This window comes from Silurus meridionalis, chromosome 4 (genome assembly GCF_014805685.1).
Source record: "Silurus meridionalis isolate SWU-2019-XX chromosome 4, ASM1480568v1, whole genome shotgun sequence".
NCBI lineage: Eukaryota > Metazoa > Chordata > Actinopteri > Siluriformes > Siluridae > Silurus > Silurus meridionalis.
The window spans coordinates 9453958-9526046 of NC_060887.1; the positions used below are offsets into that span (position 1 = coordinate 9453958).

Genomic DNA, 72089 nt, shown 5'->3' on the forward strand with positions numbered 1-72089 from the left:
GTCATCAGCATAGCAATGGAAGCGAATCCCATGTTTATGAATAATTTCACCAAGAGGCAGCATATATAAAGAGAAAAGCAGTGGGCCTAAGACAGATCCTTGAGGAACACCAAACTTTACCTCATAGAGCGTGGAGAACTCACCATTTACATCCACAAACTGATAGCGATCAGTCAAATAAGACCTGAGCCAAGAGAGAGCTGTTCCTTTATTCCTACAACATTCTCAAGTCTAGCAAGCAGTATAGTGTGATCAATGGTGTCAAAAGCTGCACTAAGGTCGAGCAAAACAAGTAAGGAGACAAAACCCTGATCAGAGGCCAATAACAGGTCATTTACCACCTTAACTAGCGCCGTCTCTGTGCTATGATGAGGCCGAAATCCTGACTGATACATTTCAAAATGTTATTCATAAGCAGATGTGAGCATAACTGCTGTGCTACAACCTTTTCTAAAATTTTGGATATAAAGGGGAGATTTGATATCGGTCTGTAGTTGGACAACTGACATGGGTCAAGGTCAGGTTTCTTAATAAGGGGTGGATAACTGCCAGTTTGAAGGATTTGGTACATAACCAGTGCTAATGGAAGAGTTAATTATTTTTAAAACAGGTTTGATTACCTCTGGAGCTATCTGTTTAAAGAAACTAGTAGGCAAGGGATCGAGAATACAGGTTGATGATTTTGATGAGGAGATTAATGAAATTAAGTCACTCTCATGAATAGTAGTGAAGCTTTGTAATTGATTGTCTGCTATAATGACACTGCTGTCTACAGGGTTACTTGTAAAATAATTTGGATTTATATTAACCGTCTGGATTTCTTGCCTGATGTTTTCAATTTTATTATTAAAAAAGTTCATGAAATCATTACTACCTATTGATGGTGTGCATGTTAGCGCAGTGCTTTTATTCCTGTTAATTTTGCTACCGTGCTGAATAAAAATCTAGGATTATGCTTGTTATTTTCTATGAGGGTGGAGAAATATGCTGATCTGGCAGCACTAAGAGATTTTCTATAATTTAGAGGCTCTCCTTCCATGCTATTTGAAATACTGTTAATTTTGTTTGACGCCATTTACGCTCTAGTTTTCGAGTGTTCTGTTTTAAGGTGCGCGTATGATCATTATACCACTGTGCTAATTTTTCTCCCTGATCATTTTGGTCTTAAGGGAGCTACATCATCTAGAGTGTAACGTAACGTTGTTTCTAGATGTTCAGTGGCCCAGTCGAGCTCTGCGGGTCTGACGGAGATCTATCTAATATCGTAATATCGGAAGATAATTAATAAACGCGCTGCTGTAGCTGACGTGAAAGTACGCTTAACACGGTAACGTGGTGAGGTAGAAATGCGATGACTAAGGCAAATTTTAAACGAGATTAGATAATGGTCTGAAATAGCTTCAGACTGTGGAATTATGACTAAGTTTTTATTTTTAATCCAAATGTTAACAACAAGTCGAGAGTGTGTCCACCACTATGAGTGGGTCCTATAACATTCTGATTAATTCCGACTGAATCTAGAATGGACACAACTGCTGCTCTTAAGGAGTCTTCCTGATTATCAAAATGAATATTAAAGTCTCCAACAATTAATGCTTTGTCTAAAGAAGTAGCTAGATTTGTAATGAAATCTGCAAATTCTATCAGAAAATCAGAGTAGGGCCCTGGGGGTCTATAAATAATAATTAGTGGAATTAACTGACTTGACCTGCTTTCAGACACTGAATATTTTATGTTGGTGTAGAGAACTTCAAATGTTTTACATTTGTGTTTAGTCTTTTGTGTGACGTTTAGATTATTATTATAAATAGCTGCTACTCCGCCTCCTCTGCCATTTAGACGGGGTTGGTGTATGTAACTATACCCAGGAGGACTCGCCTCATTTAATGCTACATATACTTCTCTGACACACCTGACTTCCTCACACAGTACCACAACTCCTCTCTCGGCCACCTGTCATACGCTTTCTCTAAATCCACAAATACACAATGCAACTCATTCTGGCCTTCTCTATACTTCTCCATCAACATTCTCCACTACTCTTTCCCATAACTTCATGGTGTGACTGATCAACTTTATTCCCCTGTAGTTACTGCAGGTCTGCACATCTTCTTTGTTCTTAAAGATTGGTACCAGCACACTCCTTCTCCATTCCTCACGCATCTTCTCACCTTCCAAAATCCTGTTAAATAATCTTGTCAAAAACTCCACTGCCATTTCACCTAAACATCCTCATGCTTCTACCGGTATGTCATCTGGTCCAACCGACTTTCCACTCTTCATCCTCTTAATTGCTGCTCTCACTTCCTCCTCACTAATCCTATTCCCTTCCTGCTTCACCAACTTCACACCATCCAACCTTCTCTCTCTCTGATTTTCCTCATTCATCAGCTGCTCAAAATACTCCCTCCATCTTCTCAACACACTCTCCTCACTAGTCAACACATTTCCATCTCCATCCTTTATTGCTCTAACTTGCAGCACATCCTTCCCAGCTCGGTCCCTCTGCCTGGCCAATCGGTATAAATCCTTTTCTCCTTCCTTAGTGTCCAACCTCTCATACAGCTCCTCATATGCCTTTTCCTTTCACCACATTCCTCTTTACCTGCTGCCCCATTTCCTTGTACTCCTGCCTATTTTTCTCATCATTCTGTCGATCCCAATTCTGTTTTACCAACCTCTATTTTCCTTATGCTCTCCTGCACTTCCTCATTCCACCACCATGTCTCTTTGTCTTCCTTTCTATTTCCAGATGCCACACCAAGTACTTTCTAGCTGTCTCCCTTATCACTTCTGCAGTAGTTGCCCAATCATCCAGCACCTCTTCAACACCACGAGCCCCTGTCTGACCGCTTCCCTGAATCTCACACTACAGTCTTCCTCCTTCAGTTTCCACCATCTTTTTCTTCTAACTTTCTTCACTCTCCTTCTCTTCTTCTTCACCCCTGCCAACACCTTACAGTCTCCAATCTCCTTCAGGTTGAATCTCCTACATAGAACATCCACCTGTGTGCACCTTCCTCCACACTTATACGTCACCCTATGATACTTCTTCTTCTTAAAATATGTGTTCACCACTGCCATTTCCATCCTTTTAGCAAAATCTACACACCATCTGCCCTTCCACATTCCTCTCCTTAAAGCCATACCTACCCATCACCTCCTCATCACCTCTATTCCCTTAACCTACATGCCCATTGAAATCCCCCCCAATCACCAATCTTTCATTCCTAGGTACCCCTTCTACCACTTTGTCTAAATCACTCCAGAATCTTTCCTTCTTCTCCATCTCACAACCCACTTGTGGAGCATAGGTACTGATGACATTTATCATCGCCCCTTCAACTTCCAGCTTTACGATCATCACCGTATTAGAAACTCTTTTCACTTCCACTACACTCTTACTGTACTCTTCGCTCAGAATCACCCCTACACCATTTCTCTTTCCATCTACACCATGATAGAACAGTTTAAACCCACCTCCAATGTTCCCGGCCTTACTCCCTTCCCACTTGGTCTCCTGAACACACAACATATCTACCTTTTTCGTCTCCATCATATCAGCTACCTCTCTCCCTTTACTAGTCATAGTACCAACATTTGAAGTGCCCACCCTTACCTCCACTCTCCTACTCTTCTTCTTTCCCTGCCATCTCTGTAGACATCTTTCTCCTCTCCTTCTCCTCCTTCAGCCAACAGTAGCCCAATTTCCACCAGTACCCTGTTGGCTAACGATACCTGTGGCGGTCGTTGGTAACCCGGGCCTCGACCGATCCAGTATAAATTTATCTTTCTTACTGGGTTAAGACATTCAATGTGCATAAAGGATAAAATCAAGAATTGGCACAGTAAAATAGCTGAGATCTCTTACTATAGATCTCTGACCTCAACTCTATTAAACACAATTAGGATGAATTGGAACACTGATTATACCCCAGGCCTGCACTCCACAAGCACTTCAAAGTCTAGTTTCTATAGCGCTTTTCACATTGGACATTGTCTTAAAACAGCTTTACAGAATTTAAAAATTAAAGTGAATGAGGTATGATGGCGAACTCTTTCCAGAACTCCCGTAAGCAGCGCAACATGGGAAAGTCATACAGGCACAGCCTTGGCCACGCCTGCCATGGCATCCAGCCCTAGAGTGGCTGGGAAAGTGAGGGAGAACCATAGGGACAGTGCTAAGTCTTAAGACACGACCAATCCACCTGGGCTTTGCTGAATTCTCCCAAATCTGCTGAGGATGGAGCCACCATTTCCCCGGTCTCAATCTCTGTCTCGACAGGAACCCCCAGATTCTAAACCACCATTGAAGGGGTCTTATGTGCAGGAGGCCAAGTGGAATCACATTGGGCGCTGTTGCCATAAGCCTGAGCAGTCTCTGGAACTGCTTGACAGTAACTGACTGCCCTTCCTGACCTTCCTAATGGCTGTAAGGATGGACGCAATGCGGGCAGGTGAAAGCTGCACATACAAAGGGTCGAGTCTCATTTGACACCTAGATAAGTGGTTCTCTGTAATACAGAAAGCACATTTTTTCTTGGCATTCAGCTAAAACCCCAGTGCCCAGTGTATGTGAGCGAGAGTGAAATCTTGATGCTGGACCGCTAACTGCTCTGATCGAGCTAATATCTACCAATCGTGAAGGTGCGGGGTGAGAGAGCATGGCCAAACGGAAGAACCTGGTATTGGTAAACTTCACCCCCTGAAAGCAAACCTCACGAACTTTCTGTAAGAAGGAAAGATGGATACATGAAAGTATGCATCCTTTAGATCTACTGTGACAAACCAGTTGAGGCAGCGGGGAGAAGGCCGAGTGCCGGTTTGTGAATGAAGGGCGGGGCCGGGGGCAGAAAAGCAGTAAGAATGAAACACAGGAGCAAGAGAAGGGCGCTGGATGGTGTCTGCGAGCTATGTGTGTGCAAGTATGCGTGTGTGTAGTCCTGTGAAATGCTCCAATAAACTGAACTGTTCAGAACTGGTCATTGTCCTGAGAGTGTTCCTTCCTCTGAAAATTCTGCTCTCCTACACTGGTGCCAAAACCCGGGAAGGAATGCAGGACCAACCGCCATGGAATCGTCCCTACTGGGTGAGCTGGTGAAGGCGCTCTCTGAGCTCCAGCAGACCCGACACCAAGCCCTCCTTCAAGTTCCGAACAGGAACATCGGTTCCAGGAGCTGATCCATCCCTAGGTGGAGGAACGGGAGGTGTTCTGCAGAGAGCTGGGCAGTCGAGAAACTCCCGCTGCCGCCCCGACACCTATGGCCAGCGTCCCACTAAAAAAGATGGGCCACTTGGTAGCATACCCAGGGGCTGGCGAGTCTCCTGGGAATACTTCCAACTCTCTCTCTCTCTCAGTTCATCTGTCACTTCCCGCTCTCCTCCCATTCCCCTCCTATGGGCTAATCCACCCCATAGCTGATGGCGATGCGAAACCCCTGCTGATGCGAACCCCTCCCCCCCAGGGACTCCCCCTGTCCCTGTGGAAAGATCCGATAGGATAAGCCATAGTGGACCCTTTTGTGGCCCTAAAAGCTCCTGGACCTCTTGGGATCCCCACGTCTGACACAGACATGGTGAGGCATACGCCTTACCCTCCAGCGCTGACTTTTTACGAAGGGGCTTGGTGGGCAGTGTTGGGGTCTTAAGGGGTGATGCGACACCCGGAGAGAGATAGCTGTCCAGCGTAACTGGTAACTTTCAGTCACACTATGTTAGGGACAACGAAGAAGGTGGGCCGAATATGGCTTAAGCATGGAGCTAGACACCTCGGGTTGCTGGTCTGGAAAAAAGGCAGACCCTAACACGGAGGTTGTGACGTAGGTGCAGAAAGCGTTTACTGGAACCAGCGCCCCGCTCCGCCTCAGCGAGCGGGGCCAGAAATACGAGGAGTAAAAGCTACCCCCCTCAAAGAGTGCTCTCTGGGAGTGGAGCGTTTCCATAGACATGCGAGCAGAATGTGCACAGCTCAATGAGTGTGCCGCAATATGCGCAGATCATGCACAGAATGTGCAGAGAATCTGCACCAAAAGTGCGCAGTCGACTCCCTCGGGAACCGACAGAACATGCTCCGCCCTCATAGGCCAGCCACAACTTTTATAGCTCCTCGAAGCCTAGCTCGCAAAGCATGCCAAGTCTGAAACATTTGTTTGTTTGTTATTCAGAGCTAGATTGTGCAAATGGCACGCTGTCCATGGCACCATTTTAGGTTGATGGCCGCTGCAGCTCTGATTAATGGTACTATGGCTTCCTCTGTGCCTCCTAAATACTGCTGCATTTTTGTTTTGACAGATATTTTGTTGGTCTTTGATATTACTGTATACTTTTCCAGCTTTGTAAAGTCTCCCAATCATAATAATAAGTCCCCTGGGAGTTCTATTGTCTAAAGTGAGCAAGAAGGTTTTCACTAATACTGAATATATAAAGAAAATAGAGTAAAAAATAACATTACCTCAACATCAAATCATTTCTAATAAGAACATTCAGAGAATTGAAGCAGCAGTCAGGAGAACCTGAACCAAATTTTTTAATACAACAGAAGTTAATCAACCCTAGTTCAATATCGCTTAAAATGTCAATTGATTCAAAATTTAATTACCTCAAATAAATGTATAATTTCTAAGAATAAAAAGTCGAACTTGTTCCACTTCAGGAACAAATACTTTAGAAAGACTTTATTGAAAATACAGGCCCTGAAGTAGAACAATTACACCTGTGATCACTGACAAACAAGTTAGAAAATCTGATAAATTAGGCATAATTAAGTATATCTGTAAATTCGTAGGCAAACTACACGAACATGGTTCTAAAATTATCTGTGAACGGCAGAACCTTCTCAATTTTGGACCTGTGTTTGTGTGAATATAGAGAAGAATCGAGGATCCAGTTCTGTCTCACAGTGCCACCGTGTGGACAGCAATGAAACTCTAGGTATGTGGTGCAGCCTGGCATGTGTTCAACCAGGGGCAAAAACCCTTTAAAATTAATTTGGTCGAGTTCCCAAATCAGCATGATTGATCAAGAACACCAATAGTCAGAAGAAAAGTATCTGATATGCTTTCAGAAGGCAACTACATTGAACTGAATGGCAACATTATATTACAAGAAGTCATTATTACAGATTTGTAGGTAGTTTACATGCAATCAGTTCAGCCCAAAGGTTTTTACTGGGTTTAGATTTGTAAAAAGTTGCAGTAGCTCAGTGGTTAAGGCTCCTTAAGTGGTTGTTGACTTCAGAAGGACAAAAAAATGACCAATCCCCACAGAACATCAACGGCTTCTCCATGGAGATTGTGATGAGCACTAAATTATTTGGTTTTTATGTGGTGCATAAAATCATCTGGTCCCTCAACACCAGCTCCATAACAAGGAAAGCCACCGTAGAAGGTTGTGAGGATGTGCGTTGAAAGGTGTTCTGTCCTCAGCTTTCGCAATACGTAGAGACGCTTTTGGACTTTCCTTGTTATGGAGCTGGTGTTGAGGGACCAGATGAAGATGAAGATGAAGATGAAGAATTTTGTGCTTTTCACAATCTTCATGAAGGAGCCGTTGATGTTCAGTGCATGTTCAGCTGCATCACTGCCTGGATTGGGAATTGCACCATCTCGGATTGCAAGACCCTGCATCGTGGCTGATCACACACACAACTCACACACACTCTTCACTCTCCTGCCATCTGGAAAGAGGTACAGGAGCATTTGGGCCTCACATTTAGACTGTGTAGTAGTTTCTTTCCACAAGCCATCAGATTCCTCAACATGAAGGGACTGGACTGACACAAACACACACACACACACACACACACACACACACACACATCAGAGGCAAAAAATCAAAACAAAACTTTTTGCACAAAATTGCTGTTTGTTTGTACATCAAACCGAATGTTTACATATACAGTATTTATTTATTTATTTATTTATTAATTTTTATTGATTTTATATACAGACGATCCACCTGCACACCTGTGCACAACTGTGTTTACTATTTTTGCACATGTGCATTTTGTGTCATTAGTTTTAGAGTTCTGTGTAGTTCCGAGTTCCTTTTGTTAATTTATGTTGTCTGATGTAGCACCTTGGTCCTCCTCCTTGTTTTACTGTGTACTGTACTGTATATGGTTGGCATGACAATAAAGACAACTTGACTTGACTTGACTTGAAGACTAGAAATGTTGGCAAGGGAATGTTGACTAACTCATGGTAACCAGGCGCAGCAGAAATTCCTCATGTTTTTCAGGACAATAAGGCGAAAAATAATCTTTATTTGTAGCAGAAGAAAATATAGTCGAAGATTTGAATTGTATGCAGGTTGAGGAACAGGTCTATTGCAGCTTACACTGTGGTTACAAACTGTTATGGACAGAGCTCTGTTTAGTGGTCTGACATGTGTATTAGGAATGTATAGTAGGAAGAAGAAAACAATGGATGGCTCTATGACTGTCATTTATTGTTTGTTGAAAGGTCGAACACTGCTCACATTTAACCAGGTATACAAGTGATTCTCCTCTGGTTGGAAGAGGTGGTCAACATCTGCAATGTTTTTATGATGTGTCATGTACATGAACATTATGCTTTCTCGGAAGAAAGCAATTCTTTTATTGTCTTTGTGTTGTGTGTAAGCCCCAAGAATTTGTGCTAATAAACATTAGTTTTTCAGTAAGCCTGTAACACATAACCACACATCCCCCTTCTGTGGAATGCAAGGAATTCTTGCCACTTGCCACACTCCATGTAAAATGCTAATACCTACTGTATATAGCAGGGGCGATTCTAGGATTTTTTTTAATGGGGTGACACAGGGGGGATCGAGAACCAGTCAGTGGGGGATCATTAGAAAAGTCATGTGTATGTACAAGTAAAATATACTGTTCTTGGACATTGCAAAGGAAAAAAAAAAAAAAGAATACCACGAATAAAAAAAAATGTTTGTTTATTCAATGCAAACAGGTATTAACTATTTTACATCTTAAAATTCCAAATGCATAACACAACTAAGCACAAACTCTAGGGAGCTTTCAACATACGTTAACATATTTATATATATATATATATATATATATATATATATATATATATATATATATATATATATATATATATATATCAGAGCGGGAGATTTTAAATGCACCAAAATTTTATACTATAATTAGTCTGCTGTTCAGGGGGTCACAAGATGGGGTGAGCATTTTTTGTGGGGGGCTTTTGCCACCCCGTGCCACCCCTTTAGACATGCCCCTGATATACAGTAACTGTCAAAACTATAGAAACACCTGGTATTTGAATGTATATGAGGCACATGATTGTTCCTTTTGTTTATAAGTAAATGCACAAGATTTGGACAGTGAACACCTGGAAGAATTAATGTAAGATGGAATACAGGAGAGAAGATGTTAGCAGGAGGTTGAAGACTTATTCTGGGTGAAAGAAATTCTAAATCAACATGGCTCCTGTTCCATACTTCATCACCATGCAATTCCATCGAGACTGCAGAAAAGCAGAACCGACTTCAACATACAACAAGATAATGACCTGAAGAATACATCCAAGCTCTGTAAGGGTTATTGCCCTGCCCAGTCACCGCACCTAAATCCTGTTGAACCGCTCTAGAATAAACTGGATCGTAAGGTCTGAAAGAAATCTCCAACTAGCAAAGAACACCTTTGGCAAATTTTATATGCATGGGAAAGTATTTCACCTGTATGTTTGAACTGCCGGATGCCGGAAAGCTATTTTTTAGGCAGAATTATTCAATGAAAATAAATTATTACATTCCACATTTCGTCACAATTTGCTCTTATAATTCCCCTCACACTTCTAGTAAGATGTTCCACTAGATTTTGGATATTTGTGATTATCAGCCACAAGGGTGTTGTGAAAAGCAGGTACTGATGTAAGTGAGGAGGCCTGGGGTGCAGTCAGCATTTCATATCATCCCAAAGGTGTTCAGTAAGCATGAGATCAGAGCTCTAGAGCAGGCCATTCAAGATCCTCCTCTACAAGGCAGGTAAACCAGATCTTCAAGGAGAAGGTTTGGGTTTCCGATTTCAAGTAAATGCAAAAATTTTTGGGAATTATCTAAATTACAATTGAGTGCCTCCAGCTTTGTGGTAACAGTTTGGAAAAGAAACACATACAACAGGAAAGGTCAGGTGACCCAATTACAGTTTGCAATAAAGTATATATATATATATATATATATATATATATATATATATATATATATATATATATATATATATATATATATCATAGTGTAGGTCTTTCAATATTTTCATTGTATATTAAAAATCATTTAAGTAAAAATAAATTGTAACTAAATAAAATAAAATAAAACCAGAAATATGAACCTGTGTAATAAAGAGCAAATAATAAAATAACGGGCTGAAACACACTGTAGCAAGATTGGTCGCTATTTAATCTCCAAACGGGTTTTTATTGAGTGTAGTGCACTTCGCCGACTGTAGAAGTGCGTTATTTGGTGCACTAGATAGGGCACAGAAGTAGTCAGTAGGTAGTGATATGGGACTTTTAGGGGGGATGTGAGTTGCTCCGAAAAGTTGTGGAAGAAGCGCCACTGACGCATCGAGGAACGCCGAGTGGTCGCGACAATTCATGTGTTTCATGAACTCCTAACTGTGTAGCTCATATTAAGACTTTTCCCCCCGTAGCAGCCGTTTTAATAAAGTATCTAAACTTATCTTGTAAAGTGAAGTTCATTAAGACTTTGTGCTTTCACAAGTCCAACCCCGGACCTCCTCGGACGTTTAAGACTGCAATAAAGCGGTGAGTTATTTCCCATTACAAACAAACAAACAAATAAAGAACCAAAAACATTTTTATAGTCAGTCTGGGCATGCTTATTTTCTTAAAGTCCTTATGTGGAAGGCATTTCCATTGACTTATAACAACTTACAATGCTTTATGAATTGAAAAAAAAAAAAAAAGTCATATTTTTTTTCCTCTGGATGTGTTTGAGGGAGTCACGTGACCAGGCAGCTCATATTACTTGTTTTGCAAAGCTCTTGAATGTGAATCGTGTGTACTATAGATCATAAGAAAAAATTTTAATATGTATTATTTTCACGTCAAATGTAACACAAATGTCATCTCTCTCTCTCTCTCTCTCTCTCTTTTTATATATATATATATATATATATATATATATATATATATATATATATGTGTGTGTAGATAGACAGATAGATAGATAAAATATGCATGCAATTTTTTTTAAGGATGCAAACAATCAGTCCTGATCTTTCTTGAGAAGGAAAACCCTGTGCCATCCCTTCATGGCCTGGAGTCACAGCACAAACACTGAGTTGCGTCTAAAAGCTCTTTGGATCAGTGCAGCCCTCCACCCGTCATTTTCAAGGTGCCAGTCTTGAAATAGAGATCACTTGCTTTTCTTAGCCGCATGCTGGGGGTGATGTAAGTGATCTCGCTAAAACAGGCTGAGTCTGGCTTGTGCACACAAACACTGCTCTGTGGCTGTGAGGCCGAGCGTGAAGACCTCGTGAAGAGTTTTCCTTGTGTATTGTGATGTTCTGCTGCTTCTGTGTGCACGACCGGATCGACAGACCCTCGTGTGCACGGATTTCTCATAATATAGGCGATCGATCAGATCAAATCTGTCACTTATTAACTGAATTTGTTTACCACATCGAATTAGTCCAGTGGTGACGTGCATTAAGCTCTAACTGTATCTTACTGAATATTCCTGAGTGTTTAATGAGCAGTAGCTATCGTTTCCATCATTTCATTATTCTTTGATGCCTTGGTTGTAATTCGGTTGTTTATTGTGCATGTGTACACCATATACACAAAAGTTTCGGGACAACTGACTTTTCCAGCCATGTGTATACTTTAATTAGTATATATTGAATAATTAGATTATAGTACAAGGATTAAAGGCATTACTGTAAGAACCAGACCAAAATGTTTCCTATTTATAGCAATTTAAATTAATTAGACTGTTAAGGATTCCTGTCTGATTCTCCCAGCTTGTTTTTCAGTAACTGAGATTTTTTTTTGAGATATTTGATCTGTAAATATAGTCAAATTAGTTTGTGGCACATGTAATAATAGATATCAGATAGATACTCATAAAAGATATCATTCGAATTTGATTGACATATGAATCTTTTCTCTGTGGGTTGCCAGGACAGCATGGAGTAAGCAGGAATCATTTACGAGGTCTACACTGTAATTTATTTTGCTCGGTTTCACAAGCGCTCTCTCACACTTGGATTCTCCTGAGTGTAAAATGATTGCGTGTCATCCATGCGTTGTAATTAATCTGTCTAGTAGAAGATTGCCAGATTGTGGACGTCACACCTACATCCCATTCCAACCCATTTAGTCCTGTCCTTGCTGTTATAAACACTTCCACTGTGTGTTTGTTTTTTTGGAAATGCCAAGGTTTTGGAGTGTGGATGTGGGGATTTCTGGAATCAGCCACGAGTGTATTAGTGAGGTCATGCACTGATATATCTGTTGATCACTTTGTGTGTCTTCGTGGCTCGCTACACACACACACACACAGACACCGTCATGCCAGAGCAGGTTTGGACCTTTTAGTTTCGGAGAAAGGCAACTGTAAATCTACAGCGTACAAGGACATTTTATACAATGGTGAGCTTTCAGGTGTCCACGTATTTTTGGTCATATGATGTATAATTAGTGTCAAATACAGCCATAACATAAAAAAATTGACATGTAATTGTTTATCTCTTTGCAATGGCATTTGGTAAGGAGTGAGACATATTTGGCAGCTAGTGAACAGTCAGTTCTCGGAGTTGATGTGTTGGAAGCTGGATTTACGATTTGAACAAATTTGACAAGGGCTGGTAAGTGATTGCTAATAGATGACTTAATCAGAGGATCTCCATTATATACAGTGGTTAGTACCTACCAGGCGTAGTCCAGGACCGGTGATACGTGTAACCAGCAAAGGCTAGCGTGTCGGGTCAGATCCCACAACAGAGCTACTGTATCAGAATCAGGTTTATTGGCCAAGTGTGTTGACGCACACAAGGAATTTAGTTCCAGCTGTTAGTGACTCTCAAAAGTACAGACATAAATAAAAACTCTACATTCCACTTGGACTACACAAGACAAAACCGACAAGACAAAAACGGACTATACAAGACAATCCAGACAATGTGAGACAATATAGACAGTATGAGTATTAAATAGGAATACAGAGTATATGACAGATCAGCGATGTATATAAAGTGTAAGTGCACGGTAGTGCTAATAACAGTATTGTGTTTCAGGTATGATAAAGAGTTTACTTTAGAACTTTGAACAATATACAGCAGCAATAGTGTGTGTAACATATATGGATGATGTGATGGCTGACAGTTATTATTAATGAGGCTGATTGCCTGGGGAAAGAAACTGTTCTTGTGTCTGGCGGTTTTGGTAAACAAAGTTCTGTAGCGCTGCCAAAAGGGAGGAGCTGAAAGATGTTGTGTCCAGGGTGCGAAGAGTCAGTAGTGATTTTTGCTGCTCGGTTACAGGTGCTTGTATAGTTCAAGCAGGGGAACACCAATGATCTTTTCTGCTGTTTTAACAGTGGTGGTGTTTGTTTCTGTCCTGTTTTGTTGCTGCTCCAAACCAGATAGTGATGGATGTGCACAGGACTGATTAAATGACGGCAGTGTAGATCTCCTGTGGCAGACCATACTTCCTTAATTGGCATAGAAAGTACATCCTCTGCTGGGGGTCCAGCAGCTGTTTTGTCCCCTTCTTTAGGTGGGCCAATACCAGCTGCTCAAAGGTCTTCATGACGACAGCTGTGAGAGCGACAGGCCTGTTGTCATTCAGTACAGTAATGGAGGGTTTCTTGGGAACCGGGACAATTGTGGAGAGTTTAAAGCAGGAGGGGACCCCACACAGCTCCAGTGATCTGTTGAAGATATAGGTGAAGATAGGAGCCAGTTAGTCAGCACATGCTTTGAGACAGGAGGCGGCCGGGAGCGTTCCTCGTCTTCTGTTTTGGAAAGAGCCGATTTTCATTCTCTTCACAAAGCGTGAGCGCAACTTGAGTGCTGGAAGTTGTTAGAGGGGTTCCCAAAGGTGCGATGGGGCAAACAGTGGGCTGTGTTGGATGAGAGGTGTGAAGATATTTGTTTTCAAACCTGGAGTAGAAGTTGTTGAGATCATCAGCCAGGTATTTGTGTGCTTCAGTGGGGAGGGGGTGATCTCCTGTAGTTTGTGATATCTCGCAGGCCTTTTCACACTGACGCAGGATCGTTAGCTGAAAACCTGCTTTTCAGAGTAGCTTCTTTTGGCTTTTCTGATCTCTCTTGTCAGTAGGTTCTTGGCCTGCTTGTGCAGTGCTTTGTCCTCCCCTCTGTGGGCATCTTCCTTGGCATGTCAAAGTTTTGGCATGTAACTCGATTTGCTGAACAAACAGGAAACCAGTCAGGTGAAAACACCCACAGTGGCCCCATGTGCATTCGTTCACTAAGAACTGGTTACATGATCATATTTTCCATTAAAGAGGAATTTAAATATACAAGAGAAAATAGGACGGGTCTCCTAAAATAAACGTCATTTGTTTCTTTTTTGGAACATTTTTATTGCTGAAATTGCAATCTTTGAAAACTAAACCCATTTAGTGTATTTATTTGCCATATTACATCAAAATGCAAATATATAAATACATTTTTAAAAATCGTCAATAAAAAGATACAACCAATTTCATATTCCTATCCAAAAGGTAAATGTGTAAATGCTTTCTTTATGTTTCAGTTTCCCAAACTTTAAAGTTTTGTCATGGTTTTTGTCTTTTTTGGCCTGAACAGCACTTTCCACACAAAGGTTGTGGATTTATATAAAAATAAATAAATAAATAAATAAAGAACAAACATGATGGGAGAAAGTGCGCAACTCTGAACCGTGCGAATGCACAACGCGGAAACACAGTGTGCAACCTTTGTGTGGAACCATGTTTATAAATGAGACCCCAGTGCACTATATATATAATATATATTTACAGTGGAATCCGCTTATCTCGCACTCGGTTACCTCGACAACCCTATTAAGTTGACGTTTTTGAAGTGGAACCGCCAAATTCTCGCTTTTTCTAAGCATTTTTTATCGGTTATGTCGACTTTTTTTATGTCGCCGAACCCTAATATCTCGAGCACAAGGGGGGAAAAATTTGCCATTTAACGTCGGTTATCTCGGTGCAGCCGCAGAAGAACTCGCGAAAGTGGAGGAAAAATCAAGTCTTACAGCTGCTACAGGTGTTGTATTGTATACTGGTGAATCTCTGCTGTTAGTTAGTGCTAATGTTCGTAGTGTTAGTAGGGGCGCGGCGCGGCGCGGCTTTGGGAAGAAAAGAGCAGCCGTTGAGAGAGTGCCGGTGGGAAGACACGTACCGGGATACGCATGCGCGATAACAACGACCGCCGTGAACCAACATATACCAACAATAACGGACAGTGAGAGTGTGGAAGTTTAAATAGGAGCTGGTGATGATGATAAACGAGCAGCATATGTGCGCGATTGAAGCCGGGAGCTTCAGAGAAAGCGGCCGAAAAGGCACCTGCCACGCTGAAGGGGGCGTGGCAGGTGGATTCATGACAGAGAAACATGTACTGTATGTATTTTTATAGCATGCCTTCATCAAACAAATCGCGGCAACGCTGTTGTGTAAAAAAAACCTTCAAAAACACGTGCATGCACATTCTCATTTATTAACGCACATCATGTACATAAAGAAATTTCAAGCACGTTAATATATTGCCGCCATTTTGATTTTCGTTTATCTCGATCATCGGTTACCTCGATGCTTTTTGGCGACCCCCTAGGACATCGACATAACCGGGTTCCACTGTATATATATAATCTTACACAGTAACCCCCTCTTGACCATGGCTCGAATCTCACATCCCCAGTCTTTCGCGGAATTGTGTTTGCCACATAACTAATTTGTTTGGCTGGTTTTCCCAGTCTCTCGGGAAAGCGCGATGAACACAAAAAACTTATAGGGAATTTTTTTTTATGTTGAAATAAGGACATTTCGTAATACAAATATTATTATTAGTTATAAAATGAAGTAAAATGTTAATACAGTACAGTACAGAAACTATGTATAGGCTACTACAGAACTGTATACTGTACGGTACATGTACTCTATAAATATACTCGCTATATTCTTGTTTTCTGTGTGTGTTTAAAGTGTGTGGGAGGATAATTTACGGCTTAACAAAAAAAAAATATATATATAACCCTAACCCTAACCCTAACCCAGATGCAATGCAAAATATAAATTTTCTTGTTTTTTTGAATAATGCAGTTTTTTATTATTAACATTTGTGAACATTTTTTAAAATATTTTTATAAAAAAAAGTTGATGATGAAATATACATTAGATATATTGATATTTTATAAAATAAATATTTAAAAAATAGAATATAGATTATAGAATAATTGAAATTATAAATATATAAAATAAATATAGAATAATTGAAATTAATGTCCAAAGTAAAGTAAGTAATCGAATTATTATTAAATATTTTACATTCGTTAGACCTCATTTGGGTCATTCAGATGTGTGTTTGTGTGTGTTTTCTATTGGATATTTATTATTCTGAAGGTATGTTGTATGTAACTGTTCTACTTATTTCAGCATTCTTTAACATAAGTCTTTATTCTTTCCATCCTTCATTCATTCACGCCCTCGATATGTGGAACTATCAGGATTTTCTCCTTTTAAGAGAAATTCTTTAGCAAACACTGAAGAATCCATATCGCTTAGTCTTAAAACGATGCAATACGATGCAGTATTTCTGGCAGAAGCCACAGTGACACTGCCCTAACTCTAGTTTTTCTTTTATACCCCTGGCACTGTTGTGCATGTTCTCAAGTTTAATAACATAAAAAATAAATAATGCGCCCAAAATGCGAGGCAGAGACTAAACAACGTGTGGTCCGCCACTTAATGCGTTCCTGATTGCCTGTTTGCGCGTTAGTTAAATAGCCATGTTTGGTTCTTCCAGTTCCCCAGTTCACTCCATATGAAAAGTGTATTTTACTTCTGCATGGAAGCACTGCATGTGTCAACAGGCCATTTAGTAGTAATGTTATCTGTCACCTGAACTGTATATTAATAAGTACGATTTATTTCTAACAAGTTTGATCTAGTTTTATTCGTGCAGTAGGTTTGAGTGAAATGTACTGGAAAGGAAAATTGCTTGGTAAATTGAATGAGAACAATATTTGGCGCCAACATTAAGAGTTTGGGTCTGGAAATTATTTATTGTTAATTTAATAGCAATGCGAGAACGAATTTGAAAAACGGTGAGAATAAGTCGAAATTACCAGTTTATCGTATGAATCTAGAACACGTTGGAAACCCGGCTGGCGTCGAGTGTTTCGATGTTCCGAATCATCCTAATAATCTCTTGTGAAACAACATGTTTCCTTTGAAAGCAGCACGCGGATGTAAACATTGATATATTAAAAGGCGAAGAATTCTAACCTAAAATCCATTTTAACCAAATGCTCAACATCCATTTTTCTCAATTTCTGCGAATTTGTTTGCGAAATATTTCCACTTTATTATATTTATATAGTTTGGCTTTTTTTTCCCTTTGTATATTACTATTTATTCTCAAACTATTTTACATTTATTCTTGTAATTTCGACTTGATTCAAGTAACGTTTTTCTCAAAATATTGCGACTATAGACTTATATTGCTACAAGTTAATTTTTGTGATCTTTTTAAAAAATTTTTTAGATGTGCCACTAAAACGTCTTTGTTGTTAATGAGTTTTTTATTTGTTATTTTTTTATTTATTATTTATTTTTTTATTTTTTGCAAAATCATTGTTTCCCTCCAGGGCAAAATTTCCCCCTGCTGTATTGTACATTTCTTTATTCAGCAGCAGCAGTATATAATCTTGGCTAATTGTACAGGTGGGTGTGTTTGTGTGTGTGTGTGCTTCTGTCTCTCTCTTTTTCCCTCTCTCTCCCCCTCTCTCTCTTTCTTTCTCTCGCTCACACACACTCAATCTCTCACACACTCTTGTTTTCCAGGCGAATATGGAGCTCTCTTTGGTAGCGCTGCTCTGTTTTTCCAACCTTGCTTCAGTTTTGGGTGAGTGCTCCTTTTTCAATGTCTTCATTTGTTTGGATTCGCCGTTCACTTTGTGCCGAAGCTGGTAGAAAACGCGACTTTCTCAAATCCTCTTCCATTGCGAGCTAAAAGCATTTCCGAACTCGCTTTTTCGGTCCAGCGTAACCTGTTTTCAAGCATGTAGCCCAGAGGGATAATGTAGAGAAGATGCAAAACGCAGCATCTGTCTCTGTCTCCACTAGTTGAAAAGAGTGTTACACGGAGCAAGCCTGGGGTTAATCACACCATAAATGGTGATGGTGATGGCCCAGGAAAAAAAACCAAGTCCCTTTATTTCAGAACTGGGATTAATCAGGAGTCTAGGAGAGACACTGTAACAACAGGACTTTTCTGGCTTGTGTGTTTGTGTGAGTGTGTGTACAGGCTCAGCATTTGGCAGGGAGATGCCAGGTAAGTGAGTTGAGGCTTAGACGAGTGCAAGGAATGTGTGTCCTCTCCAACTGTTGTTTTTTTTTGGGGGGGCAAAGCTTTGATTGGTATCTAAAATTTCTTGCTGTGAGATATGCTCTTCTGCAGGCTACACTAAAATGGCTGCATGATTAATGACTGTAATGCATAAAAAGTTGAACAAGTTGCAGCACCGTGCTTACGTCAAGCTTACGTGCTTACAGATGGAAAAAACAAACCAAAAAAAACCTTAAATCGCCGGCTACCGGCTGTGGCGTCGTTTCAAAAGTCGCAAGAAAGTGTCAAATTTGATCATCACACCCACCCTCAAATTCTTGTGCAGGAAATGATGAGAAAGAAAGCAGCGTTTTTTTTGTTTAGTTTTTTTTGTTGTTGTTTTTTTCCCCCAGTAAATATCTGCACAGGTTTTCCGTGTTTTCCAGTGTGGATCCACCTTGTGTCTTAGTATCCACTTAGACCCTGATCAGGACAAAGCGTACGAAAAAAAAAAAAGTAACACAGCCATGGTGTATCTTATCTCATTTGTTTTTTTATCAGTTCAGGGCTTTGCTCGAGTGGCATCTTGGCCGTACCGGGATTTGAACTCTTGACCTTCTGATCCGAAGTCCAGTGTCTTAACCACTGAGCTTTTACTTCCTAACCTGACCTAAGAATGTCTCATCGATGGACAGAAAGACTCATTCGTTCAGTTTATTCCTCAAAGAACAGCTTAGTGAGGCTCAGATGAAGGGGGGAATCAGGCATGGCTCCTGCTTAGTTGGAATGAAAACCTGCTTGGTCTCATTGAGCATTGAGCAAGATTAGACACCCTGGCATTAGCTTTGGACTTAATTAGCACTAACATTACAGAAAAAGGTTAGAGTTATTCAATTTCTTATTATCATGGATTCGGGCAGTGCAGTGTAATAGGCGACCTTAATGCGCACCCCAGTGTTTTGAGAGATTCTTGAGAGTAAGCCGACGCAAATGCAATACACACACAAAAAAAAACCACCGAGAAGTTCGCAGTTACCACCGTGTGGTTCGAACGCTTCTTGGTTCCCTTTAACAAACGGCCCTTTCATTAGCTTAGGGATAAAAACAAGGATTCATATTTCCTCCCTGCGTCTCCGGAGTCTGCTTTTGGGGAAAGACGTCGTGTCGAGAGCGGCCGTGTCCTCGGTTTTATTATCCGCACGTTCCCATGGCAATGATGGCAAAGACTCGTGTGCCGACACGGGGACATTTTCTTGGCCCTCGCGAGGCAAAGATCTTTTGTTGTGCAAAATAAACTTTTCACAAAGACAAGAACTGAAAGACATAAAAAGACTTCCTTTTGTAGTCATGGGAGTAATAAACCTACATTAATAAATGGATTGCTCGGATTTCATTCATGTGCGTTTGTGAGTGTGTGAGAGAGTTTGAGGGAGTGTGTGTGCGTGCGTGTGTGTGTGTGTGTGCGCGCGTGTGTGTGCGTGCATGTGTTTTGTGCATGGGAATGCACAAGTGTTACATAAGCCTAAATACAGGCTTTTTTTTTTTGGGCGTTTTTTTATTTTTTTATTTAGTACTTTGAAACCAACTTTTATCACGACGACATCTTGATTTATTCAATTTGCATTTGTTAGTTCCACAATTTACACTGCATTACATTATTTTTGTGTTTTTTTGTTTGTTTGGTTTTTTTTTGTAATAATTTCCTGTTTGCTTTCTCTCTCCAGCTTCTACAATGGACGATGGCAAGGGTAAGAATTATTTTATTTAATTAATTAATTAATTAATTAATTTATTTTTTCGCCTTGCATACACTTATAATCTCATGTTAATTTGCCGTTAGACATGACTGTGAAAACCTCCAGGCCAGCATTAGCTTTGTTTGATGTAAAACAGAAGGTTTGAGCCACAAGTAGGAAGGGAAACTGTTTGTGAAGCTCCTCTGCTAGGGAGCTGTAATTCCTGCAGTGCATTCCGATAGAGCAAACATTCTCTAGTGTGGCAGAAACAATGTGCGGCAGAAACTGCTCACTGGGTAGCTGTTAAGAGCCACAGCCGAAGAACCACTCTGAGTAGCTTGACATCACAGTATCGAAGCTGTTGCAGAGACATTGTCCTTCACCAAAATGATCTCTGTACAAACCTCTCTGTTTCTTCTAAAGTCTTTTCGCATTTATTTCTCGTTCCAGATTTTGATGACCCCTTTCATTATGGTAAGTGGAGGGAGATGTTGATCTACTTAGATGATGTAGGTTGGAGAGAGAAAAAAACAGAATGGAGGAAATGGATGAGTTTTGGATGGACAGTGAACGAGTGCTGAAGGAGGTGTGCACCGCATCACGGTCGCTAGACCGCCTTCAGTGTTGTCTACTGCTTTGATTGCATAAATAATACATTCGGAAGACTGAGTTTGATTTGTGACTTGTTTAAGACCCCCCGCCCTTACCCCTCATTTAGGAAACATCTGGAAAGGTCAGAGGGCGTTTGTGTTTTTGCTGTGTTTGCTGAAGTAGATGGAAAAAGTACACCCTAGGGGGCAGGCTTTTCCACAGCAAGCCAGAGAACCTTAATCTTTGCCCTATGGCTGTTTGAAAATTTTTAAATCATGCAAAAAACCAAACAAAAAAACCTTTTCTTTTTTTGTAATCGTCAGACAATTCCAGTGAAAGGATCTCCAAAAGTGTTTTTTTTTTTTTTCGTGTCAGTAAAGGATTTCAGGGATGAAATCAAGCATCATGAGATGAAAAATGTCTTCCACCTTCCATTGTTCAGAATGCTGAGCAAACCTGTTATCATCATCATCATCAGTCTATGTTCTACTAATATGGATCATAAAGAAAAAGACACTGACCATGGATAACATTGGAATATATTCGCAGCCTGCACCGCACTGCTGTTTCTTGCTGTCTTTGGAAATATGACATTGTAAGCATAATGTTGAATTGGCTTATCATAATCATAAAGTGTCCACAGATTCATCATAGAAGCTCATTCATAATAATGCAGTGGCCACCGCAGTGAGGTGCGACCTCAACAAACAGTAGTTTAGCCCTCCTGTAATCTCCCACAGCCAGAAGAGTTGGCGACGTGATAATGATGGGTCGGTTAAGCATGTGGTGCTTTATCACCAAACGCCAGTCTTATAGTTTCTAACGTCACTGCTTTGTTCAGACATACAGTACTTAACTTTATATCTGGAGGTCAACCTAGCTGTTTAGCTCCAAAATACTGTGGCTCCTGTATTGAGATTGCACTGGAGGGCACAGTGAACAGGACAGGTATGTAAAGATGCTGTTGTGTGTCACCAAGAAGATCAATGAACCACTTATCTGCATACTTTGCATAAGTTTTAAAAAATGTGGGGAAAATGTTTATTCATGGACCATTCATATAATATAATGCTTAATACAGTGAGGAAAATAAGTATTTGAACACCCTGCTATTTTGCAAGTTCTCCCAGTTAGAAATCATGGAGGGGTCTGAAATTGTCATCGTAGGTGCATGTCCACTGTGAGAGACATAATCTAAAAAAAAAAATCCAGAAATCACAATGTATGATTTTTTTAACTATTTATTTGTATGATACAGCTGCAAAAAAGTATTTGAACACCTAAAAAAGTCAATGTTAATATTTGGCCTTTGTTTGCAATTACAGAGGTCAAACGTTTCCTGTAGTTTTTCACCAGGTTTGCACACACTGTAGGAGGGATTTTGGCCCACTCCTCCACACAGATCTTCTCTAGATCAGTCAGGTTTCTGGCCTGTCGCTGAGAAACACAGAGTTTGAGCTCCCTCCAAAGATTCAAAATCTCGCAATAAATGGCCCCGGTCATCCTCTCCTTAATACAGTGCAGTCGCCCTGTCCCATGTGCAGAAAAACACCCCCAAAGCATGATGCTACCACCGCCATGCTTCACAGTAGGGATGGTGTTCTTGGGATGGTACTCATCATTCTTCTTCCTCCAAACACGTTTAGTGGAATTATGACCCAAAAGTTCTATTTTGGTCTCATCTGACCACATGACTTTCTGCCATGACTCCTCTGGATCATCCAAATGGTCATTGGCAAACTTAAGATGTGCCTGGACATGTGCTGGTTTAAGCAGGGGAACCTTCCGTGCCATGCATGATTTCAAACCATGACGTCTTAGTGTATTACCAACAGTAACCTTGGAAACGGTGGTCCCAGCTCTTTTCAGGTCATTGACCAGCTCCTCCCATGTAGTTCTGGGCTGATTTCTCACCTTCCTTAGGGTCACTGAGACCCCACGAGGTGAGATCTTGCATGGAGCCCCAGTCTGAGGGAGATTGACAGTCATGTTTAGCTTCTTCCATTTTCTAATGATTGCTCCAACAGTGGACCTGTTTTCCCCAAGCTGCTTGGCAATTTCCCTGTAGCCCTTTCCAGCCTTGTGGAGGTGTACAATTTTGTCTCTAGTGTCTTTGGACAGCTCTTTGGTCTTGGCCATGTTAGTAGTTGGATTCTTACTGATTGTATGGGGTGGACAGGTGTCTTTATGCAGCTAACGACCTCAAACAGGTGCATCTAATTTAGGATAATAAATGTAGTGGAGGTGGACATTTTAAAGGCAGACTAACAGGTCTTTGAGGGTCAGAATTCTAGCTGATAGACAGGTGTTCAAATACTTATTTGCAGCTGTATCATATAAATAAATAGTTTAAAAATCATATATTGTGATTTCTGGATTTTTTTTTTTGATTATGTCTCTCACATTGGACATGTACCTACGATGACAATTTCAGACCCCTCCATGATTTCTAAGTGGGAGAACTTGCAAAATAGCAGGGTGTTCAAATACTTATTTTCCTCACTGTGTATATATATATATATATATATATATATATATATATATATATATATATATATACACACATAATGTGTGCGTTCTGATTTCTCCTTTCAGACTACGAGTCAGTGCGGATTGGCGGATTGGTCTTCGCTGCTGTGCTCTTCTTTTTGGGGATTTTTATTATTATCAGTGAGTTGCCATAGCCTATGGGTCTTTTGTTTGTGCCCTAACACGAGAATAATACACACTTTGTCATAGCAAGTCTCAGAAAGTCACTAGCACTCCTGATATTTATGGATATTTTATTACTTCTCTGGCTTGATGCCATCCTTCTTTTTTTTAAAGCCAAATCAAGTACACAAAGGGATACACCCAGGCCTCAAGCTATGCACTATAACTAGGGTAGGCTTTTAAAGAATTAGTGCATTTTATGTCATGTCTTGGTATATTCCAGGCATATAGTTAATAAGATTTGTCCTCGGGTGGGCCAACTTGGATAAAAATACAAGATTAGAAACAGGACACTTTGTAAGCTGGACACACAAAGGCTCTTAAAGGTTGCCCAACAAATGGCAATTATGAAACCAAATACCGTTCCTCCCTGTATACAGTCTGTGTTTATTTTAGGATCCAATCACAGGACAGGCAAAGGGTCTTGGATTTGGGCTCTTGAGAAATGAGCATTTTTACAGACGTGTGTTTGATCTGAATACTGAATACTTAAATAAAAGCACTGGGAATAAAAGAAGACAGTAAATAAAAAAGCCCAGCATTAAATGAATGCAGTTACTCTTAAAACTTAGATATATACATCAAGTTTATTAACTACTACTTTCTCTCTCTCTCTCTCTCTCTCTCTCTCTCTCGCTCTCTCTCTCTCATGTTTCCTGTAGGCCGAAAATGCCGTTGCAGAGGAAGCCAGGCCTCTTAAAGTGAGTTGAGAAAGAAAAGCAGGTCACATCATGTTTGTTCTTTTTTGTTGTCTTGCTGTACAGTTTCGTACGAGTTAACAATTTCGTCGTTTTTTTTTTGTTTTCCTTTCAGTGCTGTGGGGGAATCAATCCAGAAGCATCCTGAGGTAAAAAAAATAAAAATAATAAAATAAAATCATGGAATCTAATCCTCAAAGCCATGACACATTAGCTTTCCTGCATGCCAGTAAGACTGATTGACTGACACTGAATTGTTTGTAATGGGTCTGCTGAGAATGTATGCAAATATTAAAGAGAATGGATGAGTGCAAGTATATATGTTTTTAAATCAGTAATTTGCATCATTTTGCATAGCTAAAACTCTAGTGGAACAGGTTATTGAGGTGCTATAAATATAGGCAAAAGTATTGGGACAGCTGACTTTCCCAGCCAAATGTGGTTGTAACCTGTTAAGACAAAGCTGGAGGCACACATCCGCATGGGAAGTCTGTAGATGCGGAAGGATCCCATTTTCCCTTTATTTAAACTAGGAGACCCGAAGGTGTTTCAGCAAATCAATGCTCCTGGGCACAAAGCCATCTCTCTGAAGATATGCTTGACCTGATGTTACTAACACCCTTGTGGCTGAACGAAAGTGTAAAAATCTCACTAAAATCTAGTAGAACATCTTCCAAGATGAGTGGAGGTCATTATGACTGCAAACAGGGACTAAATGTAGAACAGGATGTTCAAGAAAGCACATACGAATCTTATGGTCAGGTGTAAACAAACCTTTGTGTGTTTGTATAGTGATCTGTATAGATACTTAATCGAACAGTCAGGAAATCAAGTTTGTCCAGAGTTTAGCTACTTTATTTATGCTTAATTGCTAATTAAGCATTTGCATTTGTTAAGCTAATTAAGCATGCCATTGTTTGTTGTTTTCATCGAACACAAATTATTAGGCATAGTAGGTGCAGATTTCAGTTTTCGAGAAATATAAAAGTTATAACTATCCAATTTCATCTTGTTTACGTTGAATACTCCCGGCAACAGACTGGTTGCCATGGTAACACATTTGCTACCACTTCTAAGACTGAACAAATCCAGTCTAGCGCAACACTACCGCTCAAAATATACGTATATGTATGTATGTCTTTAATGATTTCTGATTTCCTTTTTAATTCCATCGTATGATTTCTTTCCCACAGCGTATCACCACCAATAGGAGAGAGCAGTGGGATGACAAAAACTTAAACGGATCCTGTTTTATTTGTTCACATTTATATCTGACATAAATCATTGTTTTCATCCAACACTGCCTTTTTTTTTTCTCCCCTCCCTCTCAAATATCTGATCCATATTTTCTTTTCTTTTTTTTTTGTCTCTTGTTGTATGCTCGCGAATGCGGCTGACTGGTTCCTCTCGATGTTTCATTCGTTTAGTTTTCACCCAAGAACGTGTTTTGTAAAGAACCCCTTAACATTTGCGTAGACTTCTGTAGCATGTACTTGTGAAGCAATCAGACACATTTTCACTTGTAGCGTTTTATACATTTTTGTAAATTCTTTTAATTGTGTTGCAAGACACCGATTTGCTGTTGAGATTATTCACTGGATTACGAGAACACATGACTGACCGCTTTCCTATCGAATAAACGCAAATCAATGCATATGAGGTGGTTTACTGGGGTGGTCTGTGACAAAAGCACAGAAACGAAGCTAAAATAAAACAAGCGTGTGCGGTTAGATAGGGTTGACCACATTTGATGGGCTCATAAGTTTGTGGACACCCATTTATCTGAACACTCCGTGTGTGTGTGTGTGTGTGTGTGTGTGTGTGTGTGTGTGTGTGTGTGTGTGTGTGTGTGTGCTGGTGAGCTGTCCACAGACTATTCAGTTTTATTTGAATACTACATTTAAAAATCAAAGTATTAATTTATAAATGAGTAATTATCAATACATTTACAATTAATTAGCATATTCTCAAAAAGCAAGCCATAGGTGACTGTGGTAAGAAAGGAATTCCACCAGGAGTAATGGGTAACGGGCAATAAATCGCCCCGTAGAAAATAATGTGGGAACATCTAGGATACAATCATTGAGAAACAAATGGGGCATGAACTGTGTAAAAGCCAAATGACTTCAGGCATGTCATACATCAAAGCAAACAGCCTGGTGAGGAGAAGTGCATCATGGGACAAACCAGCACCCCTCTCTCAGTTGGCAGGAGGGCATTTGGGGAAACAAAATTGAGAGGGTCACAAAACTACACATTAACCGACGCAGCCCAGTGTGGTGAGTTGCATTATGGGTAACGTAGTTGTATCGTGATGTCACGTCAGAACACATGTTCATTAATAGGCAAAAAAAAAAAAAAAAAAATGGGTGTGTGACATATCAAAACACTCAACACGGTGTGAATTACAGCTCAAGGGGCATCAAACAGCGAAATATGCCAAATCTGCAAACTCTGGCAACACTGTTATGTGAAATGCCAAAATGTGACCAGTAACGTAGTGATATTACTGATCCCACTCCATCAGAAAATAAACACGGATACACTGTCCAGAACACGACATGAGATTGTCCTCTCAGCAAAACAAGCATTCCGATTTTCATTTTTATGGTACAGCTAATAAAGAGGTGGAGGCTTACTGCATATTCTTAATAATGGCAGGTTATTGCAGTTGTGTCCGCTAGGGGCGCCTCGAGACTGCAGGCTGCAGTCCAAATGGTTTCACACGCCCTACAGTTTCGTATAAAACCGCACTGCATCCTGTAAGCCAGAGTGGCTCATACACCCTTTGTAGTGCAGCTGTATTTCCAGTAGGGAGGTATTTGGCATTCATCCATGGAGTAAACCGGCATAAACTGCAGAGTTGCACCTCAGCACCCCTTTACCTCCTCACACAGTCTGAAGAGACCGAGAAAGTGAGAAACCCAGCTCAGCTCCAGCACTGCAGACAGACATGGCCACTAGCACAGGTGCGTACACATTCAATGTACACTCCAAATAATTCATATTCTTTACTTTGTAGTGTGTAGATTTTGTATAATTTATAATTTTTTTTTTTTTTGCATGGTCAGCATTTCTGCATGATGCATTACTTTATATGATTATTTTGTTGTATAAAACATGCATTCCTTTACATTTCATTATGCAACTATGATCCTAAAATGTTAATAGTTTGCAAAACTACTATAAAAATTGTATTTAATTATAAAATAGGTAATGCAATTATTATGAAGTGTGTTTTGTGTGTTTTTTTTAAGAAAATTAACATTTTTAATGTGTCAAGGATGTTACTGTTATCCACATCCATGAAAAGAAAAAACTTAATCTAATTGATTTTTGTTGCATTTTAAACTCCATGGACATGTTGCACTATACAGCTCCTTAATTCAATTCATTCCAGGTCAATATTTAACATATAAACCTTACCTGTATTTATGTATGATAATATTTTTGCACAAGGACACGTTATTAAACGCAGTCCCACCCTGCCTAAACATCTCATAATTAATCTGCGCTCCCAGGACTCAATCCTGAACCTTATCCCGAATGAATGCCGAGCACAGCGCATGCGCGTTTCCGCTATGCAGACACTGCGCACTTGAGGGACTCATTTCGCTGAGAGCGCAAACCCCTCCCTCAATGCAGCTGATCGATACAGCAAACTGCTCGGGTGCGTAAAAGAAAAAAAAGAGCTGCTGTGTGGAGATCTTTCTTCTCTAGTTCACCTCAAGCGTGATCACTACAGTGACTTCTTTGTTCCCCAGTTTCCAAATATTAAAAGCTGCACATGATGTAGAAGAGGTGCATCTACAATTAGCAGTTTCGATGCAGCATTTCCCTTCCACCTGCTGCAGTAAGCTAATGTGGTTTTTGGTTGGCCATTAAGGTGGTACAGTGGTACCACCCTCTGTTTGGAATCCGATCCAGTTTCGCATGTTCGTGTATCCTCCTGGTTTTCTCGAAAAAACATGCCAGTGGTTGGACAGGCTATGCTAAATTACCCAAGTCTACATATGAAGACATGCATCAAGGTTTTTTCTGTCCTGGCTCTTGGAGGTGGTTGGACAGCCGAGTCACTAGCTGTCTTCAAAGAAAGACTAATGTCCTCTTAACCCAGCACATAAATGAGGGTTTATTAAAGTAAATATGCCTTGACTGAATGTTTTAGTCATTTACATTTACAGCATTTGGCAGAGATCTCCCGATTAGGCCATGTGTTAACCACTTAGCTACCACTCTTTATGCGTAAACATATGGCTTGATTAACTAGCATGGAGATTATTCATTTTTTTTTTTTAGAAGGATTTGGTTTTAATTACAAAGTACTCACTCATGCAATATAAGTAACCCTAGGCTCTATCACTGTCACGTTGAAAACGGTCCCCAAAGAGAAATGAATGGCTTAGTTAATTCACAACCACGAGTGAACAATTGCTAAACACTTTTATGTATATGTATGTTTATTTTAGCTGCCAGTCGATTAGGATATTTAATCGCTATTAATCGCATAGTGGTCATGAGTTAAATCACGATTCATCTCAACCTAATCGCACATTTTGTATCCGTTCTAAATCTACCTTAAATTAATACCTTTCAAGTTTTTAATACTCTAATCAACAAATACGGATGCTGTATGCAAATGTATGTTTATCATTAGTGAAACCAGACTCAACATAGAGCACAAAGACAAAAATATTCTTGTAAATGTTTAAAGGTGGTTATGGGGTTTTCAATTACGTAAATCAACAAAACACCAAGCGGAATTTTTTGCTATGTTTCCACACGGACGGTATTAATTGCCGGATGTGTGCATCATGGTGGATTTTTGGTTTGGGGAATACGGATATAAGTCTCTCCATTACCACAGTGGATGCGGGTAATGCATTACTTAAGAATGCGAGACGCCGATAAATAGGAAGAAGAATCATGGCGGAATTTGGTGCTTGATTTGAGACTCGGCGCATCAGTAAAACAAATGTTTAGCGGTTTCAAAAAATAGTTTTTCGCTGGAGTTTATTATTTTTTTAATATTTGAGTAAAGAAGGGACGTCGTGAATAAATGTGTGTTGTGTTGAAAGTTTAAATTTTGCTTCTTTTTATTTATTTATTTATTTATTTTTATAAAACAGTCACAGAAACGCATTAATCGCATGTTAATAAAATAAGCGTTATTGGCGTGTTTATTTTGAAAGCCTTATATTTATATATATTGCTATATTTGATATTGCTATATTTTTTAATGAGCAATCTGTTTGTCTATATCCTGTATTTGTCAGATGGATGGATGGATGGATGGAAGTGTGAGGGTGTGATGTGATACTGCAGAGTATTTTCTCTGTAAACCAATTCCATAGGATTAACACACACACACACACACACACACACACACACACACACACACACACACACACACACACACACACACACAAACGCAATAAAAAATTGTCCCCATGGTAGAGCCCAGTCTAGAATCCTGACAACAAGGGATACAAACTCTTTTTTTTTTACACAGAATATGTGGTGATTCCGTATATTACAGATAATCTTCAATGGTGGCTAAGGGAACTGTCAGATTGCGTTAGTGAGCATCAGTGAATGTGTGCAAAGTGAGTCAGTTTTTTAAGACTAATAGAAGTATAAATGTACAAAATGCTGTATGATTGGTGTATCAGATAGAATCACTTTTGTTGCCATTACTATAGTAAGTGTATTCATTAGCAGCTCAGTGTAGGCGTTAAACAATGTAGGTGCTCAGGCATTATTCCATTCCTATAGGAAATGTGGAGCTACATTCTGGGGCTTTCAGCACCATCTAGTGAGGAATACAGAAACTCTGTCTAAACACTACATAAACACTATATAGACAAAAGTTTTTAAATACCAGACTATAAGATTGGTATGTACATTTTGAACATACTATTCCACATTAAGTCCAGATTTAGGTGAGGTGAGTAGGCCTGGGGTGCAGTCAGTGTTCCAGTTCATTCAAAAGGTGTTCAATAGGGTTGAGCTTAATAGGAGGCCACTAAAGATCTTCCACTCCAACCCATGTAAAACATATCTTCATGAAGCTGGCTTTGTGCATTGACATGCTGGAACAGGTTTGGGTTTCCTAGTTCAAGTGAATGGAAGATTTCATGCTCAGCATCCAAAGACATCCTGTACAATTGTGTCTAATCAAGTCAGGTATCCCAATACTTTTGTCTCTATGGTGTGATACCGATACTAGTGCCAGTTTGCACTCCTGTGTTTGACAGTGTTAAGTAATAAAGCAAACAACATCTGCTTTGGCACTAAGCTGAGCTCAGGCTTGAAGGAAACTGCATCTGTAATGTGGTGATCTGAAAACCCGAAATGCTCACACCCCCATAACACAATGTTGTCAATATTGCGACTTCATATTTTCCAATGCTACTTTAAATATCTTTTTATTTTTTATTTTTATTCTCTCTGCTTAGAGTCGGCGTGGGCGGACCAGAGTGCCTTCGATTATGGTATGTAATAAATAATAAAAAAAAAAAAAACAGATGAATGAATATAACTTCACAGCAAAATTATTAAATAAACTAAATACTCAGAATCTTTTTTTTGTACTGTTAGGACTGTTTATATAGGCACTATATGGCACAGTGAATATGAATAAATAAAGCACTGAGGCATATAGCTGTGTGCCACTTTAATTCATACCAAACTTGACTCTCACCTGTTTCATTGATTCCAGATTATGAGACTGTGCAAACCACCGGTCTGATTCTCGCCGTGGTAATGTTTGTATCCGGAATCCTCATAGCCCTGAGTAAGTTGATCCGAGGATGTATATATACTAATATAGTGTCTATATAGGTATACAGCTGTACAAATACAGAAATGCAGGACATTTGATATTGGACAGGTTTTCTCATTTGTAGGTTTTCAGGCCACTATGTTATTAACCAAATATATATGGACAATATATATAATATATGGACAATGTTTGTGAATTCCTGGCCATAAGATGGGAACGTCCACTCTTCTGGGAAACATTTTGGAGTGTGCTTGTGGACATTTGTGCTGTATGTAGGTGAAGAGGCCTGGGGTGCAGTTTTTTTCCCAATTCATCCCAATGGTGTTTAAAAGGGGTGAGGTCAGAGCTCTATAGACACCGTATACAATTGCATGCCTTCAACATTGTGGTGACAGTTTGGGAAAGAACCACATATGGCTGGAAAAGGAAAGTCAGGTGTCCCAATACTTTTTTTTTTCAATATAGTGTCGCTAACAGCCATTAACCCATATGTTATCGGTTAATATAATTACCCATTTTTCATCTTTTTTAGTTCATCACAGAGCAGTTCAATGGGATTTAGGTGCAAAAACATGGCAGGCTTAGCCCGCCCAAATTTGTGTCTTGCTCACCCAATCAACATTTGACTTTAGCCAAAGGGAAAAATAACACTGTATTATATCTAACTTCTGATTGGGTGGCAGCCTACAGCCAATAAACAATGATCTGTCTGTAACAGTCCTACCCAAAGCCCCGCCTCTACCCAAAACCCTGCCCATGCAGCACAGTACAGTTTTAAATTTTTACCTCACAATACTTTCAGTTCGACATGCTTACAAGCTTTAGCTCCATACAGCCTTTTACCCTGCATGTATCTGTAGCGATGCTACTTCCTGCACCTCAGAGACTATGGCTAATTTCAGTTTACCCTCCAAAAGCCCTGTTCCTCCTCAGTACTCAACAAGTGCCCCAAAGCAGACCATCTCTTAGTTGATTCAGCCTTAGTTTAGGCGGTTTGCGATTTCAATAAAGACGTAAGCCAAGCCAATATTAGCTAATAACCCGAAGCGTGCCCAAACCCAAAGTTTCAAGTTGCAGTTGGTTATAAAGTAAGAAACATTTTTAAAAAGATAAACATTTTTATAAAAAGTGGCAAAAAAAAAAGAAGTGGTTATATAACTTTTGGATACTGTCTGAAGAAATTTGGAACTTGAATGTGCTGATTTTGTACTGGAGTTTGCAAATAGGCTTGATAAGTTTAGGGTTTAGGAATTAAATTAATTTGAGAATTAATATGATCCAATAAAAACAAGATTCATGGATTTTCAAGTTAAAATACAATTTTAAGTTGTTTTATGATCATGATATGTTTGGTTTTAGTTTGAATTGGGTTTTTTTTTTTCTAATTTGGTTAATGTAAGTTATGCAGAGAACTGGTTTAGGTGTTGGGCCCACTACCACTGATTATTTATACATGCACCCAATGGTTCCAATTAGCCGTTTGGAATGGTAGCCATGCTGGTTCAGGATTCCTTTCACCTGGAATAACCTATTAATATTTTAATCTGTTTGTGTTTTTTTTTTTTTGTCTCTTATCAGGTAAAAAATTCAAATGTTCAAAGTCGTCCAAGTAAGACCCGTGCACCCAAACGGAAAAGCCTGCTCTATGCATGCGGTAATGACTTGGAAAATAAAGATGAGGAGACGTAACGAGAGAAAGGATGCTCACCCAGAAGACTATCCGCTCAAATGCAGCCACTGGGTTAACGGCTTGCTGACAGTTTCTCTTTTATCCTGAAACACTGCCTATCCATCACAAGAACTGTATTAAAAAGTGACCTTCGGTGGAAGTCAGGGTTTAAAAGCACCTTACCTGGCAACACCGGGGCAGAATGAATACGCCCAAGCTGTGGTGATGAATTATATAAAACGCTATATGGAAACAGTGTCACACTTTTTCCATAAAGCATTTCTGATCTCTTTTGGATAGACAGTGTGTGTGTGTGAGTGTGTGTGTGTGTGCGATGCTGAAATGCGGTGCATGCTGGAATCTCAGCGCCTGAAAACTCCCTCTATTTGTTCTCTAACTCGTTGATATTATCGCATTATAATTCAGCCGCATTGTGCTGTGGTACTAATGATAGCGATACTAATACTACTATTTTGTATAATCTATTTTGCATTAAGGTCTTGTGCTGGATTTTTGCATGTTCCCTGTATGAACGTTTAGAACGCGAGCGCATTCGTAGATTCCTTGTGTCTTTTCTACGAGGGCATCTTAACATCTGCTCCAAATCTTTTCCTACAGGTCGAGTCCTATGGAACGGCTTCCGTCCCCCCAAACAGAGGGTAAGCTCTCAATCCCAAACTGTATCACATACTATCTTCCGACTGGCCCATCATTTCTTTACTCTTTTTTTTTTCTTCTTTCCTTTCAGTTCCCACACAGTCAGTATAGAGACTATGCCTTTGGAGAAGAACATCAGAAGAGCTGCATGGGATCGGTCGGATTTGAAGGCTTCTCAGTTTCTTTCGTCGGACATGTCAGAGTTTGTTCAGGATTTTTGTTGTAGCAGGTTGTTCCTTATCTAATTGTTTTACACTTAATACTCATCGATTGATTGATTGTTTGTCCTGCACAGGGTTCTTAATGCACATATACAGGTGAATGAGTGAGTGGGATCCCATTTTTCTTTCATTTGTCTGATATTTAGTCTATGAAACTTCCTCCTCTTGTCCTATTTTCATGTTTTCGATACCTCCAGCTTGATCAGCATGACTCCTTCTGTATATATATATCCTAAAGTTTAAGCTGTCATACTAACAGCATTATTTATTTGGGAATAATATGATATGATGATACCCAAATATATGCAGGAGAATACTCCTTATAACCTTCAACCCAAGGCTTCTACTAAAGAACAACGCTTGGATTCTGATACATATGATAAGCATGTAAAAAAAAAAAAAATTGGACATTTTGTTCAATAACATGACAGCATTGAAATCAGCTTGAAATCAAGAATCGTCATGATATCCATAATCCTAAGCCAAATAAATGAATTAAACAAAAGTTGTGCACCTCGATTAAAGAAAACAAAACCACAAGTTTGAAAAGCACATTTCTTTTTTTAATGCCATTGCAGAAGCTTGAACTGTTTCATTCATTACGTCAATGTGATACATTCGAACAGGACCTTTTGTTTTTATTTTTTTGCAGTGTTGATGTCGTTTATTAAACTATCATTTTATTAAAGAAAAATACAGAACAAGTACTCGGTGTTTGGCTGCCCCTTACATGAAACGCTCAACCAGTTCTGATAAACTAACAATCATTTCACTCGGTTTTCAAAGGAAGTGACAGTATCGTGTTATTCCCCCTTATTTGAATTACAAGGAATTACTGAAGTCCCAGACACCCAGTGATTCACATGAAATAATACCCTTAACCATTCCCACACTTTGGCCATTTTATAATAAGACTCTCTTTTTTGGTTTTTACTGATGTCTATACCAAGTTCAATACATATAGTGATATTGTTCTAATTCTACTCTTGCTATGTTGTCAATATAAAATGATATCATTGCCTGTCTGTCAACTGGAGAGGTGACTACCAATCTGAGGTCAACATAAAAAAAAAAGCGTGACATTTTTACCTCCTATGTAATGACTCATCATAACACACTCACATTTGCTCTTTAAACGATGAGCTCTGCGTAACCTCTCAGCGATCACGGTACCAACCACAAAGGTTAAACCGAGCTTGCATATAATTTATCCCTGAGTCAAACATGCGAACGTGACATAATTGAGAAAATAAAATAAATAAATTGTAATATACCATAACACTGATGCAGTGTAATGTAACTCCAAACCAATATGGTTCATAAAAAAATAAAATAAATGACAGTAGGAAATTTGTGTCGAATAAAAAAACGATTTCATAGAAATCACATTCTCATGAGTATTATCTTCTGCAATAAAATGCATTTAAATACTCGACCGAGACGAATAGAAGTAAAATCCCCTCAAGAGGATACTAGTCATACAATTATAAAATCAAGATCTGAATTCAGTCAAGGAAAAGAAGGCAAAAGAGGGCGGGTTTTTCAGCTACTGCATTTTCTGTTGTGATTTGTTATATGTTTTTGTTTATGATCAGATTAAATTCGAATCACGTTTCTGCCTTGTTTTCCCTTGAGTGAATGTAAGATTCCCTATAAGAAGTAAAGGGAGACATGTTGGGACTGGAAAGCAGTCCTGGTCACTCTTGGTCCTGTAAGGATGTGATACGCCGTCTAGAGGCATTTCTCTTCTTTAAGATGAGTTTAAGCTGAGGGTTAAAAAAAAAGAGGTTTGTCAGTAAGCTGCTGTAAATGAAAAACTATATTCAATCACAGTTTTAACCATTTGGACTGTCAAAATAATATACTGAAAGTTTCACAAATGTATATAGTTTACATACAATTATTTGAGATTAGGGGATTAGCCCCTCTAAATACTTCCTACTGTCAAATAGAAACTATATGGACAAAGGTATTGGGACACCTGATATTTTTTCCCAGCCATTAGTGGTTCTTCCGCAAACTGTAACCACAAACGACACAGGCTGTTCCAGCATAACAGTACCCCTGTACACAAAGCCAGCTCCATAAAGACATGCTTTAGATGGGTTAAAGTGAAAGATCTCGAGTGGCCTGCTAAAGAGCTCTGACCTCTGACTGCACCCCAGGCCTCCTCCCAGGAGAGTGGAGATTATTCTAACAGCAAATGGGAACTAAATGTGAAACGGGATGTTTAGAAAGCAATGAGTATTGCACTAAATGGAGATAATGTCATTCTACAGTTACTAATGTAAAACATCTATATCTATACGTTTTTATTGTATCTACATCATTAACTTCATATGGGTGAGTCCAGTTTGTCTGTGTCGTTTGTTGTATGATTACATTCTCTTCATTTTCTTAATTCTCTTCGATTAGAGGCCACTTTGCAGCCGCGGATGGTTCCAAATATAGTAAACAGCCTCAAGATCCATGAAGTTACTGAGCAACTCAAGAACACTAAGGATGGATTTGGGCTGTAATTAATATCCACAGTCTACTACAATGGCTCAAGGCTGCAGGTTGCATTTAATCACTGCACACTTTAACAATGATGAAACTGTAATCTATGGACATTTGGTGCCACCCAGATGAGGACGGGGTTCCCTTCTGATACTGGTTCCTCTCAAGGATTTTTCCTTATGCCATTTCAGGGAGTTTTTCTATGCCAATGTTACCACTGGCAGACTGCTTTGAGACTGTCTATTATTAGAAGTAATAGAAGAAGCACGTGCTTCCCGCAAAAAAAAAAAAGGTAAGATACGCCAATACAACTTGCAATGATTAATGTTAAAAAAAAAAAAAAAGGAAATAAATAAATGCCACTGTAGAAGCATTCATATTTCATACGTTTTTTCTTTCTTCTGATTTTCTCTTTCATTTTGTCTTGGACAATTCCTAAACTCCAAAATCCTTCCCACCCTCTTACACATACATGAGCTCACAGAAACACATGCTTGTTTATTGTGTGTGTGATTGATCGCAGAGGGAAAAAAGTGTCATCCTCCCAGCTGATTTTTTAGATAACGGGGTTGAATGATTTTCTGTTGCGCCAAAAATATATAATAAACAATCTACCATGGCTAAATATGCAAAAAAATTTTAATGGCATTTTAATATTAGGTTTTTGGGAAACGTATTATTATCATAACAACAGGAGCTAGCTGAAGTCTGTGCTCACCTTTTCTCCTTGTTCTCCATTTTGGAGCAGATGTACAGGCTGGTCGTTCTCCAGGTTGCGGATGCTCGGATCGGCTCCTTTGCTAAGCAGCAGTCTGATCAGTTCCTCCTGATATGGGCTTCCATGTAAACCTGCTGCCATGTGCAAGGCTGTGTGTCCGTGAGCCTGGGTAAAAAAAAATTCACACACAGTAATTTATTGATTATTGGTCTATATACTATTTCTATATTGATTTATTTCTATATCATATTTCATACTATACCAAAGAGTCAAAATAGAGATATAGACACAAGATCATGTAAAGCCACAAGATACACCGATCAGGCATAACATTATGACCTTTAATGACCATGTCGCTGGTTCAACACAGTTCCTTTGTTGGACCACTTTTGATAGATACTCCCCACTGCAGTACCTCACAAGAGCCGCAGTTTTGGAGCTGCTCTGACCCAGACGTCCTGCCATCACAATTTGGCTCTTGTCAAATTTGCTCAAATCCTTAAGCTTGCCCATTTTTCCTGCTTCTAACGCATCAACTTTGAGGACAAACTTTCTGCCTAATACTGTATTTCCCAACTGCTAACATGGGGCCATGATGAAAATGTTATGCCTGGTTAACATATGCAAAAAAAAAAAAAATAAAATAAAAAAAAAAAAAAAAAAAAAGCAGACCGTTACCTTCATGTTGATAAAGGCCTGCATGTCAGGCATCTGTTCTCTCAGGAAAAAATGAACCAGCTGGATATTTCCCTCTTTCACAGCCAGGTGGAGGGCGGTCTTATTGCTTTTGATTTCCTGAGAACAAAGGGCGAAATCGAAGTCAGAGTCATAACGAAACCAACACCGAAATCACTTTCGGTTAAATTTCCAGGAGTCTAAAAATGAAATTCAGCTGAAGGATTATGTCTGTTTCCGGCATATGAGCTGAATAAATAGCCGGGATTTACATGCACATGTTATTCCAGTCACCAAGTCCAGACTAGATAAACGTTTTCATGTCGTACAGTGTTTTCAGCAGACCAATAAAATGGCTAAAGCAGAATATCACCTGGCTGAGCAGGGAAGCGCCTGCGTCCAGTAGCAGATGCAGGCAAGCAAGTTTATTTTCGGCTTGAGATTGCAGATTGCCATCATGTAGCCAGGCAGGGGATGAGGAGCTGGAAGCAAGAGCCTTCATTGTGGCATTGTGAGAGATCACTGCACAGTGCAATGGCGTTAGACCTGAGAGAGTCAAACGAGAATCAGACCAAAGCAGATTTGTCCTATATTTCCCACATTTAATATTACTGTTTACCTACAATACACTTTTATAACTTTACCTACAATATATCTAATGGATTTAAATAGTTTACCTTCAAAATTGCGAGCCTCCAGGTCCACTCCATGTTCCATAGAGAGGATAACCTGTAAATTGTGACATGTAGATATCAGTGTTTTTGGTCTACACACAGTTTGAACATGGAGGAAATAAAAACTGTTAAAGTTGCATTTCTATTTATTGATATTATACACACCCTGTAGACTAACTGATAACAAACTTTATGGTTCGAAAACAAAACTTTCGCCAAACTAACATTGAGCAGCTTGTGTAGTTTGCTAATTCTTTAGATGAAGATAAAATATTTGTATGGTTTTTATTAAGGGGGTTTATTTATAATAATTATATCCTGTATACATTCACAAATTCAGATACTCTGGGCGCTGACTACAATATCATCGACGGGGCATTGCCCAATGTTTGAGAGTGAATATTGGGTGTTGAATGTGAGATGATAAAGGTTGGATGGTGGAGGATGATGATTGGGTGATGAATGTTGGATGATGAAGGTTAAATGATGAAAGTTTAATGTTGACTATTAGATGATGAAGATTGGAAGTTGAATGGTGGATGATAAAGTATTGGATGATGAATGAATGATGAAGGTTGGATGTTGAATGTTAGATATTAAATGTTAGATGATGATTGAATGATGAAGGTTGGATGGGTGTTAAATGTTAGATGATAAAGATTGGATGATAAAAGGTTGAATGCTGAATGTTGGATGTTGAATGTTGCATGTTGAATGTTAGATGATGATTGAATGATGAAGGTTGAATGCTGAATGTTGGATGATGAAGATTGGATGTTGAATGTTAGATGATACTTGTATGATGAAGATTGGATGATGAAGGTTGTATACTATTGAATGTGCTGCTTTTAGGGTGTGAGCTAGAGACGTGCAAACGACGGAAGTTCTGCCCCGCCCTAGCAAAAATATATAATATTTTTTTCTGCTTCCGCCCGCAATATTTAAGTGTTGTCCTGCTTTTTTTTAAATTTAAGAATAATAAAAAAAAACCCGGAAAATTAACAAACATATTTCGTTTTATTAGAATTAGAATTTTTGTGTAAATAATGAACATGAACAAGGAACTTTTCAGAACATAGTGCGAGCTCACCTTCATGACCTGAGGAAAGCCATATGTGGCTGCCAGGTGCAGTGCAGTTTGGCCCTTGATGTCACAGATGCTGATATCAGCCCCCAGCGTGAGCAGGTCCTGCACAATCTCTGGCTGATTGGCCGTCACTGCTACCAGCAATGCAGTCTAGGATACAAGAGCATGACATGATTTCCCTAAGCAAAGCAACCAGCAAAAATGGCCAGCGCATTAAAGATGTCAGAAACACCTGTATTAATGAAGATCAAATCCTTCTGGCTTTTATAATTAAATAAGTTTTGCCTATGCAATACAAATATTGAAATCACTCCTTTATTTCAAACAAATTGACACCCTGTCATTTATATTTACAGCATTAAAGAAATATTTAATATAAACAAAAAGAGAGGTGGCTACCCCAAATACATTTAAAACGAGTTGTATAACTATAAAGAATTGCTGCTATATAAAAGCGTGGTGCAGAAGCCAGAACTGATATTACTGAACGAGTTTATGCATATTTTGGCCTTTTAAGATACTGTAACTCTGCTAGCTTTACTGCTAAATAATATCCTTTTATTCTTGTAGATGTGAGTCAAGAGTACTTCCGCTCCTGCCTCTGTGAAATTCTTTTTTTTGCCATATTAGCAGTCATTTCGTGCTTTCCGCTCTGAGAGTGTTGCCATTTATGAAGTTTTGTGGGTGGTATTCAAAGAAAATCACCCGTGCTGTGTGCACGCCGGGTGACGGACTCACGTGAATTCGAAGAAAATAGAAATGTTCCTAAACTCCTTTCAATTTGTCAGAAACTTTGTTTGGTTTCATTTTACTTAAAATTGACAAATGAGGCTCAGCGTGCGCTTTACCTTTCCCCTGTGCTCCTTCGTGTCCAATTTGCCGAGCTCCTGCAGTTTTTCCGCTGCAGCGAAGGCGTATTCCCTCTCACCCTTAGCAGTGTATATGTGCAGAATTCTAAATGAAGCACAAAACACCACTGCTGTGTTAGACTGGGTTGTGATGCTACGGCTAATGTTATCAGAAAGAAAACAAAGGAAAGTGGTATGTTTCCAATATTCATTCCTTAATATATTGTTCATGATTAGAAACAGATTCTCAATAGCAGAGTGTTAGAATAAGCAAATATCGGGATTAGGTTTCATTTTTAAATCACGTTTTCAGTCGACAGCACGTTTTACCATAACAGTCACACGCTGTGTGGTCTAAACACGACCAGGTGCAACTTTGCATACATTGCTTCTTAGATAAATTTAGGTTTAATGAAAAAAAAAAGCAAAAGTGCTGCAGTCCTACCATTTTCTATATAAAAGATAAAAAGATCTGGAAGAGCATTTTGTTGCCCATCACTCACGTGTCTCCATCATCGTCCTTCCATGTGGTTCTGGTGTAGTCCATGGTCTGCAGTGAGAGCCGTGCCTTATCCAGCAAAGCCATGTCCATGTTCATCTGGGGTCTAACTGACAGACCGCAGGGCCCCACAGATTCCTGAAGTCTGGTACCAGGGGGCCACACGTAACTAGAGCTTGGAACGCTCATACCCTGGGCACTAAGGTCATCGCTGGCAATAGACATGCCCGAGGTCACGGAACACTCTGTACTGGGCTGCTGAAGCAAAAAGATTTGACTTTAGATGTTGGATTTGAACTCAACATTTCTTCTTAATATTTGTATTAAATATCCTACGAATATTAAATACCAGTGGTGGAGGAAGTATAATGACTATTTACTTAAAGTAGAGACACACAGGGTAAAATATGACTCCAGTAAAAGTGCTCCTTTTAAACTTTCACTTGGATTAAAGCAAAGCATTATAATTTATTACGGCTATAAATGTTCCCATTATCATTTCTGTCAAAAATCTTTGCTCAACTCAGTTTATGTAAAAAAAAAAGACTCTTGGTGCACAAATCTATAAATAGAATGGCATTAATGAGTCAAACACTGATTGATATCTATTTAAATGATCATGAACCCCAAAACAACTTTTAACTACTTAAGAAAAAACATGCAAATGAAGTCACGGGTGTTGTGGCGAGTTCGAGTCAGGAGTTTCATTCATCGTTTATTCCTCTCAAAATGTTCTGCTTGCTGTTGAACTGACGCTGAACTGTACGTTGGTGCTAAGTAGACACCACCAAGCGCCAATCGGAACAAGTTTAAAACAGAGCGCTACCCTGATTGGTGGATTGTTGCGCGCTTGACTTGAAAATCTCCCCAAACGTACTTAAGTTACTTCGTTACTGTCCACCACTTCTCGATACACCAAACACAAAATATATCGTAGACAATGTGCGAGACTTACGAAGTGCTGTCCGATCTGCACGCTCTGATTGGGGTCCTGCAGTCCGAGAGCGTTATAACTGGAAAGCTGAGGCTCCATTGCGGGTAAGGGGGAGCTAAAACTCGAAGGAGATTGGAAGCTCAGAGCACCTGTGGAGTCCTGGTGGTAATTCAGGCATACTGAGGAGAAAGGGATGCAATCCTGAAAACCAGGGGATTGGGGCTGAATGGCTGTGTCCCACCGATGATGAAAGTCGTATCTCATGGCTGCCATGTCTGAGAAGCTGCTGTTTGCACCTGTGGAGAAATTACACTCTTTTGTATTATTACTATTATCAATCTGCAAGTCTCAAAGTAACCATTGAATTGTATGTTTTGAGGAATGATTTGAGTATGAAGAGGGTGCCACTTACCGGCAGAGAGATCTGATGTTGAAACCTAATGAGGAGAAAGATCAGATTAGGATTGACTTTCGAAAGCTTTCCTCAGTCTAAATGGAAATGAAGGAGACCTCGTCCTGAAAAGGTTTTCTGATCAGCATGTACTCACTGGGTTTGGCACAGGAGCAACAGGAGCAGCAGCAGCAGCACCAGCAGCAGTGTTATTAATCACAGAGGAACAGGTCGGAGGAGCTGAAGACGTCTCTCGCTTTCTCTTCTGCTCCAGGAGCTTCTTCACTGTAGGCAGCGTGTAACACGGCTTCTCCTTTGGCGCTGCGGATCGACACAAATGTAACTGAGCAATTGGTTTTCACAATTTTTTTCAACATTACCTGAAACTAATAAGCCATAAATGGATATTTGTATGAGAGAAATTTCACATATTAGATTAAGACTATCAAATGTAGATAAAAATTCACCAATCTTGGAAAAGTCGTGGGCTTTATAGAACAACACCGATGGTCGTGATAGAAAAAAAACATAAACAAGGAAGAGGAACGTAAACATTAGGAGAAACGTGAGGCTTTACGTAAAAGCCGAACAAATTCAAACATCTCGACAACCTCTTCATTACATCTAAAACTAAAAATTAGTCATTTTTTCTGGTTAGTAATTCAATAAATCGAGACATTTAAAGAGTCAAGTCTTCCATGTGACACCTTGTTTTTGTTTTTGAAGAGCAATTCGTCGCCGGCTTTGTGCTTCCCCCTATTTTAATCTTTTAGATTACAGATATGTTTGTGTGCTTGAAAATTAAAAAAAAGAAGTCATTTCCCTTTGTTACTCACCAAAGGAAAAAAAAGTAAAATAAGAAAAAAGAAATGCAAAACCAAATATCAGAGGGTTTCCAGTGGTCATCAGCTACAGACAGAAAGGAACATTTCTTCAAAGGCTCAACCTCGAAAACGTGAGATAAGTCTGACATTTCCATCAGAGGTGTTTCGCTCTCGTCACACAAACCATGAGGAAAAGATTCCACTAGGAAAAGAGCTAGTGAGGTCACGTTAAACCTGTTCTCCTCGACAGAAAACCGTGGCGAATGTCGCAAAAGCATTTTTCTGTTTCCTTTGCTCCGTTACGCTCCGTGGCCAACCACATCTTCCTGCCATAGTGACGTATTTGCTCTCGTAGTTTCTGTTGCTATGTCTATAGCTTACACGCAGCACTAGGTTGGCATTGCTCGAATTTACTACCGCTAACAGATGCATAGGTTTTTTTAGAAGCAAAATCCTGGACCAAAAAGCTACTCTATACACGGAACCAACGTCGCCGATACCATGACTTTTTTTCTTTTTCGACGTTTGATAAGTTTCAGCGTTTGAAGTCGTTGTATTTTTAGCCTATTACATCAGTGATGTCACTTCCCTAACTGTCCCTGGTACAGAAATATGCAAGTGAAGAGCCAGGCTGAAATGAAATGGTTTTCGATTTCCATATCCCCTTTAGAGGGGAAAAAACAGCAGTTTCTCTGAAAACCACTGAAGTGAGCAACTTTAATGGCAGAGGATTAAAAGAGGAAGATGAGGCATGCTGAAGCAGGGTGGAAACTCCACTGGGCCTGGCTGGCCCTTGGAGAATTCCCTTTCCTATCAGCCGTTTATTTTTTATTTTTGGTTCTCGTCTCACTTTAGTTTCATTTTACTCCTACCAGCTGAAATCTTTCAAACATTTTACCATCACAAAATACAGACACACAATTAGGTGTATATCTCCTTTACCCAGAACAAAAGAAGAGCTCTAGATTCTATACTTAGATCATCATCAGAACATCATACATACTAAACTTTTTTATTTTTTTTTTAAATATTCATCTATATATATTGCATTTGGGAAAATTGCTGTGGTTTATCCAGACCCAGAGGACACCCTCGTTTAGTAATCGGAAAAGAAAAATGTGAATATGAAGAATAGCATTCTTTTTATTCTTTATACATTGTCGGTTTCTTATTCTGCTTATTAAGAACTGAAAAACCAATAGACCCCAGTGGATTTACTACAAAAAAAATCCTTCTATATTTTTTGCTATATTCTTTTGCATTTGGCTCATACTGTATAAGCAGAACTAAGTGGATGTCATATAATCAGATCTTTTATGAAGAAAAAAAAAAAGTTATCTCAATCAGTGACTTCCAATGAGATCATCGCGATGCAGGCATGGTGACATTAAGGGTGACCAAAGATGATCTTTAAAAGCGTCACACCTTGACCCTGCAGTGTGAGGTCGTGGGCGGGTGCGCACACGCTCTCGCTTACTCGAGAGAAAGAGATGTAGGGATGCCCTTAGCGCATTCAAAAACGACGGAAATCCCTGACCAGTGAGTCACGCGCGTGGGCGGAGCGGGGATTCCGCCGACTCGGGTCCCCTGAAAACCCGAGCGACAGCGGGGCCGCTTCACCCTACCAACCGCTGTTTAAGGCACATCCTGTTCTATCAAATATTAAACGTGGCATTTCCGTCTATTAACAGGTTGAATCAGATTACCTTAAATCAATAATAAAAAATAAAAAAAACAGACAAACGCTTATAAAGTGAGGTCACCCCCTTAACACACCCCCGCCCTATTCCCTGAAATAGTACAGTCCCCACCGTCGCACCTGCTGCAGTGAGGGCGTTACCATTCGCTACACTTTCCTCCCGAGAGAACGACTGAGCGGCCAAGTGTAACAAAACACACAAACCTACAGCCACAATTACTGCATCGTCCTCAGCTTCAGCCCACCTTATTATTTGTTTTTAAAGAGAAGAAGTGAAAATAAAGCTCGGAAGGGAGGGGGCAGCCTGCTAGGAGTTTCTCTGTCTTTCTGCTTTTCACGCAACATCGAGTTATGAAGCCCTACTACCGGGGGGGATCCTGACGCTGATGAAGTGTCTATTACTCACTAATGCCAGGCAAAGGCATGCTCACACACACACACACACACACACACACACACACACACACACACACACACAATAACACATAAAAACAATATTCTGAATACCTTTACCTTCTATTAAGCAATGACCTATAATGACAATAATACTAATAATACTACTACTACTAATATAATATAACCTTTATATAATACAATTATATATATATATATATATATATATATATATATATATATATATATATATATATAAAATAACAACAATAATAAAATAATAAGAATAAGAATAGCAGCACTTCCATCTAATTATTACCCTATAATCAAAAAATGACCTATAATAAAACAACAATATAATAAGAATAATAATAAGCACCTGGAGCACTTTATTACCTTATATTCAAACAATGACATAATAATATAGTAATAATAAGAAGTAGGAGCCCCTGGAGCACTTCATTACACTATATTCAACAATTACATTATAATTATAATTATAAAAAATTATAATTAACATGATATACATTTACATACATTTACAGGTGGGATTATTGTCACTTTAAGTGAACACTAAATGAGATCTAAAGATGCTGTAAAAACAGAAAAGAGGATACTCACATTTCTGTAAGTGCATGTCAAAACTCCTTTTTACAGCAGATTGTAGGTTTTCAGCTTTCCACACCAAATGAAACGGATTATCGAGTAGGTTAACTTCAGGACTCTTCGCGTCTGGACTGGATACTCTGTTTGTCTTTCTTTCTTTCTTTCTTTCTTTCTTTCTTTCTTTCTTTCTTTCTTTCTTCTTTCCTTCCTCTATCTCTCTCTATCAGTGTGTTCTTGTCTCTGGCAGGTGCCGTGACTTTTCACTGTGTACATACTCACCCGCGTGTTGTAGATGATTATAGGCGGGGCCTCTGCGGCGGATGGGCGGAGGATGGGCGGAGCCTTCTTTTTTTTTTTTTTTTTTTTTGGGGGGCTCCACTGAGCATTTTTTTATTTACATTCCTTTCATATTTTTTACGATCTTAAATGGAGTTATTGTTGAAGTTATATATCAGTTGAAGTCATTTTAAAGAATAAATCTAATACGTATAAACAGATTGATGATGATGATGAACTGTTAGAGTAGAAATTGGATTCTTTCCTGGTAGTGGTTTTTATCTGTCTTTGAGTTACTTCACGTGTGTTTGTTCGCATTTGAACAAGCGAAATAGGTTTTTATTTGGCTGTAAAAATAATCAACTGTACTATACTAGACACTTGACCTTTCCAGTCATATGTGATTCAACCCCAAATTGTTGCCACAAAGTTATCAATTTTTTCCTTCAATTGAATTGGGAGACCCAAAAGAAGATCTTGAGTGGTCTGCTATAGAGCTCAATCCCATTGAACACCTTTATGATAAAAGTGAATGCTGACTGCACCCCAGGCGTCCTCACCTCACCAGTACCTGACTGAGCCCAAACCTCCACAAGCACACCCCAAAATCTAGTGAAGCATCTTCCCAGAAGAGTGGAGGTTATTCTAAATTAATTGTGTGTTTTATATATATATATATATATATATATATATATATATATATATATATATATATATATATATATATATATATATATATAATATGAAACAATTGTTAGGCAGTCCTACTCATCACAAACTTTTTTTAAATGCTGACAAAAATTATACCATGTTTTTCATTTCTCCCTCCCTCTGCAGTCTCCTCAACATGCTCTCATATCATGCATCATCCCATTAATCTAATCTTTGAGATCAGGGTTTTAGGGCATTTCCAATTGTGTAAGATCATCCTGGAAGCTGTGATACAACCAGTCTTAATAAGGATAAATCTTTTTTTTTTTTATTCTTTTCCATTTTTTGCTATGTTTGGTACCACTGATTTATCTCCAGGAAGGCATAATTATGGTTCACAGGTTATACGTAAATATGTAAATATGTAAATAAGTGCCCTCTCCCTATTCTGTAAAGTCAAGATGGTTTATAATAATATCTATGTACTATTTTGTAATTAAGGATTTTCCCCATAGCTTCCCTTATGTTCTTACTTACATTAGATATGATATCCAGCCAGTCATTTTTTCATGAATCCCCAAATCCTTCTGCCATATTGTTTTCTGGTTGTTACATGTATCTTCAGTTACACTAATACAGTATAAGTTGCACATCTCACAAAAGGGAGTACACCCCTCACATTTCAGCAACCATTTTAGTATAATCTTCTCAAGGGACAATACTATAGAAATGAAACTTTGATATATTTTTGAGTAGTCAATGTGCAGCTTGTAGAGCAGTACAGATTTACTGTCCTCTTAAAATAACTTAACATACAGCCATTAATGTCTAAATAACTGGGTTCTAAGTACACCAAAAAGTGAACATGTCAAAATTGTGTCCAGTGTTAATATTTTGTGTGAGCACCACTGTTATCTAGCACTACCTTGTTGCTGAACAGGTTGTTGCTGGATCCTCTTCACTATTTGATTTCTTCTTTCTGACCTTGCAATCCCGTTAATCCAAAAGCAGTTCTGTTTTGTCTCTAAATAACACTACGTATGGTTTGTGTTATTGTCCTGTATTTCAATTAGCTGTCGTTCAGAGATGCTGGAACCTTCCCTTTTACAAAACAACCCCAAGCATTCACCTCCATGTTTGACTGTGGGGGTGGAGCAGTTTGATAACATTTTCTCTTCTGTTCTCCATCTTACATAAGTGTCAAATTTGGATTCATGTGTCCACGGACACATTCATTTTTTCTTTTTGACCTAGTTGTTGCATATAAACAAATGGAACTTGCATATGTATCAAAAACAATAAAAGACTAGGTGTTTCCAAACTTCAGGCACCCACTGGCTCTCGCACTATTTCAAATAATTGAATTGTGTAATCCTTTTTATATTGTGCACATGAATTATTACCATATGTGCAGCGACTTACTTCTTTCTTTTTGAGGCTTTGCCATTGTTAGAATAAACCACTACTGAATATTTAATTACTGCAATAGACATATTTTTTCCAGGCTAAATTACTTTATGCCTACTTTATAGCTCAGGGTTTTCAGCTCAATCTTAAGTTTGGGTTACTGTCTGAAGCTTTTATGTACAATTTCATAAATTTGTACATTTCCGTTGAAATGTAGAGAGTCTTACTGTAAAAGTTTTAAGTATTAACTAAAAAGAATATTAAAAACTTACTGATGCTTACATAATACTTACACACATTATAGACTAAAGTTTGCTTTTGAACATCCTATTTCACATTTAGTCACTATTTGCTGTATAATAACTTTCACTATTCTGGGAAGATGTCCACTAGACGTTGGACCCTTTGCAGGATAATTGTCAGAGAAATTTATTGGTTTATAATAATAAAAACAATAATATTATAATAATAATATTGTTATAATGAGAATATAATAATAATAATAAAAAAAAAAATAATAATAATATTGTTACAATAACAATTTTCTTCTTCTTTCGGCTGCTCCCATTAGGGGTTGCCACAGCGGATTATACGTTTCCATACTACTCTCTTCTCTACATCTGCCTCTTTCAAACCAACTACCCGCATGTCTTTCCTCACCACATCCATAAACCTCCTCCTTGGTCTTCCTCATTTCCTCTGTCTTACTCTTACTGACTTTCATTCCCCTTCTCTCCAGCGTGTACCTCCACCTCTCCAGGCTCTTCTCAACCTGCTCCCTACTCTCACCCCAAATCACAATATCATCCGCAAAAATCGTAGTCCATGGAGACTCCTGTCTGACCTCGTCTATCCAACTTGTATATCACCACTGCAAACAGGAAAGGGCTCAGAGCCGATCCTTGATGCAATCCAACCCCCACCTTAAACCAGTCTGTCATTCCTACTGCATATTTCAGTGCTGTCACTCATACATGTCCTGCACCACCCTCACATACTTCCCTGACACACCTGACTTTATCATACCACACAACTCTCTCAGCACCCTGTTGTACACTTGCTCTAGATAAGGGGTGTCCAAAATGTTTGATTTGCAATGAAACTGTTGCCCTAATGAAAGAGTACAATGTACAACGACATTACAAAACAAAACATCAGACCTTCACGTCCCACACTGGCACCGAGTGGGAAGAGAAGGTGAAGCAAATGATAGCTAGCATTCTAACCCTGCAACAACCCGTGCTAACAAAACTCAAAAGATGCCGCAATTGCCAGTTATGAAGTAGCTGAACTCATTGCCCTACAACTCATGTTCAGTACAGTTGTGCGGCGAATTGAAGACTTTCCGATTAACTTAAAACAGCAAATGTCAAATAAAGCTTGTGCTTTTGATTTTTACTCGATTGCATGTGATGAGAGCGAAGATGCCACCGACACTGCACAGCTGTTAATTTTTTTGAGAGGAGTTGATGAAAATTTTTCCATTACGTAGGAACTTCTCAGTCTGAAGGGAACATTTTTGAATCTGTGTCAGATGCAATTGACCAAAATGACTTAAATGGGACAAGCTGTGTGGACTTACAATGGATGCGGCTCTAGCCATGACAGGCGAGCGTAAAGAAATGGCATCTGTGGTATGCACCAATTTGTGAGAGAGCAGAGGTGAGGCTGTCAAAATGCACTGCAAAGCAGTCCAGCTTGGCGATATGATGAGCACAGTTGTGAAAACTGTCAACATAATCCGGGCACGAGGGCTCTACCACAGAGAATTTCAAGCATTCCTTTCTGAGATCGATGCTGAATACAGGGACCTACTCCACCATTCTTATGTGCGCTGGCTCAGTTGTGGCTCCGTGCTGCAGCGGTTTTATTCCTTGAGATCAAATATAGACAAGTTTTTGAAAGAAAAGGGCAGACCTTTGCATGAGCTCAGTGACACTTTATGGTTGGCAGACCTGGCTTTTGTAAGTTGATCTCACTGATCATCTCAACACTCTAAACAAGAGACTACAAGGCAAAAAGCTGTACAGCTGTATGCGCACATAAAAGCATTCTGTGAGAAGCTCCGTCTCTTCGAGTCACAACTGCACAACTTTCATATAGCTCACTTCCTGACACCGAAATCAAATGCACATTTCCAAATGCCAAGTTCTCTGCTAAAATGGGAGAACGTGTGTCTGTGATCAGGTAGGAGCTCCTCTCCTACCTGTCTTCTACTGGAGCTTGAAAAAGGGCAAGGTTCCTCTGATGAGATGCCACAACAAACGAATGATGAATCTCTTCGGCTCAACATACATCTGTGAGCAGACATTCTCTCTGTAAACGCTGAACAAAAGCAGACCAAACTTACTTCTGAAATGTTAGCGAACCTTCAGACTACATTATAGTCTCTCCTTCATACAGGACAATCAGGAGGGATCAGCATCCTAAGAACCAATCTGAGGCTGTCACTGAGAGAATGCCCTGCCAACCTAAATCTACAAATAGAGGGTTAGGGTTAGGGTTTTCTTGATACATGTTCAATTATCAAAAGTAATATACCTGCATTTGATTGATTTGAACAATATTAGTGCATTAAAAGTGAGGCAGTATACCTCACGTCTAATAAGTGGATCAGTCCTTCATACATTTTTCTCTATGTGGCCCTCAGGAAAAAAAGTTTGGACACCCCTGCTCTAGATCCACAAACACACAATGCAATTCCTTCTGATCTTCACTATACTTCTCCATCAACACTCTCAAAGCAAATCTGAAGTGCTCTTCCTCAGCATGAATGACATTTATCATCACCCCTTCAACTTCCAGCTTCATGTTTATCACTCAGAAACTCTCTTCACCTTCACTACACTCTTACTAAAATCTTCCTCCAGAATCACCCCTACACCATTTCTTTTTCCATCCACACCATTATACAACAGTTAATTTGCCATATTTTACACTGGATGCCCTTCCTAACACAACCCTACCGATTTATCCAGGCTTGGGACCAGCACTTAGAGTGCACTGGCTTGTGAAACCCTAATGGCTGGGTTCACTAATGGCTGGGTTTTATTATAATAATAATAATAATAATAATAATAATAATAATAATAATAATAATAATAATAGTACAGCAGATGTGTTTCTTCTTTATATCTTCAGTATATCTTCCTTATTATGCTTGTGTTTCTTCTACTGGGTGTCTTCCACAGCCTGTCTGATAAACAGTTATAAAATTTAGCATGATTTGGTATAGTCTACAAAATTTCAATGTGCTGCCAATGAATACTCCAATGTAACGGGCCAAGAAATCTGCCAATAAAGCTGCTATACAGGAAGTGTGGGTGTGTCTCAGCAATGACTTTGCACACTGCCACCAAACTGGTAGGCATCAAAACTATAAATAGAGACTATGCCACAAATTTATTGCCAATGCCACCTACTGGTCACAAGCAGCATTATGCTAAATATGCTTACATTTACCTGCAATTAACGGTCAACTTTATGGCTCCTCCAATTTTTTGTCCAGCCTTCAGCTGATTCTGCTCATATCATTTAAACACTCTGCTGACCACGTGTGCATCTAGATCGTTACTTCCAGAATACGAGAATTCCACAAGTCTCTAGGGTCAAAGCGTACACATTGTAAATGCATTTACCAACCAATCTTGAATCCCATTGCCTAAAATTATGGCTCTGCTTTCCTGATTGCTCGTGAAACAGTAGATTGTCTATCAAAAACCATTATTTTAAAAGTTATTTTAAGGAAGTAAAAACAAATAGGCAATTTTTGCGACTGTAGATGCAGTGGTCAGCCAAGGAAACCTAATGCAGCGAATGAAAGACACGCTTACCGCCATTGGACATTTGAAAGATGTACAGCGATGCAATCAGCAAAGAACTGGTGGAAACTAGTGGGACTTCAAAGCCATACCTCTGACATGGAAAAATAGGAACTGGAAGTGTTCTGGACTTATGAGTGTATGCAGGCAACAGTCAAGCATGGTGGAAGTTAGTTACAAGTTTGGGACTAGATATCTGTTGCAGTTGGAAATTTGGTCAGGATTAATTGTGTCCTTAATGCTTCTTAAGCACATACTTGTCCATCATGCAATACCTTCAGGGAATCATCTGATTGGCCTCAAATTTATTCTGCAGCAAGGCAAAGACCCCAAACATTAAGCATGTCATTAAGAACTATATTTGGCATAGAGAAGAACAAGGAGTCCTGCAAATGATGTTTGGTCCCACAGAGCCCTAATCTCTACATCATCGAATCTGTTTGGTATTACATGAAGGATTTGAAGTACCCTGCATCAGCAAAAGATCTCTGGTAAGTTCTCCAAGAGGCTTGAACCTGCAAAGTTCCTTTGAAAAAAACGGTGTGCAAGTGTGCATAGGAAAATGTACTGTTTTGCATGCAAAAATGCTCAGACCAACAATTAATTTGATTTGGATTTCTCTTCTGTTCTTTTAATTTCCATTGGGTTCATTAACTGTTCATTAAATATTACCACTTCTATCTTTGAAAGCATTATTTCTTTACAGCAATTTTGGCGGAGTACTGTAAGATTCAGACACACTTGAATCTCTGAAGTGTTTCAAAAGAATAATGTTTGTACATTTTGGTTGATTAGAGCAAGAATTTGCATGGTATAAACCTGAAATAGAGAAAGTATTGCAGCCTTAGTTAAGTTACATCTAAGTAAAAGAGAAAGTTTGTCAGGGTTTTTCCTCTGTGCCACTGCTAGATGTCAGTATGCGCTTCCTTTTTGTTTCCCGCCTCATGGACTATTTAAGCGGTTGCACTTTGTTTGTTCTTCGCTCGGTTTTGTTTTTCCCAAACTGCTGCTTCTTAGTCATGCTGCCAAGTTTCTTTTTCTTCTGACTTCTCAGCATTTCTTTGTATGTTTTTCCTTGATGTCCCTTTTCTTTCGCTTTTGTGTTGCATTATTTTTTACTTTGGTTGTTACTTTCAATATTATGTTTATGGTTTTGCCCCTTAGTTTCACTTTTTACTCACCCCACACTTCTCCCTTCTCTTTCTTTCCTGAAACAACAATAAACATCTCATCTTCACTGCTGACTCTGCCTCGTTTGCTGCCACTGACACTATATTCACTTATATTCAAATTACAGCTCTCTTCGTTTCCTATGGTTCGTTCCAGGATCGTGTATATCATCACTTTCCTCTCGGACAAAGCACTGGAGTGGGCCACGACTGTCTCGTAGGTCCAGGGCTGTTGTTGTTCTAGTTTTGACGCATTCTCCATGACAGTGGATCAGACTCAGATAGGAGATTGCTGCACTAGTGTGGCTGAGTATGCCATTCGGTTTTGCACCCCGGTGGCAGGGAGCGGTTGGAATGATCAAGCTCTCAGAGCCTGCTTTGAAAATGGGCTCTCCTCGACCCTTCAAGATGAACTGGCACCCAGAGACATCCGCAACTTCTTTGAAGGACTAATCGATATAGCCATGCACCTCGACAACCAGATCCATAAACTCCATAAACGAGAGCTCAGGCATCGCTAAACTCAATGAACTGCTTTCTCACAAGAAGCCAGACACACAACAACTTTTGCCTGACTTGGAACCCATGCAGTTAGGCAATGCCAGACTGGCTCCCCAGGAACAAGAGCGTCGCCCGAGGGATTATTGCTGTTTCCACTAAGGAAAATCAGGTCACTTCCATTCCACGTGCCCAGAGCTCCCAGGAAACACCAGGACTTTCACAGCAAGGAGGAAGCTGTGACGGGGACCTTTGATTTCTCTTAAAGCCAGGCACCAGGTATGTATCTGACTGCTGAAGTGAACTGGTTGGGCAAACAGCATCAGGTCCGAGCTCTGGTGAATTCAGAGGCTGCAATCATTTCCTGGACCTCGATTGGGCCAAGAGTCTCCAGATTCTAGATTCATCCAGATTTACTCTTCCAGTGACTCAAGTTATCATTGCCCTGGATGGGCTACCCCTGAGACCTGAAAGTGTTCTTTACCAGCCCACCATCTCATCTACTGAGATGATCCAACTGTAAGGTCACATGCCTTAACAAGAATCACCAGGCGGTAGCTCTGGGGAGGTTTGAGTCCATTGAGGTCACACACTAATGCATGCAGTGTCACCCATGTGAGCTGTTTTTAGTACGGATCAGGCTACCATGCGCTATTGACATGCTCCCCTGCACCTTGCTTCCAGTCGCTGCACGTATCAGATTCAAAACACTGAAGCTTGTCTACAAGGCCAAAAATGGACCAGCACCCTCTTACCTCAGAGACCTCATCACATCTCGCACTGCACCATGCTGTCTGAGATGGTCCAGCAATGCTCGATTGGTACCACCTTCTCTCAGGATAAGAGGTAAGTATACTAGGAGGCTCTTCTCTGTCTTCAAACACTGAGGTGGTGGAATGAACTTTCCATAGATGTCCGAACAGCAGAGTCCCTGGCTATCTTTAAGCGACAGGTGAAGACCTTCCTCTTTCTTGAACACTTACAACGACACTTTCAAAGTTTGCTTTGCTAAAAAAACTCCAAAAGCCCCAAAAATTTCCAGAGGAATTATCAATGGCCTTCTGGGGCGTATGCAGCCTTTTGCAAACTCACACAACTATTTACATCTGCTCCAATTCTGACCTCCCGGATCCAGAGAGACCATATATTGTTGAAGTGGATACCTCTGAAGTAGGGGTGGGGGAAAGCCCTCTCCAAGAGGGGACCAGACAACAAGGTTAAGACAAAACCGAAAGCCGAGCAGAACTATGCAGTGGGGGACAGATTCAGTGAAATTGGCTCTTGCAGAGTAGAGACATTGGCTTCAAGAGGCTTGCCGTCTTAAGTCCTGCCAGGCCAACTGGTCCCTCTTTTTTGACCGGTTCCAATTTACCCTTACATATCACCCTGGAACCAAGAACCTCAAGCCTTAATGCCCTGTCCTGGATGTTTTCCCCATTGGATTTTTGTTCTTAGAGTGGCCCGTTCATTGATTTACATGCAAGGTACAACACTGTTGATGTTATGTATAGTAGTTTGCTTTATTAAGCCAGTCTTCGGCATCCACCCGTCTCACTCGTGGATCGGCGTGCTTTCTCTTTAGTGCCCGCCCGAGTTTCCTCGCAGACTGGCACGCCTTTTCTTAGCATCCACCTGAGATCACTCGCCAGCCGGCACGTCTTTCACCACGCCCGCCCACTCTTAGTCACCCTTTGGCGACCCTGCTGCTTGTCTCCCTGTTGGTGGCTCTCCTTGCCGGAGAGTTTTCTCTTAATTTTCATCGCCGGATTGAAACAGAGCGCACTGATTAGTCTCATCAGCTGCAGGTGTTTCTTACCGCTTCTTCCGTCCAGCTCCGCCCTCCATTTGCGCATCGCTGGTACAAACTGCTTTTGCGTATTGTTGTTTTTGCCGAATTTTCTTTTAAACCTTTCAGGTCAGGTTTTAGTATGTGAATTCTACAACTGATCTTGATCTTCTTGATCTTTAAACTAGTGTTACTTTATTTAACAAGGCAGGGGGTGTAAACCATTGTGGACCACCATTGTCCAGCAAAGAACACTATATGTACAAAGGTATTGGGTCACTTGACTTTTATAACCATTTGTGGTTCTTCTCCAGACTGTTACCACAATATTGATTGCATACCATTGTAATGGATGTCTTTGGATGCGGTAGCATAAAATCTTACCAAACCTGTTCCAGCATGACAATGTCCCTATGCGCGAAACCAGCTCCACGAAGATGGTTTACGAGGGTTTAAATGGAAGATCTTGAGTGGCCAGTTATAGAGCTCTGAGCTTATCCCTACAGAACACCTTCGGGATGAAATGGAAAGCTGACTGGACACCAGGCCTCCTCACCTCACCTTTATTAGTACCTGAATTTCTTAATGCCCTTGTGGCTGAATGAGCACAAATCATGGGTCCAGCAGTGGCAGCTTGGCAGTAGTACATGGTTGTAAATTCTTATCTACCACTGAGTGATGTGTTTTGTATTGTTACATGATGATATCTGAAAAGTATTTATCCCCTAGTGATTATATCTTGTTTAATGTTTCAACATCAAATTTAAGAATTCAGAAACAAATGCTCCTTTGAAGTATTTGCACATGAATAAAATTAAATAAAGCATTAAGGTATACTCATTATTTCAAAATATAAAATCCCAAAAGTAAATTCTAAAAGGTATTCACAAAACACCCGCTGTGGGAAACCTGATGTGCTAACTCGTACATCGTGTGCCAAAGTTTTGGATTCAAATGAGTGTCAATTTGCATAAACCCACAGCGTCTGACACAGTTTCAAGCTGGAGCTTAAAAAAATGGATTTTGAACTTCAATAAATGGATTTTAAACTCAGGAATTTCCAACAATACAAATTGTCTTTTATTTAATGTTTAAAAGTATTCTTACCATTTTATAGTCCCATAGATGAAAAAAATTTACTACACTTTCTGCCATGTGATAAGCCAACTTTATACTTTTACAATTGTCTATATAACCTGCAACAAAATTAAGTACACCCTAAGTGAACATGTAAAAATTGTGTCCAAAGTGTTAATATTTTGTGTGAGCACCACTGTTATCTAGCACTGCCTTAATCCTCCTGTGTGTGGAATTTACCAGAGCTGCACAGGTTGTTGCTGGGATCCTCTTCTACTCATTCATAAAGTCCTCACAGAGCTGCTTGATGTTAGACAAATGGCGCTTCTCCACCTTCTGCTTGAGGATCCCCACAGGTGCTCAATAGGGTTTAGGTCTGGAGACATTCTTGACCACTCCATCATCTTTACCTTCAGCTTTCTCAGCAAGGCAGTTGTCAGCTTGGCAGTGTGTTTGGTGTCATTTTCACGGTGGAAAACCACCATTCGGCCCAGTTTTTGAAAGAAGGGTATCATGTTTTGCTGCAGATTGTTGCAGTGCATGTTGGAATCCATGTTTTCCTCAATAAACCTCAGCTCCCCAGTACCAGCAGCACTCATGCAGCACCAAACCATGATGCTTAAACCCCCATGATCGATTGTAAGCCAGACACAATTTTCTTGTTGCAGTGTGTGGTATATGGTCTAAGCAATGACAAGTGGACCTTCTGCTTCTGCAACCTCTAAAGCAATGCACTTATCCGTCTGTTTTTTTGAAGCAGCTTCTGCACCCGATGCATAGCACAAGGACTCAACTTCTTTGATGGACCCTTGTGAGGCCTGTTCCAAAGGGAAACCTCTAACTCAGTTTTGGGTTTTTGCTGACCTCCTTATAGCCTCAGCATCTTTGTGAAGAGCAACAATACTAATTCATAAATCCTCAGAATTATTTGCTATGAGGTGTCATGTTTTACATCCAGGGGTCAGTATGAGAGAATTCTACTCAAAGCAGCAAATTTGAACTGCTTAAATACAAGATGCACAAATTTGTATGGTCCTGTCAAACAGACAAAAACATGAACATAATGAATAGCACATGTAGCTTTGCTTGGTGAAGTGACATACAGCTGTTATCACTTGGGGTGTACTCACTTTTGTTGCCAAACAATTATTATTAATTAAATTAAAAATCTGTTTTAATGTTTTTAATGACATGGTGATAATTGTTTAATTTAAATATAAATGAAAAACATTAATACATTTTATGAATACTAACAGATAAATTGAAGTAGGAATATACATACAGTGCCCTCCAATAATAATGGCACCCTTGCTAAATATGATCAAAGAATGCTGTGAAAATTTATCTTTATTGTTTAGCCCATAACATATATAATAACAAACACAAAACTGGTTTACTGACCACAAAATCAAGGCTCTGCCATGGCCAGCCTCATATAAACCTTCTGGGGTAAATTGAAGAGGAGAGTCCACCATAAATTTTAAAGATTGGGATATCATTTTGGATGAAAGAATGATCTCAGATCCCTTGCCATGTATTCTCCCACCTCATCAGGCATTTTAGGAAAAGGCTCAGATTTAATATTTTTTTAGCTCCTATTTCAAAACCAGGCAGTGTTTCTCATGATTTATTTAACATCCCAGTTTAATTATTAATGTCTACAAGAACCAACTATAATGACTTCTTTCAACATGTTAATTACAAATGCGAGTGGAGAAGGACAGCCAATATCCTCCCTGTTGAAGAGAGAGCAAACTCAATAAAACTGAGACCAACTACACGAGACAGAGGCCAAAATTGTTATTTGGTACTCTGGTCACTTGTTAGCACCTATAGACAGAGACAGGAACAAGTCATGAATATGAATAAACTGGAATTTGGGCAGGATCAGTGCCTAACAATGAGCTGCTGCAGAGACAGAGGTAGTCACTTTAGGAGGCTTCACTGACTTTATCTACCCTTATGACATTAGCACATGATTAAAATATGCTCAAGAACATGGGATTACTTCTAGCTCAGTAATATATTCGGGGATTACCTTTAGGGATGGAACATGGTCTGGGATTGCCTATAGTTCAGAAACATGGCCATATTACATATTACTGCTTGTGAGCCAGTAGTACATTTTGAGATCACCACTGTGGTATGAACATAACCTGAGACTTCCCCACAAGCTAGGGGCATTCTGAAGCTAAGAATGGAAGAGATACATGGCCTGAGATTACTCTTAATTCAGGACCAGACCTTGAGACTGCTCATGGGCTACAAGCACATCTGAAGACTAGCAGAGTTGGGACACAGCAAGGGCCTGAGATTGCCTTTAATCCACAACCATGACTTTCAATGTCCCCTGGGTTATAAGCACAATTGGAGATTATTATCTGGGCATGAATCTGGCGTGAGACTGCCCTTGGGCCAGCTTGAGACTACTACTAGGTTAGGAACATGACCAAAAGCTTCACATGGACATGAGTACATCTTCAGATTGGTAGTAAGGCAGGGCCAGGAGGACAGCATGAAAATGCAGATAAAACAGGATTGGGATTTGTGACTGACACTGAAAAGGTGCAGGGGTAAAAAAAAAAAAAGGTAATTAATTGTACTTTGTTGCTATACTTTCATCTTTGTCTTTTACAGTATTGAAAGTGAATAATTTTACACTACTCTAATTTTACACTAAACTTTGAGAAAGGTCTCTCCGTTCTCTCCTCCTGACAATGTTACACTTTGGCATTGATACAGGTGTTTAGCTACATGTCACTGCCCATGCTGTTCTCATGCCACACAACCATAATAATGTGAGTTATCGGTGTGCCTTTGAATATAAATAAGCCAAAAGTTGGCTTATTAAGTCCTTACCTCATTATGCAGGAGTATACAAAAGACAAACAATAAAAAATGCAGCATCTCATTTGCCTCCTCAGAAGCCATGATCTCCATCAAATAGTAAAAAAACCTGACAAAAACACTGCCTAGTTTCAATTGGCAGATTAAAATAGCATTGCTTTCAGGAATTTCATATAATTGGCAAAGTCAAATTTAAACTAATGCAGATAATATAAACATATAGATTGATGTTTTCAGGCAAAAAAACAAATCTTCTTTAAAAAGGAAAACTTTATATATATTTTTTTCAATAAATACACTGAAATGAAAAGACAACTTTAACTTCATTAAATGCAGCAGTTAAAAACATTTACGTTTTAATGCTTGAAGACGTTTATTCACCTAAATATGATTTCTCAGTACTTTGTACCCTTTACATGTGAATCAACAGAAGAAGAGATAAAACTGCATTTCAGAGCAGGAATAAATAAACGCTTGAATTTCATCTGATATCTCTGCAGGATGTGCTGCCATCTAGGGGCACTGCTGTCAAACAAGATTCAATCGTTTACTTTTTGGGTGCAGGTTCTGTCCCTAACCTGCATGAAAGAATGAATTTAACTCTGAATCTACTGTTTATTGACATAGATTTTCATTCTACTTTCTTATCATACATTTGTACTGTATTTGTACAGTATCATACTGTGGCCTTACTTTGAATGCGACTCATGTGAAATATATATGTTCATATAAAGCAAATAAATGTTAATGGATTTGTTATATTTATTTCATATCATTAGAAAAAAGCCCAGAATGGGAAAGCCCAAAATAGCAAGCTATGAAGTTTTTAATAATTTTAGCAACAAACTATTGTACAAAGAAATGAGCAAGAATGAAACTTATACTCTCCTGAGGCTCTCCTGTGCCACTCTGTGCTTGAAAGAAAAAGATTAAAACAGGAAAACTGCATCTGTAGTCAGGAAGTGCTAGCTCATTGATGAAGGCTCTAGCTTACTGATTGGAAGGTCTGGGGTTCAAGCCCCAATATCACTGTATCATGGCTGACTCTGCTCTCTGACCCCAGCTCCCTAACATTTCTGGGATATGCGGCGAAAGAATTTAGCTGTGCAGTAAAGTATACGTACAGTATGACAAGTACAAGCACCTTTACATTTAGTCAACACAGAGGTCAGGAGATTTTTGATGTAAAATTTGTCTGTATTCACAAAATTCTTCACCAACAACTCAACTGTTTGAATTTCATTAACAATAAATGGAACAATATCCAATCTTCTTTCTGTAAAACACTGTACACTCACAAGGCATAAACATTGAAAGAAATTGGGGAAGGGAAAACGCTATTTCTTACTATGCGCCATTATGTATTTGTTAATTCCTTACTAATTACCTGACTACTGATTTGTTAGGAACATTAATAGCTTCAGTGGTGAGCCGTGCATTTAGTACCTGGACCTTAAGTGGGGACTTACCAGATTTAATCTAACTCTCAATACCACCACTGATCGTTTAAAGAAACAAACCCATTGCTAATATAGTTTTAGGTACATCGGCCAGCACTACTGATTGTGAAGGCTCTGTGGAAATTAGATTGACATGGCAGCACATAGAGGCTGAAATTTGATTGAACAAAAAATCGAACCTCCACATACACGTACTGGAAGCAGTGCAGCCAAGAGAAACTCTACGGAATGAAGAGAATAAACTGTTTGGAATAAATGAATGCAATTTCAAGGAACAAATATTAGAATTTGGGTTTTAAATGTAGGTCAGTGCTTCTGATAGTGTTTAGGCCAGCAGAGAAGGCTTTGCTGTCCCCGACCGAGTACCACTGACTAGCTTCATATATTTGGCTTGGCCCCCGGAGTGTATGTAAAATACACAATTTTTCACTCATGTAATTACAGACAAATTTCTATGGCATAATTGATAAGATGTATAGCATTTACATTGCTGGGGTAGAGCACTTACATGCATGTTGAAAATCTCTTTCGAAATCTCGAATCAAATCAAAACTGCTTCATATTAACTCCACAGAATGTCTCTAGGTCATCAGTTATGTTCATAAATCACTTAAATCTCAGCTATCCATTAATTCCTTTTGAGCTGACTTCACAATGCAACAAGTTAATGACCTGAAGTGTACATTCAATTCAATTCATTTTTATTTTTATTTGTATAGCGCTTTCAACAATGAACATTGTCTCAAAGCAGCTTTACACCCAAGTTCTGTAAGAGTTATTTAGAAAGCAAACAGTTGGCTGTAATGTTCTCTACGTTATAATGGAATGGCACCTAAATCCTATAGAAATGCTCTGGGATGAACTAGAGGTCAGGAAGAAATCTCCAACTAACTATTCAAACTTTTGGCAAGTTTAACAAGAAATTTTTCAGCTGATTGTTTGGAGAAAACCAACTGTAACCCATGAACTCAAGTCAGAGTTGATTTGACATAAGGTGGATGAGAAAAGAGGCTGTTGTTGTAAATTTTCATTGATGGACAATTTCATAGCCAACTAACCTACAGGAATGTTTTTGTAGGTGGAACTAAACTGAAGACTACAGAGGAAATCCACATGGACACAAGAAGAACATGGACAGAAAATCCACAACAACAAATGCCCCAACAACTGCACCTTACAGCATTCAAATATTGTTAATATCTGCATTTGCAGAGGTAGGCAAATGTTCATTACACTTTTTATACACACTCCTCGCTATGACATTTAATATGGATCAGCTATCATGAACGTATAAGTGCCTATCCTGGCTTGTGCTGTCAGTAAGTCGATAAACAACAGCCTGTAATGCAGCACATTTCGACACTACCCACAGTGGTGCTGCTGGCGCTGCAATTTTAATTATGTCAGTAAAGCGTTCAATAAAAGAGCGCAATCGTTTTTGACATATGTGCTCGGTATTGTTTTACTTCTTGAATATTGAATTCAGGAGTGCTGTCTCGTTCTCGAAGGAGCTGCCACTTGTTTATGCTGTGCCACAACTCATTTAAATTCTTGCTCTTCTAGGAACAGACATAATAGCTGGTTAAAAAAGAATTTGGTTCGGCAAATAGGCTCGGATTAGACAAGGGAGCAGTTCATTTGAGGATCCTATCGACATCATTAGGACAAAATAGCGTTGTAGGCCCTTCATTAAGCACAATAAAGGTCAGTGAAGTCATTTACAAAATGGGAGGATATTTCCTCTGGTTTAAACCCTGCGCCATCTGGTCATCAATACATCACGGAAGCTTTTCGCCAGAACATCAAGCTTTTTTCACACTTTTCCTGAAGTGATTGGTGGTAAAAAACATTTTTTTCCTTGCCATACATTGGGGTGATTGGGGTGTGTTTATCAAGAGCAACAACCTTATTGGGGTCTGATAATGGCAAGACCCTGCGCTCAGGGATCTTACAGGCTGAAAGGGATAATATATTTTTGTCAGATAGCACTATATAGCTTTTAGCAGTGAAAACATTTTGATACACAATATTTCTGACATTTTTCTATAAACCAAACCAGTTCTTTATATTTTTCTATAAAATAATCATGCCTAAGCTTTGTTAAGCTTTCTAGTCTATTCCACTGAGTACCTGCTGTCTCAACACTGCCTTCCCCCGTCATCACAATCTTCAGCAGCCAATTTGGAAATGGAACGTTTATCTGCTTTTGAACACTGCACATGTCAAAAAAGCTTTTTCTTCTCTTTTCTTGCTGTTTCTGTAACTCTGCTCTGCTGTGTCTCTGTTGTTCATGGGATATTTATCATTGAAACAGAGTGAATCAGTGGGGTCTCTGAGGGCTTGTGGATGTTGTGTATTGTGGTAGTGGTAATGGTGTGTCTAAGTGTGTGTGTGTGTGTGTGTGTGTGTGTGAAAGAGAGAGAGAGAGAGAGAGAGAGAGAGAGAGAGAGAAAGGTCAGAAAGAGAGTGAGAGAGATAGAGAGAGGGAGAAGGGTATACAAAAAAAACCAAAAAAATTGCAGGCCCCTGCACAAAAAAAAAAAAACGAAACAAAAACAACTACTACACTCCTGCTGTGTCAACACGTGCACTGCTTTTCTGGAACAGAACCAGGTGGTGCATCATAAAATTGTCAATGTCAAGGCAGTAGCATATACAGTGGTTAGTGTCTGTTTTTAGCTACCAAAAGATTCAAACTCTGACCGCATGAACATTTCTTACAACACGGTTAATGCCTGGTTAATCACTTATCACTTTTAGCAGACAAAAATGCAGGAAAAATACATTCTCCATTGCAGAAAAGATGAGCGAAGTCAATAAATAGCTCCATTGATGTACATGTGGTCTAATGTGTATGAGGTTAAAAGGAAGAAAAGGAATTGATTGCATCCTTGTTGGAGGGTCTAGGAATGTTTAAACACAAGAAAGAATCCGGGTAATTATTACCACCTCTGGGGGTTAGAAAGCGTGAAACAGAGCTAAATATATTTTGTGATCATCACATTCATGTCACTGAACTATTCCTGTTCAACCACACACTTACTCATTCTGTGAAGTCTTGCTGTATTTTAACCTCGCTCCTGAACAGTGTTGTATTATTTGCCTATCTATTTAATTTTTCTCTTTTATCTGTGTTTTGTCTTTATTGTTTATCTGACATTTAGCCTGGCTTGTTGACCCTGCTTGTGTTTGTGCTTGCACATGGAGCCTCTAAATTCTACATCACACTTACATTCAAATGTGCTTTTTTGACCTTCCCATTCCACATTTAGTCCCCATTCGCTGTAAAAATAAAATCCACTCTTTCTGGAAGATGTTCTACTAGATTTTGAAGTGTGCTTGTGGAGACTTGTGAGATTTCATTTAGCCACATGGGTGTTAGTAAGGTCAGGTACTGATGTAGGTGAGGTGAGGAGGCCTGAGGTGCCGTCAGAATTCCAATACATCCCAAAGATGTTTAATAGGGTTGCGATCAGAGCTCTATAGCAGGCCACTCATGATGTTCCACTCCACTTCATTTAAGTCGTTTTTTCATAGAGCTGGCTTTGTGCACATGGGTATTGTCTTGATGGAACAGTTTTGGCTCTTCTAGTTCAAGAGAAGGGAATATTTCATGCTACCACACCCAAGGACTCCAACCACCTCCAACTTTGTAGTAACAGTTTGGAGAAAAACCACATATGAAAAGAAAAGTCAGGTGTCCCAATAATTTTGCCTATATAGTGTTTTTTTCCAGTATTAAGATGGTGTCATACACTAAAAAGAGGTACGACATTATTATATTATTGCTCTTATTGATTGTTACCCCTTAAATTGTGAAACTATTCAAGACCTATTCGAGTTTTAATGAACACTGTGCAATTGTCATAGGTGCTAGTTTTTTTTTATACTGTGTAAAAAAAAAAAAAAAAAAAAAAACATTTAATATAATGTAATAAAAACCCACCAGCGATAATACAAAAGCTTAATGTTGGTTCATGAAGTTTTGAAAATAGTCTGAACTTTTGGATCTATATTTGGAATGACTTTTCAAGGTTTTTTCTTATATACATTCGGACGACCCTTTCAGTAGGAGTCTTTCTGCTTCAAGTCAAGGTCCTCTGTGCCTGATTTAGTCTGCTTTGAATCACAGATTTTTTTCAGAACACAGCAGTTAAATAAAGAAAAAATCTGGTCTTCGTGATCACTCTTCACCCTGTTGGCTAACGTGTCAGCAAGTAATTTGATTACACTTTTTACACCCACTATCACATATTGCACCTTTTTTACATGTTTCTATACTATACACAATATTAAATTATTTGTGATGGTGCAAAAATGGTTTAAGACGTTTTGCCTCTCAATACAGTGATAGGAGTTTTTCTTTACGGTTCATTTTATGCCTTGTATAATGTACTATCCAATAGAGTTGTTGCAAAACTAAAGAAGGAAGTACATTTTAGATTAGAGCACAATAATTTTTTCTTTGGTATGGCATAAATGGTTTAATTTTAGCTGCTAAGATACAAACAGATGAGACTAAGAGATTTCAGATTTTAGATATTACTTACCATTTATGATAAAATGTCATGCTTAAAAGGATATCTTTTTCTTTCATGCTGAACGATATCAAAAGATCCGATAGTTCCTCATATCATATTCTTACCGTTTATACAACATACATGCATGAAATGTAGCATTGAATCAAATGCTTCATGTTTCATGCTTCAAGGTGGAAATCAGGGAATGGAGTCAGAGAAACTAAGTAGGCAGATAAATTGGGTCTTGATTCATTTGCTATCAGCTCGTGTTTTTACGTTCTTCCTTAAACATTATTCGCCTAGAGAAAGCCTAGATCAAACATTTTGCATATTTGAATAGACATGAAGGGTTGGCAGGCACCGAAGAAGAATTTGCACAGGGCACAGCACGTAAAAAAAAATAAAAAATTAAATTAAATTAAAAAAATAAAAATTAAATATATATATATATATATATATATATATATATATATATATATATATATATATATATATATATATATATATATATATATATTAATTGGCTTGTAAAATTCATTCATTTGTGCACTATTCATCTGCAGTAACTGCTTTATCGTGGTCAAGATTATGGTTGAATCCTGGGAACATTGGACACAAGGTGGAAAAACATGCTAGAGAGGACACTGGTCCATCACTGGACACCATTAAACACACATATTTGCACACTTATGCACACAGGGATGTTTTGGGGTTAAGTTATTTCAAGTTAAAGTATTAACTTTATAAGTACCCATATGACAGCCCTAATATATATATATTAGGGCTGTCAATCAATTAAAATATTTAATTGCATGATTGCAAATTTTTTAGCTGTTCTCAATGTACCTTCAATTAATTATTTTCAAGTTTTTAATACTCTAATCAACATAGGCATGGACAAATATGGATGCTTTATGCAAATGTATGTTTATTATTAGTGAAACCAGACTCAACATAGAGCATGAAGACAAAATATTCTTGTAAATTGTAATGATGGTATTTTAAATTAAGTTAAACATCAGGACACCCAACAGAAATATACATATCCCGATAGTCACTCTGAAACTTCAGCGTTTCTCTGTGGAGAGAGGAGAACAACTATCTCTGCAGCACTCCACCAATCAGGCCTGTATAGTAAAGTCGCCAGACGGAAGCCACTTCTGAGTAAAAGGCATATGACAGCCCACCTGGAGTTTGCCAAAAGACACTTTAAGGTCTCTTAGACCATGAAAAACAATGATTAAACTCTTTGGCCTAAATGCCAAGAGTCATGTCTGAAGGATACCAGGTACCGTTTATCTCCTGGCCAATACTATCCCTACAGTAAAGTATGGTAGTGGCAGCATCATGCTGTGGGGATGTTTTTCAGAGGCAGGAACTGGGAGACTAGTCAGGATCATGAGAATGATGAATGCAGCCATGTACAGAAACGTCCTTGATGAATAACTGCTCCAGAGTGCTTTAGACTTCAGACTAGGGCTACGGTTCATCTTCCAACAGGATAACGACCCTAAGCACACAGCCAAAATTACTAAGGAGTGGCTATGGGATGGCTATGTGAATGTCCTTAATTGGGTCAGCCAGAGCGCAGACTTGAACCTGATTGAACATGTCTGAAAAGATCTGGAAATGTCTGTGCACCGATGGTCCCCATCCAACCTGATAAAGCTTGAGGGGTTCTGCAAAGAAGAATGGGAGAAACTGCCCAAAAATATACAAAATGTGACAAGCCTGTAGCATTAAAGTCAAAAAGACTTAAGTCTGTGAATGCTTATGTACATGTGATCTTGATCGTTTATTTTTTTTAAGATTTTAAACAAACTTCTTTCACATTGTCATTTTGGGGAATTGTTTGTAGAATTTTAAAGAGAAAAAAAGACTTTAATCTATTTTGGAATAAGGCTTTTAATATACAAAATTCCCTTGGTTAGACGAGAAGGTCAGACGTAAGAAGGTACTTTCAGGACCCGAAGAAGGGAAATGAATTTATTTGGTCAACACAGCACAACCGCTGACAGAAGAGGAAAGTGGAAGTTTGTTGATGTTGGCCTTCTGAGCAAAAGCAAAGCTAATGCAAAGCTAATATTTGGGCCTGATTCTTGACCTTGAGCTGATCTTTGCAATAGGTAAACCAGTAGATATGAAAAGTCTACACTGTGTGTTTGCATATGGGTGTGTGTAGTTTTTTATCTTTGCTCCTCACAAGTAAAGAAATTCTTTAAAATGTTTCATCACAAAAACTTCCAATTCCAAGCCAAGATTTTATACGGTTTGGTTAAGATTTAGGCGTAGCATACAGTAGCATTCAATTCTTAACACACTTTCTTTCTCACTCTGTGCCTGTATGTGTGTATTTGGTGTTTTGTTCTTCATTGGGGAATTCCAATTTTTGCTTTGACACTGTTTGCACCATAATCTGTACGCAATATAACTTACCATATATCGCTTACTGACCACATATATTCTAAGAGTGTGTCTTAGTCAGCTAACTGTCAAGGTCATGGCTGAATTTCTGGTGACACACTTGCTTTGTAAAATGTGACTGTAAGAAACAAAACCAAAAACAGTTTTATGTGTCATAAATTTAATGGTAATCATAATTTGTTTCTGTCATGGTACTCCAAACAAAAAATTGCTTATTGCAGCTCTAAAACCTGTTAATGTAAGCAATCATTTAATACACAACAAGGATAACATAATAATTAGCATTATGTCTGCCATTTTCCCCCCGTCTCCATATATATTGGGACATTAACTAGAATCTTGTTTATCAGTCACTGAAAAAACCCAAACCATATCAAATATTTAGGGTTATATGTTATAGACATCACATATGGGTTTATCATGGAACCTTGATATAACCTTGGCAATGCAATGGTCAGGGGTCCATAAACTCTTGTATCTTTAGTGTATTTATGCATTTTTTAAAGGATGAGAGGATGAAAGAATATGACATCATTTTTAGTTGGGAAAGATACTAACAATTCATGCTCCCTGGTATTTTAGGTTCATTGTGGGATTTTTTTGGGAAGTGAAAGGACAAGTGTTCTGCAAGAAATACATCCGAGACAGCTGTTTTAAAAGGTCCCTGATGAATGTCCTAGGCATCTGATTGAGGCACAACCTATGACATCTTTTCCAGTAAGGGAACACAGTTAACATTTATACTAAATGTATTTTGTGGAATTTTTATAGGAAGTGAAAGGTCCAGAATACTGGAAGAATTTTACGTTTGAGACAACCCATAAAATGGTCAACTCTGATCAGACAGTACTGTTAGGAAGATGATTTACATGTCAAGTCAAGTTTATTACTATAGCGCTTTTCACAACAGACATTGTCTCAAAGCAGCTTTAAAGAATTTTAAGAGTTAAGGTGAACGGTGTGTATTTATCCCTGATGAGCAGCCATGGTGACTGTGGCAAGGAAAAAATCCCTTAGATGTTATGAGGAAGAAAACTTGAAAAGAACCAGAATAAAAAGGGGAACCCATCCTCATTTGGGTGACATCAAGACTATGATTATATTCTTTAAACAATACAGAACACTGGAGAGTGGGAACTAACATGAGCACTGGAATGTGTGATTATGAGTAATGTCCTTTCCACTGTCTTTTACAGTAATTTGTGGTTATAAAATTAGGAGCTACTCATAAAATAGCTCAACATTTGCGATCATCACAGATCCAACAGCAGCTTCTCCATGCCAGAGTCTTTAAACACTTAAAGAGGTCCAAACTCCACATGAAGTGGGTTCCAGTTGGCACTGGTACTTCTCTAGATGGTTTAGGATGTTTGTGGGCATCTACTTTTTTAAAGGTCCACAATCTTCATGAGGTGGGACGTGACTGGAGCTGGCCAAACCTCAGGATGCCTCGGAATGGGGACAAGTTGATAATGTGCATTTGATCAGATGTTCTGGAGCACAAGGTTATGATGTGACGTATGTTATGTGTAGGCTTTGCTAAAAAGATACGTTTTTAATCTGCACTTAAACTGGGAGAGTGTGTCTGAGCCCCAAACACTGTCAAGAAGACTATTCCAGATTTTAGCAGCTAAATGTGAGAATAATCTAGCACCTTTACTGGACTTTGCTATTCTATGAACTACTAGAAGTCCAGAGTTTTGAGATCTCAGGGAGCGTGACGGATTGTAGCGTGTTAGAAGACTGGAGAGATAATTGGGAGCTAAACCATTTAGTGTTTTATAAGTAAGAAGCAGTAGTTTGTAGTCGATTCAAAACTTAACAGGTAGCCAGTGTAGGGACGATAAGATTGGGGTTATATGATCATATTTTCTTGACCTTGTGAGAACTCTGGCTGCTGCATTCTGGACCAACTGTAGCTTGTTTATTAATGATGCAGGACATCCAGCTAGTAATGCATTACAATAGTCTATTCTGGAGGTCATGAACGCATGGATGAGCTTCTCTGCATCAGATATAGATAACATGTTTCTTATCTTAGCAATATTTCTAAAGTGGAAATAGGCCGTTTTTGTAACATGGTTGATATGATTTTTCATTAGGTCATTAGCGCTTTTAACTGGACCAGTTTCTGTGCTATTTTCTGAGTTTTTCTAATACTATACATTTTTTTCAGTGAAGAACTTCATAAAGTCCTCACTACTAAACTGTGATGGAATACATTTTTCAGATACCTGATTTGTTATTACATGCAACCTATATTATCTTTTCCAATAAGGGAACACAGTGAGCGTTTAAACTCCCTGTTTTTTCTGATGCATTTTGGGATTTGTTTGGGTTGATTTTATAATTGAGGCTTCTTGATCAGACTGCTGAAGAAGGGAGCTCAGTAATACATATCCTGGGTATGTTATGTACATAATATGTATGGAGAGTGAAATGAGTGAGATAAGTATTAAAAAAATAATGAATTAATAAACAACTAAGTAAATTATTTTATTAACGAATAAATGCATAAATAAATACATGGATACATAAAGGTAATACATGTGGAGATAAATACATACATACATACATACATACATACATACAAAAATAAAGGAAGAAATAGGAAAATATATAATAAATAAAGGAATAAATAAACAAACAAACAAATGTGGAAATGCAGAACTAGACCAAATATAGGCATTCATTTAATTATGCCATTTTTATTGACCATAATGTATGTATGTATTAATTTATTTTTGTATTTGTTTCCACAATAAATAAATATTTATTTATTTACTTTGACATTTATTTATTTGTTTGTTTGTTTCAACTTTTTTCGTCCTCTGTAGATATCTGTGTGAAATGGAAAAATGTATAATAAATAAATGTATTAATACATTTTTTTATTAATTTATACAGAAACAATTAAACAAATGAATAAATAAATAAATAAATAAATAAATAAATAAATAAATAAATAAATAAATGTGCAAAATACCAAATTACTCCAAATATAGGCTTCAATATATAGGCTATATTTAAATAGCTGTATTTATAATAATTATGCATAATCAATTATATAATTATCGTTTATGCATAATTACGTTAAATCATTCAATAGTATTTTATAATTAATAATATAATTATAAAATAATTTAGAATGATTTTACATAATTAGGCAATATTATGCCAACAAACAAACAAACAAATAAATGTGGAACTGCTGAAATAAATTAATTAATAAACTATAATAAACAAATATACATTAATTTTACTTTTTTTTCTTTACCAAAACGAATGAATGCATGTGTTTATTTATTATTTTTTTCAGCATGTATTTATTTGTTCGCTTCAGCATGTATTTATTTACTTTTGTGTTTGCTTATTTGTTTGTTTGTTTGTTTGTTTGTACTTTTTGTCATTTTCGGTCCTCCATGGACATCTGCGCACGTGTGTGTGTGTGTGTGTGTGTGTGTGTCTGAGAATAGCAGTGTTATATAATCCACCTTCCACGCTTGGAATGCTATACAGCTCCGGCGTGTTCTGAAACGCTTAGCCAAGCACAAGCGCAGCATGAAAAAGGAAATGAAAAGGAAAAAAGAAGAAAAGAAGAAAAAAAAACCATCAGGGCTGAATTAACACCTACAGTGTTGAACGCTTCCTGTAAGTGTTCACTGATGCACCAGCAAGTCATGACAAACAGCAGCCGCCTCACATTAGCGGCTTTTCTTCCTGCCTTTGTGCATATTTACTTCTCTGTACCGGCACGTCCAGGCCTGCTGTTTCCAAAAACAAGTTTTATTCAGACTTCATGTCCTACTTCTCTTTCTCTTTTAAAAGTTTAAAGCAAAAATAAAATGGAAAAAAGCATCATTCCCGTTCCCCCCATGCTAAACTCTAGATGAAACCTCAACGAAATAAAAATGTATGATGCATAAATATTAATTCAGAGCCTTTTGTCACGGCGGAATTCAACTTTTTAATAATTAAGCCAGTTTTTTCTCCCCAATTTCTCGGAAGAACTACGTGCTGGCATAAGCAGTTCATTTCTCAGCGATCTGTTGAAAAGAATCTGCCCTTCCCGCACTCCAACCACACCATTCACACAGGTGTAACCTGTGAGAGATCTTGTCTACTCGGACACAGATGACGCAGCGGCGCATTGGCACAAGTTTCTTTCTGCACAAGTTTCATGCAAGGTGGTCATATGCATAACTAAACACAATAACGTGCATATGATATACATATGATTTACATATGATTTGATTACTAATTATAATGCAAAATCATTGGGAGCTTAGTTTATTAATGCGTAGAGAAGAAAATGTGGCCAAAAAAGTGATATGATCCACGGCCTGGTGGTTGTGAGCCCTGGCTCATTAGGGATACGTTTACAAGTTATGGCACTAACATATACATTTGTCTCTGTTTCGGGAGAATGTCCATCGTTAAAAGCTTTTTACAAATAAAACGGAATTAAAATAGTCCCACAACGTGCTTATTCCTCTGTGTCTGTGGTGAAGCAGAGCTCTCTGCTTCTGCACTTTATTATGCCTTTGCAGGGAATTACAGCCAACACTAAAAATGATAACCATAAAGAAATTGCATTTATAAGACAGAACCCGAGAGAAAAAGCTGTTTTATTTTGTTCTGGTTTTATATATCAATTATTTCAGCAACGATTTTAGTATATCTTCTCAGGGGACAAT

At 38.9% G+C, this 72089-nt stretch overlaps 3 protein-coding genes across 5 annotated transcripts; 2 read left to right on the forward strand and 1 right to left on the reverse strand.

The window, feature by feature from the left end:
* Window positions 1–10520: 10520 nt before the first annotated feature.
* fxyd6l (FXYD domain containing ion transport regulator 6 like) lies at window positions 10521–25932 on the forward strand. The gene is made up of 9 exons (XM_046846839.1): window positions 10521–10784; window positions 18058–18118; window positions 18521–18547; window positions 20266–20289; window positions 20728–20751; window positions 23464–23538; window positions 24243–24281; window positions 24394–24427; window positions 25472–25932. The coding sequence occupies exons 2-7, from the start codon at window positions 18064–18066 to the stop codon at window positions 24278–24280; spliced, it is 243 nt and encodes an 80-aa protein (XP_046702795.1). The 5' UTR covers window positions 10521–10784; window positions 18058–18063; the 3' UTR covers window position 24281; window positions 24394–24427; window positions 25472–25932.
* Window positions 25933–26152: 220 nt separating this feature from the next.
* Window positions 26153–34316, forward strand: fxyd7 (FXYD domain containing ion transport regulator 7). 2 transcript variants are annotated; one of them, XM_046846838.1, is made up of 6 exons: window positions 26153–27247; window positions 30737–30772; window positions 31000–31074; window positions 32641–32671; window positions 33350–33390; window positions 33480–33627. In XM_046846838.1, exons 1-6 carry the CDS (start codon window positions 27232–27234, stop codon window positions 33497–33499), a joined length of 219 nt encoding a protein of 72 aa, XP_046702794.1. In that variant the 5' UTR covers window positions 26153–27231; the 3' UTR covers window positions 33500–33627. The 2 variants fall into 2 exon arrangements, with proteins under 2 accessions (XP_046702794.1, XP_046702793.1); XM_046846837.1 differs by lacking the exon at window positions 32641–32671 and having other exon boundaries at window positions 26159–27247; window positions 33480–34316.
* LOC124384184 (NF-kappa-B inhibitor delta) lies at window positions 34251–46251 on the reverse strand. 2 transcript variants are annotated; one of them, XM_046846835.1, is made up of 12 exons: window positions 45472–46251; window positions 42092–42255; window positions 41956–41980; window positions 41565–41839; window positions 40614–40867; window positions 40111–40216; window positions 39266–39412; window positions 38179–38230; window positions 37875–38047; window positions 37505–37621; window positions 36827–36991; window positions 34251–35375 (listed from the first exon to the last, which is right to left on the reverse strand). In XM_046846835.1, exons 1-12 carry the CDS (start codon window positions 45485–45487, stop codon window positions 35307–35309), a joined length of 1563 nt encoding a protein of 520 aa, XP_046702791.1. In that variant the 5' UTR covers window positions 45488–46251; the 3' UTR covers window positions 34251–35306. The 2 variants fall into 2 exon arrangements, with proteins under 2 accessions (XP_046702791.1, XP_046702792.1); XM_046846836.1 differs by having other exon boundaries at window positions 40614–40864; window positions 45472–46250.
* Window positions 46252–72089: the final 25838 nt, after the last annotated feature.

What these genes read in the sequence shown, in the direction of transcription:
- fxyd6l (XM_046846839.1), top strand. Translation starts at nt 18,064, where the DNA reads ATGGAGCTCTCTTTGGTAGCGCTGCTCTGTTTTTCCAACCTTGCTTCA. An exon ending in CAACCTTGCTTCAGTTTTGG is followed by an intron (nt 18,119 to 18,520) that starts GTGAGTGCTCCT and finishes GTGTGTGTACAG; the next exon opens with GCTCAGCATTTGGCAGGGAG. An exon ending in ATTTGGCAGGGAGATGCCAG is followed by an intron (nt 18,548 to 20,265) that starts GTAAGTGAGTTG and finishes TTCTCTCTCCAG; the next exon opens with CTTCTACAATGGACGATGGC.
- fxyd7 (XM_046846837.1), top strand. An exon ending in CCAGAGTGCCTTCGATTATG is followed by an intron (nt 30,773 to 30,999) that starts GTATGTAATAAA and finishes CATTGATTCCAG; the next exon opens with ATTATGAGACTGTGCAAACC. An exon ending in CGGAATCCTCATAGCCCTGA is followed by an intron (nt 31,075 to 33,349) that starts GTAAGTTGATCC and finishes CTTTTCCTACAG; the next exon opens with GTCGAGTCCTATGGAACGGC.
- LOC124384184 (XM_046846835.1), bottom strand. An exon ending in AACATCAGATCTCTCTGCCG is followed by an intron (nt 41,840 to 41,955) that starts GTAAGTGGCACC and finishes ATTTCTCCACAG; the next exon opens with GTGCAAACAGCAGCTTCTCA. An exon ending in GGAGGCTCGCAATTTTGAAG is followed by an intron (nt 38,048 to 38,178) that starts GTAAACTATTTA and finishes TGACTCTCTCAG; the next exon opens with GTCTAACGCCATTGCACTGT.